This window comes from Gorilla gorilla, chromosome 3 (assembly GCF_029281585.2).
Source record: "Gorilla gorilla gorilla isolate KB3781 chromosome 3, NHGRI_mGorGor1-v2.1_pri, whole genome shotgun sequence".
NCBI lineage: Eukaryota > Metazoa > Chordata > Mammalia > Primates > Hominidae > Gorilla > Gorilla gorilla.
Window position 1 is genome coordinate 107651167 of NC_073227.2, and position 72089 is coordinate 107723255.

At 40.4% G+C, this 72089-nt stretch overlaps 1 protein-coding gene across 1 annotated transcript; it reads right to left on the reverse strand.

Annotated features, from left to right (window-relative positions):
- Positions 1-6756: 6756 nt before the first annotated feature.
- Positions 6757-55058, reverse strand: HSD17B11 (hydroxysteroid 17-beta dehydrogenase 11). The gene is made up of 7 exons (XM_031010323.3): positions 54340-55058; positions 45777-45884; positions 38372-38503; positions 36381-36487; positions 21317-21454; positions 10643-10759; positions 6757-7513 (listed from the first exon to the last, which is right to left on the reverse strand). The coding sequence occupies exons 1-7, from the start codon at positions 54547-54549 to the stop codon at positions 7423-7425; spliced, it is 903 nt and encodes a 300-aa protein (XP_030866183.1). The 5' UTR covers positions 54550-55058; the 3' UTR covers positions 6757-7422.
- Positions 55059-72089: the final 17031 nt, after the last annotated feature.

The window sequence follows — 72089 nt, forward strand, 5'->3', positions numbered from 1 at the left end:
CACCCAGGTAATAAGCATAATACCCAATAGGTAGTTTTTCTATCCTCACCCTCCTACCACCCTCCACCCTCAAGTAGGCCCCTGTGTCTGTTTTTCCCTTCTTTATGTCTATACGTACTTGATGTTTAGCTCCTACGTATAAGTGAGAACATGTGGTATTTGGTTTTCTGTTCCTGTGTTAGTTTGCTTAGGCTAATGGCCTCCAGCTCCATCCATGGTTTTGTTTTTTTTTGTTTTTTTGACATGGAGTCTCCCTCTGTTGCTCAGGCTGTCTAAGTGCAGTGGCTTGATCTTGGATCACTGCACTCCGCCTCCTGGGATCAAGTGATTCTCCTGCCTCAGTTTCTCGAGTAGCTGGGATTACAGGTGCTCGCCACCATGCCTGGATAATCTTTGTATTTTTAGTAGAGATGCGGTTTCACCATGTTGACCAGGCTCATCTCGAACTCCTGACCTTGTGATTTGCCTGCCTCAGCCTCCCAAAGTGCTGGGATTACAGGTGTGAGCCACCGCGCCTGTCCTCCATATGAATTTTAAAATAGTTTTTTTTTCTAATTTTGTGAAGAATGTCATTGGTAGTTCGATAGGAATAGCATTAAGTCTATAAATTGCTTTGGGCAGTATGGCCATTTTAACAATATTGATTTCTTCCCACTCATGAACATGGAATATTTTTCCGTTTGTTTGTGTCATTTCTGATTTCTTCGAGCAGTGTTTGTAATTATCATTGTAGAGATCTTTCACTTTCCTAGTTAGTTTTATTCTTAGGTATTTTATTCTTTTCACAGCTATTGTGAATGGGATTGCTTCTTGATTTGGCTCTCAGCTTGGATGTTGTTTATGTATATGAATGCTACTGACTTTTGTACATTGATTTTGTATCCTGAAGCATTGCTAAAGTTGTTTATTAGATTGTATTAGTCCATTTTCATACTGCTATAAAGAACCACCCAAGACTGGGCAATTTATAAAGAAAAAAGGTTTAGTTGACTCACAGTTCATCATGGCTGGGGAGGCCTGGGGAAACTTACAATCATGGTAGAAGGCAAAGGGGAAGCAAGGCACCTTCTTCACAAGGCAGCATGAAGGAGAAGTGCCCAGCGAAGGGGGAAGTACCCCTTATAAAACCATCAGATCTCGTGAGAACTCACTATCATAACAGCATGGGAGAAACTGCCCCCGTTATTCAATTACCTCCACCTGGTCTCTCCCTTGACACGTGGGGATTACAATTCAACATGAGATTTGGGTGGGGACACAAAGCCTAACCATATCACAGATCAAGGAGCTTTTGGGCAGAGATTATGGGATTTTCCTAGATATAGAATTGTATCTCACCTACAAACAGGCAGAGTTTGACTTCCTCTTTTCCTATATGGATGCCTTTTATTTCTTTCTCTTGCCTGGTTGCTCTGGCTAGGATTTCCAGTACTGTGTTGAATAGTTGTGAGAGAGGGCATCCTTGTTTTGTGCCAGTTTTCAAGGGGAATGCTTCCAGCTTTTGCCCATTCAGTATTACATTGGCTGTGGGTTTTTCATAGATGGCTCTATTATTTTGAAGTATGTTCCTTCAACGCCTAGTGTGTTGAGAGTTTTTAACCTGAAGAGATGTTGAATTTTATTGAAAGCCTTTTCTGCATTTATTGAGATGATCATGTGGTTTTTGTTTTTAGTTCTGCTTCTGTGATGAATCATATTTATTGATTTGCGTATGTTGAACCAACCTTACATCCCAGGTATAAAGCCTACTTGACTGTGGTGGATTAGGTTTTTGATGTGCTACTGAGTTCAGTTTGCTAGTATTTTGTTGAGGATTTTTACATCTATGTTCATTAAGGGTACTGGCCTGAAGTTTTCATTTTTGTGGTGTCTCGGCCAGGTTTTGGTATCAGGGTGATGCTGGTCTCATTGAATGAGTTAGAGAGGAGTCCCCCCTCCTCAATTTTTTGGAATAGTTTCAGTAGGAATGGTAACCAGCTCTTAATATATCTGGCAGAATTTGGCTGTGATTCTGTCTGGTCCTGGGCTTATTCTTGTTGTTAGGCTTTTATTACTGATTCAATTTTGGAACTCCTTATTGGTCTGGTCAGGGATTCAATTTCTTCCTGGTTCAATCTTGGGAGGTTGTATTTCCAGGAATTTATCCATTTCTTCTAGGTTTTACAACTTCTGTACCTAGGAGTATTCATAGTAGTCTCTGAGGGTTTTTTGTATTTCTGTATGGTTAGTGGTTACCCTTTGTCATCGCTGATTCTGTTTATTTGGATCTTCTCTTTTTTCATTAGTCTAGCTATGTGGTCTATCTATCTCATTTATTCTTTCAAAGAACCAATTCTTGGATTTGCTGATTTTTTGTATTTTTTTTGCATCTCCATTTCCTTCCTTTCAGCTCTGATTTTGGTTATTTCTTTTATTCTGCTGGCTTTGGGGTTGGTTTGCCCTCATTTCTCTAGTTCCTCTACATGTGATGTTAGGTGGTTAATTTGAGGTCTTTCTAACTTTTTGATTGGGCATTTTGCACCATAAGCTTCCCTCTTGACATTGCTCTAGCTGTGTCCCAGAGATTCTGGTATTTTGTATCTCTGTTCTCATTAGTTTCAAAGTATTTCTTGATTTCTGCTTTAATTTGATTGTTTACCAAATAGTCATTCAGGAGCAGTTTGTTCAATTTTCATGTAATGGTATGGTTTTGAACAATTTTCTTAGTATTGATTTCTATACTAATTGTGCTATGGTTCAAGAATATGCTTGGTATGATTTTGTTTTTTTTTTTTAATTTGCTGAGGATTGTTTTATGTCCAATTATGTGGTTGATTTTAGAGTATGTGCCATGTGCAAATAAGAATGTATATTCTGTTGTTCGTGGGTGGAGAGTTCTGTAGGTATCTCTTAGGCCCATATGGTCAGTGTTGAGTTCAGGTCCTGAAAAATCTGTTAGTTTTCTGCCTCAGTGATGTGTCTAAAATTGTCAGTTGGGTGTTGATGTCTCCCACTGTTATTTTGTGGTTACCTAAGTCTTTTCATAGGTCTCCATAAACTTGTTTAATGAATCTGCATGTGCTCCTGTGGTGGGAGCATATTTAGGATAGTTAGGTCTTCTTATTCCCATACATAATGCCCTTCTTTGTCTTTTTTGGTCTTTGTTTGTTTAAAGTATTTTGTCTGAAATTAGAAGAGCAACCCGTGATTTTTTTTTGTTTGTTTTCCATTTGCTTGGTAGATTTTTCTCCATCCCTTTACTTTGAGCCTATGGGTGTCACTGCATGTGGGAAAGGTCTCTTGAAGACACTGTGTCATTGAGTCTTGCTTCTTTATCCAACTTCCCACTCCAGGCCTTTCAATTAGGGCATTTAGCCCATTTACATTCAAGTTTAATATTGATATGTGTGAATTTGATCCTGTCATTTTGTTGTTAACTGGTTATTTTGCAGACTTGCTTGTGCAGTTGCTTTGTAGTGTCAATGGTCTATGTACCTAAGTGTGATTTTGTAGTGGATGGTAATGATCTATCTTTTCCATATTTAGCACTCCCTTTAAGACCTCTTATAAGGAAGGCCTGGTGGTAATAAATTCCCTTCGCATTTGCTTGTCTGAAAAAGATCTTAATTCTCCTTCACTTATAAGCTTAGTTTGGCTAGGTATAAAATTATTTGTTGGAATTTCTTTTATTTAAGAATGCTGAATATAGGCCCCCAATATCTTCTGGCTTGTAGGTTTTCTGCTGAAAAGTCCATTGTTAGCCTGATGAGGTTCCCTTTGTATGTGACCTGCCCCTTCTCTCTAGCTGCCTGGAAAGTTTTTTCTTCCATTTCAACCTTTGAGAATCGGATGATTATGTGTCTTGGGGATAGTTACTCAGTCAGACAAAAATAAAGAAAAAGATTAGGCTGGGCATGGTGGCTCACACCTGTAATCTCAGCACTTTGGGAGGATGAGGCAAGAGGATCACCTGAACCTAGGAGTTCAATACCAGCCTGGGCCGGGCACAGTGGCTCATGCCTGTAATCCCAGCACTTTGGGAGGTGGAGGCAGGCGGATCACAAGGTCAAGGGATAGGACCATTCTGGCCAACATGGTGAAACCCTGTCTCTACTAAAAATACAAAATTAGCTGGGCATGGTGGCACACACCTGTAGTCCCAGCTACTCAGGAGGCTGAGGGAGGAGAATCCCTTCAACCTGGGAGGTGGAGGTTGCAGTGAGCTGAGATTGCGCCACTGCACTCCAGCCTGGTGACAGAGTGAGACTACGTCTCAAAAAATAAATAAATAAAAATAAAAATAAATAAAGACCAGCCTGGGCAAGATGGTGAGACCTCATCTCAACCATAAAAAAAAAATTAGCCAGTTATGGTGTTGTACACCTGTAGTTCCAGCTATCAATGAATCCCCTGGTTCAGGACCACAGAATATCATACTAGTTGGCAATGAGAAATCATTCCCCATTTACCTGAAGACAACCTAAAGCTCTTTGATTTTAGTATGTCTCTCAGAATTAGCTCTGTTGATGACCGAGATGAATCTTCCCACCAAACTGCTGAGAAGTGAAATCAGAGTTAGGATAAACTTCATTCAAATAACATTGACAAGCTTTCAGACTTTGAGACTAATGTTGGAAAGCTTCTTTCTTCTTCCCTTCTTCTTTTCTTCTTCTTCTTCTCCCTCTTCCTCCTCCTCCTCTCTTCTTCTTCCTCTTCTCTTCCCCTCCTCCTCCTCCCCTTCCCCTTCCTCCTCCTCTTCCTCTTCTTATCAAAATTCAAAATCCCCATGATACTGTAGTCATTCATCTTTTCTCCAGAGTAAGGGCTATAGACTCCAAGGTTCTTCTGGGTTTCTGCTACTATTGCTGTGTTCACAGCTAGTTCAATGCCTTCTAACAATGCCTTCTGCACAGGACTGCTGAAGGACTAAGTGACAAACTGTGCCTGCCACATGGTTAACATTCAGTAAATGGGGCACACTACCATTTGCCCACATAACATCAAAAGAAGTAATGCTTATTTCTCATAATGGTTAACGCTAAAGTTCATCCAAATGTTAATTTATGACAAGTGTCCTAGGAGCCAAAATATGTTTATTAGGAAAAGTTGTCAGTATATTTGGGCCTTGATTATCTTACTAAAGTTTGCTAAAGGCTTTCTTCTAGTCTACTTCACTGGCAGGTGGCTAGCAGTCTGGAACAAGTATAATTTAAATAAAAGAATAAACAATTAAATCTATTTCAAAGTGAGTTAGAAGCTGAGTGTAACAGGCTCTCCACTTTCTAGTGTCATTTCTGTTACCAGGATAGGTGTTTTAATCTATAAATTCTGTGGATATTCAACCCTAGAGTGCTAGTAGAGTATAGCTGATGTATGGAGAGGAATCTAAGTTATATTATTCAAATATAATGTTTGGGAGACAAGAATTTTTGACCCATATGTATTTACACTAACTAAATGCAAACTGTAGTCCAACAGCAATGCTATTTTGATTCTCTGAAATAGAAGAAGGTAATTGATGGGAAAGAGGGAGAAATTTACCGTAGAAATGCTTTCTGAGAAATTATCTTATATGTTATAGAATCTGTAATGTAACCTTCCTTAAACATATTACCAAATGATCCTTATAATTTGTGATGACACTGATGATATTACTTAACTTGTTGAATGGGCTAATTGATGTAAGTTAAGGGTTTAGGACAGTAACTGACATATGTTGCATAAATATTAGTTTCTGCTTAAAATCTGGATCAAAATCTTTCTCTAAAAATTTTCTGAACCTAAACGTAGCTCACTTGCTACATTTAACAGGATGTTAAAGGATTCTGCCTTATGTGTTTTCTGAATATGAACTTTCTGATAAAAGGATTAAAGTTCTCCACGTGTATGTGTTTGACATAGCCTTTTTTATTTTTATTTATTTATTTATTTTTGAGATGGAGTCTTGCTCTATTGCCCAAACTGGAGTGCAGTGGCACAATCTTGGCTCACTACAACCTCCGCCTCTGGGGTTCAAATGATTCTCCTGGCCCAACCTCCTGAGTAGCTGAGATTACAAGCGCCCACCACCACACCCAGCTAATTTTTTTTTTTTTTTTTTTTTTTTTGAGACGGAGTCTCCCTCTGTCTCCGGGCTGGAGTGCAGTGGCACCATTTCGGCTCGCTGCAACCTCAACCTCCTGGGTTCAAGTGATTCTCCTGCCTCAGCCTCCCAAGTAGCTGGGAATACAGGCACCCACCACCACACCCAGCTAATGTTTGTGGATTTTTAGTAGAAATGGGGTTTCACCATGTTGGCCAGGATGCTACTGCTCCAAAGAAGTGCTTCTCAAATTTTAATATGCATACAAATCATCCGCCCGCCTTGGCCTCTCAAAGTGCTGGGACTATAGGCATGAGCCACCGCGCCTGGCCTACGCCCAGCTAATTTTTGTATTTTTAGTAGAGATGGGGTTTCACCATGTTGGCCAGGCTGGTCTCAAACTCGTGACCTCGTGATCCACCCACCTCGACCTCTCAAAGTGCTGGGATTGCAGGCGTGAGCCACTGTGCCCAGCCGTGTTTGATATAGTCTTGAAAATATTTTTCTTTTGTAGAAGAAACCTAACAAACCTACTAAATTTTTAAATTTATAGATCTGATCTTATAGTCCCATCTCAATGAGCCTCACATCCAAGAAATTTCCAGTTTTTAAAAAAAGATTGCACAATTTATTTTCCTTTAATTTGAAGGTTAAGTCATGTTCTGTTTAAGACAAAAAGATGGAAACACCAAAAGTTTAAGTGTGATCCATTTATTATTGCTGCCATTTGTGGGTACATTCTCTCAATTCTCCTTAAATCCCAGTGATGCTTTTATACTTGCAACACGTGTATCCACCTCTAGCTTCCCTGTGCAGAAATGTTTGGCATTGGAATGTGAGGTATCTCTCAGGAAACAGAGTGGCAATGGGTAGGATGAAACCTACCCATTGAGAGCTCATGATATTCATTGTGAAATACCACTAGATACAGTCCTTCATTTTATTTAGAGAGCTTGAAGTTTCTGATTTTATGTAGAACAGAAAAAGAAACACAAATTATACAAAATTTAAGTGCAATCAAAAATAAAAATATATGTTAAATAAACAGTTATGGTACAAATTTTGCAAAGCCTTCAGGTGAGCCACAAATAATCTTGGAAATTATTTTAATAAAGTCATTTTGGTTCTTTTTCTTCATTTTCCTTAAAGTCACCTCTAAAGGTATTTTTCTGTTTATATCATATGTAATCAGCTTTTGGCTAAAGAACAAGTGGTAGTAAACGAAGACTGCCAAAGCCTCAAAAATGATATTGAAGAAATGGGGATAATTAGAAAAAACAGAAGTTCAAACATTAAAATTCTGACACTATTAGATGACATCAACCTAAACCTGGTAAATCAGTTTTCAGAAAACTAGGTGCTTATTGCGCTTTCATTTTATATCCAATAACTGCATCAAACTTAACACTGATTTTTCGTTTTAAAACTGCCAGGAAACGCTCAGGAAGGATCCTAAAAGAAAGATATATGCAAATAATTAGAAAATTAATATTAAGTGCATTTGTAGAATACCCTCTTTAGAAATACTTTTAAGTTATCATGTATCGTCATGTTCATGTTAAATAAGATTAAGCATCTTAAATCTGAGTCACTACTATATATTCTTTCCCATTAAATCTATTTCCTTTTCAAATGGAAGAGAAGGCTTAGCCTTCTTTACAGTAGAATAACCTGAAGTAGTCAGTTTTTGAAACAAAAGATCTGAGGGAGGAGGTATAAGAACTGAAGAGTTGAGATACTAAAGACTTTACAAAAAGAAACCCGACATTAAAAAGGAAAAGAGAATAGGAACTAATTTTGTACTTTATAATGCAGAATATTATTAAAATGTTCCACTAAGAGACTGGGGAAGTAGAACTGCTAAATAAAAATGCAGACAACACTTTGGTTTTCAGCATAATGCTGAACCAATTATTTAACCTTTCAGTTTAAATTCCTCACATGTAAATGGAAAAATTAACATCTATCCCTCAGTGTTCTTTTGTGGAATCAATGTGTTACTATATTAAATAAAATGTCTTGGCCTGGCGTGGTGGCTCACGCCTGTAATCCCAGCACTTTGGGAGGCAGAGGCGGGTGGATCACGAGGTCAGGAGACCGAGATCATCCTGGCTAACACGGTGAAACCCTGTCTCTACTAAAAATACAAAAAATTAGCCAGGCATGGTGGCGGGTGCCTGTAGTCCCAGCTATTCAGGAGGCTAAGGCAGAAGAATTGCTTGAACCTGGGAGGTGGAGGTCGCAGTGAGCCCAGATCATGCCATTGCGCTCCAGCCTGGGCGACAGAGCGAGACTCCGTCCCCCACAGCACCCCCCCAAAAAATGTCTTGAACAGTGACGGACACTAGCAGGTCTCATCTTTTTTCTCCAGACACTACACTTAGAATATTTAGGGACTTGTCACATTCCAGTGGGTCTGGGAGAAAACAAAACAGAATATGTAAATCAACATAATAATATACAGAAATCTGCCTAGATGGCATGAAAAGAGGGTTTGGAAATATAACACCAATGTGACCTCATAACAAGAATTAGGGCAATGATAATAATAATAGTAGTAGTTATAATAACAGTGGCATATAACATTTATTGAGTACTTACAATGTACTGAGTACTTTTTATTTTATTTATTTATTTTTGAGGTAGGGTCTTGCTCTGTTGCTCAAGATGGAGTGCAGTGGCATGATCATGGCTCACTGCAGCCTCAACTTTCTGAGCTCAAGCAATTCTCCCACTTCAGCCTCCTGAGTAGCTGGTACTACAGGTGTGTTCCAACACGCCTGGCTAATGTTTTTGATTTCTAGTAGAGACAAGGTCTTATTATGTTGCCCAGGCTTGTCTTGAACTCTTGACCTCAAGCAATCCTCCTGCCTCAGCCTCTCAAAGTGCTGGGATTACAGGCGTGAGCCACCGTGCCCAGCCCTGAGTACTTTAAGAGCATTATTTTCTTTATTCGTCTCAGCCCTATAAAGTCCAGTTGTTTTCTCCATGTTACAGATAAAGAAACTGAACTTCAGATAAGTTAAAAAACTAATCCATGTTCATGTTGCAAGCAAGTCACACAAACACAGCTTCATTCAACTCCAGAGCACAAACTTTGAGTCTTTATGTTTAAAGGTCTAGAAACTAGAATTAATTTATTCAATCAACAAACATTTTGGTGCCTCTAATGTGTCAGTCACGCTTCAAAATGCAGAGCATACAGTGATGAAAAATAGGCAAAATTCCTTCTTCTATAGGTTTATATTCTAAGGGGCTGCGATCACTGAGTGCACACTTATGCAACATGACAAGTACAATGCCAGAAACATCACAGGCTTTAACTCATCTACTCACCAAAGAGATCCCTGAGCTTTACTACCTAAACCTCCAAGGCATGTTCATCATAGTTTTTAGCAGAAGGGGCAAGAAAGCCTAATATATGTCATGCTTTTCATTTCTTGAGTTTTTTGCTCTTCGCATCAGTAATTCTCAAAATATAATCTCTGGACCACTGTCTGTGGCAGTTGCCTATTAAAATACAGATTTCCGGTCCAACTCAAACATCCATGTTAAAATCTTTAGAAGTGAGATCAAGGGATCTATTTTTAAATAGACTTCCCAAGTGATCCTGATATCCCACTGACTTGGAGAAGCCCAGTCTAGGACAGGCAGCAAGAGGCTTTTTCTCCCAGCTGTCCTAAGGCACCTCTCCCCTTTCCCCTCCTTATGTGGCCAGCCTCATTGCCACACAGCTTTCCCAGATGAGGAATGAAGCAATGTGTTATGATGAGACATTCGTGAAACTAGTGGTTTCCAATCTTGGCTGGATAACTGAATCACCTAGAAAGTTGTTTTATCTCTCAAAGCCCAGGCCACACTCCAAACCAAGTCAATCAGAATTTGGGGGAGTTGGTCTCAGGCAGCAGCATTTTTTAAACCTCCCAGGTGAATTCCAGTGTGCACCAAAGTTGAGAGCTACTGCTCCAAAGAAGTGCTTCTCAAATTTTAATATGCGTACAAATCATCTAGGAGAACTTGTTGAAATGCAAATTCTGACTCAAGAGATCAGGAGAGTCTATATTTCTAACAAACTTCCAGGTAATAGTGATACTGCTAGTCCAAGAACCACACTGGAAGAAGCAAGACTCAAGGATTTCTAAAATTATAAAAAAAAATTTAGCAATTCATATACTTCAGTATGACTTTGCACAAAACAAAAGCTCAATGATTATCTGTTGTATCTTTAAATAAATACCTAAAACCTAGCTCTGGTCTCCTTTAATATCGTTGTTCTATGATTCCATCATGTAAAGATGCTTAAAAACTATCCTTCTTCAGAGTCATTCATTTATAGGACAAGACTTGTAGAAATATACAAATTTCTTTCTTTACAAAAAGTAAAAATGTGTGGAAGTTACTCAGTTCATTTACCCAGGAGCTGTATCAATCTTGCCTCAATGTTATTGAGCCTGTTATTTTTATTAAGTCAATTCCATTTAACTGTACTTTATCAACTGCCTGATTTAAATGTCAGTAAAAAATGTAATAGATAATTGTTATTTTACCTTTCATTTCTAAGGTTTCTTAACTGTCACTTACCTTTCCAATGTTGTTAAAAAAGCTATAGAAGATGGAATAAAAATCATCTTCTGCTCAGTCAGAATCCCATGCATCAGCCTGTTTACCACCTCCTCAGGTTCCAGAGTGGGTCCCAAACTGAAATCAGAGGCAGTCTTCAGAAACAAAATACTTCACCGAGGCTTCAGCTTTAGTTTGGTGCTAACCAACAGCTTTAGTATGGTACAGACACCATAACATAACTGATTTGTAGTGTCTAGCCTAGTATAGGTGCTCAGAAATGGTAGCTACTTTACCATTGATAATAATAATAACAATCATTCACTTAGTGCTTATCGTGTACCACACACTGTGCTAAACTTTCTACATAGGTTATTCCATTGACGTTTGACAATAACCTTATGAAGGCAATATTATAATTCCTATTCCACAAATAAGAATTATAGAAGTAACTAAGATTCAAATATAATTGAGCTAGATTAGGTCTGACAACTTTACTTTTAAACTTTAAGCAGTCTCGGGAAAAAAATCAGATACTATTATACAAGTTTGATTATATACTCAGTCTCCTTAGTGAACAATTCCTAAAGCATCAGAGGAATTAGAATATGACAGGTACGTGCCCACCTTTAGGCCCTTCATCTCCACATGATATGCTTATATTTATTAGGTTTTTGGTTTTTTTGGTTGTTGTTGTTTTTTTTGGTTTGTTTGTTTGTCTTTTTGAGGCAGGGTCTCACTCTGTCACCCAGGCTGGAGTGCAGTGGTGAGATCTCGGCTCACTGCAACCTCCACCTACTGGGTTCAAGCGATTTTCCTGCCTTGGCCCCTCAAGTAGCTGGGACTACAGATGTACGCCACCACTCCAGGCTATTTTTTGTATTTTTAGTAGAGATAGGGTTTCACCATATTGCCCAGGCTGGTCTTGAACTCCTGGACTCAAGTGATCCACCAGCCTCGGCCTCCCAAAGTGCTGGGATTGCAGGCAGGAGCCACTGCAATTAGGTTTTGGCTTTGTTACTTAGTTCCATGTTACATCTTTGCTATGTAATCACTCAAGTATATGTACCACAGACTAGCAGGTAGCCCCCAAAAAGTGGGTTTTAGGCTGGGTGTGATGGTTCAGGCCTGTATCCCCATAATCCCAGCACCTTGGGAGGCTGAGGCGGGTGGAGTGCTTGAGCCCAGGACTTCGAGATCAGTCTAGCCATCATGGCAAAATCCTGTCTCTACAAAGAAATACAAAAGAAAATTAGGCAAGAGTGGTGGTGCACTCTTGTAGTGCTAGCTACTCAAGAGGCTGAGGCTAGAGGATCCTTTGAGCCTGGGAGGCTGAGGCTGCAGTGGGCCATGATTGTTCCACTGCATTCCAGCCTGGACAACAGAGCTAGACCCTGTCTCTAAATAAATAAATAGATAGATAAGTGGCTTAAAAAAATCAGTTACAGAGGTGCACTTAGGAGCTGCACAAGAGTTAGTACTGATACTTTTTAACATTTTATTAATGACTTAGAAAAAATGATACATAATTAAATGTACTCATGAAATTTGCCATGCCACTAAACTATTTGGGTGGCTAACATTTTGGGGAGGCATATTTTTAATGTGTGTGTCTAGTTAAAAGAAGTGAGACACCAGGCGTGGTGCTCAATGCCTGTAATCCCAGCACTTTGGGAGGCCGAGGCAAGCAGAACACTTGAGGTCAGGAGTTTGAGACCAGCCTGGTCAACATGATGAAACCCCATCTCTACTAAAAATACAAAATTAGCCAGGCATGATGGCAGGCACCTGTAATTCCAGCTACTCGAGAGGCTGAGGCAGGAGAATCACTAGAACCCGGGAGGCAGAGATTGTAGTGACCCAAGATCGTGCCACTGCACTCCAGCCTGGGCAACAAAGTGAAACTTCGCTGCAAAAAAAAAAAAAAAAAAAAGAAGTGAGGCAAAAAGTACTGGATGTGCCAGGCAGAGTGACTCACGCCTGTAATCTTAGCACTTTGGGAGGGTTAGGCGGGAGGATCACTTGAGCCCAGGAGTTGGAAACCAGCCTAGGCAAGATGGTAAGATCTCATCTCAAAAAAACAAAAACAAAAACAAAAACAAAACTGGATGAAATTTTTAGAAATAAAGAATAATTCATTCAGAAAAAATATATATTTTGAAGTAAAACTGGGACAACTGAGAAGTATAATATTGTATTTAAAAGTGAGCATGTTATTGGATCCATGAAGGAGAGTAGAGCTTAAAAATATATGTTTTAATTCTCAGCACAGTTCATTCATTTATTAGAATATTGTGTTCACCATGGGACCTTGAAGCAATAGTATTACATATGAAAATCTTGGAGATTTGATAGGAGAGGAAATGTAATAATGAAATCGATGGCTTTTGGCCTAATGGAAGCAAAAAATCAAAGGCAATGGAAGCTTGCAGAATAAACAGGTAGGGGTATCAAGGAGGATGAATCCAGAAACTGAAGGATGCTATGCCTTGAAAAGCCTTTAGAGGGAAATTCATTTTGTAGCACATTGCTACCAGACTTCAATATTCTCAAGCTCCATGAACGCTTATAGACAGCTGTGTAAATAGAGCACTCTCTCATCCACACTGTGGCCTTGCTAACCTACCTATCAAGCGGTGCTGCATTCACCAAACTTTTCTAGTGCACGCGATTTCTTTACCTAAGGTTTTTAGCCCCTGTCAGATAACTTCTTATTGAAATATAATGACTGTTCAATATCATAATTTTAAAAGCCAAAAGAAAAGGCTTTCAGAAAAAACTCAATTTCTTAGCAAAATAATATCCTAATCATTAAAATGTCAGTATGTGGAAACATTTTTTTTCCCGACACGCTAAAGTTAACGAGAGTTACAAATCCCATTAAACAAATGTTCTTAATGGATTTTGTAGAAACTATCCAAAAACGCTTCAGGCCAATCTGCTGGGGTGGGAAAGGAGGGTGCATGTTGGGGTAGAGAAATACTGAGGGGAAAAGAGTATTTTCGTCTGAAGGATTGTATTTGATGACCTACTTTAACCACTTAAGTAATGAGTAATTTTGGGGAAAACATTTCAACTCTTTTTTTTTTTTTGAGACAGAGTCTCGCTCTGTCACCCAGGCTGGAGTGCAGTGGCACGATCTCAGCTCACTGCAACCTCCGCCTCCCAGGCTCAAGCAATTCTCCTGCTTCAGCCTCCCAAGTAACTGGGATTACAGGCATGTGCCACCACGCCTGGCTAATTTTTGTATTTTTAGTAGAGACGGGGTTTCACCATGTTAGCCAGGCTGGTCTCGAAATCCTGATCTCAGGTAATCTGCCTGTCTTGGCCTCCCAAAGTGCTGGGATTACAGGCGTGAGCCACTGTGCCTGGCCTCAACTCTTTAAATCTCAGGTTTTTGTTTTTGTTATTTCCTAATCTGAAAAATAAGGATAGTGCAGTGGTGCAGTGGCAAATGTTTAACCACTGGCTCTCTAGGGGACAAAAATCTCAGTTTAGTAGCATTTGTTGATTTCCACAGTGTAAATATTCCCACGACAACTAATTTTAAACTATCTACCTGACATCACTGAATTAAGTACTACTATATAAGCCAGCACCAGCATTCCACTGGGAATATGACGGTTAAATGGAAATGTATATATACAAGCACTTTATACTGTTACACTAGACAAATGTTACATGAGGCATTTTCTTATATAACATCTTTTTTATGGTACTAGTCAATAAAACTAATATCTTTCTGTGACACACACATACAAACTCCTAAATTTTTAGAGAAAAAATAAATTGTGTTATATATGTTACAGATGGGAAATTAGATGTTTTAAAACGATGTTCAACAGAAATAAATCTTGGCTGCCCCCAAAGTGATCAGAACACTCAATTACACTTAATCTAATAAATTCAGGTTATGCGGCATTGTTTCTATCATTAGTTGGAAAGAGATAACTTATTTCAGGAAAAAAACATTTAACTAAAAATTGCTTGCGTAGCTAACAAGAGATCCCAAAATATTATACACGAAGCAAAACCTGTCAGAATTAAAGGGAGGGAGACATAAGACAGTTTCAACAATAATAGCTGGGGACTTTATTTTCCACTTTCAAAAACATATTGAAGAACTAGACAGAAGACCAGCAGAAATAGAAGACTTGAATAACACTATAAATCAACTATACCTAACAGATACCTCACACCATCCCAACAACAGCAGAATACACATTATTCTCAAGAACACATGGAAAATTTTCTCCCAGGTAGACCATACGTCAGACCACAAAGCAAATCTCAATACTTTTTAAAAGATTAAAATTATACAAACTATGTTCTCTGACTACAATGGAGTAAAATCAGAAAATAACAGAAGGAAAACTGGAAAACTCACAAATATATAGAAATTAAACAGTACCCCTAAATAAACAACGAGACAAATGAGAAACCACAAGAAATTAGAAAATACTTTGAGGTGAACATAAATGAGAACACAACATATCAAGATTTATCTGATGAGGTGAGCATAGTGGCTCAAGCCCATAATCCCAGCACTTTGGAGGCTGAGGCAGGAAGATTGCTTGAGCCCAGGAGTTTGAGACCAGCCTGGACAACAGAGTGAGACCCTGTCTCTACAAACAATTTTTAAAAATTAGCTGAGTGTGGTGGCACGCACCTGTAGTCCTAGATACTCAGGAGGCTGAGGCAGGAGGATCACTTGAGCCCAGGGAGGTAGAGGCTGCAATGAGTTATGACTGCACCAACTGGCACTCCAGCCTGGGTGACAGAGTGAGATCCTATCTCAAAATAAATAAATAAATAAATAAAGACTCATGAGGTGCAGTGAAAGCAGTGCTCAGAGGCAAATTTATAGCTGCAAATGCCTGCATTAAAAAAAGAAGATCTCAAATCAGTAAAGTGAAATTCCACATTAAGAAACTATAGAAACAAAAAATAAAAACAAACCCAAAGCAAGCAGAAAAAAAAGACTGAAGCACAAATGAATGAAATAGAGGACAGAAAAACTACAGAGAAAATCAATGAAACTTAAAATAGGTTCTTTAAAAAGATAAACAAAATTAGCAAACCTTTAGCTACACTGACCAAGGCAAAAAGAGAGAAGACTCAAACTACTAAAACCAGGAATGAAAGCAGGGACATTCCTGCTGACCTTACAGAAATAAATAAGATTATAATAGAATACTAGGACAATTGCATGCCAACAAATTAGAAACCTACATGAATTATACAAACTCTCAGGAATACACAAACTACCAAAACTGACTCAAGGAAAAACAGAAAATCTGAGATCTTTAATAAGAGATTGAATCAGCAATCAAGAAACTTCCAGGAAAGAGGAGCCCAGGACTAGATGGCTTCATAATGAATTCTACCCGATGTTTAAAAAAGAATTAACACCAATCCTTCAAATTCTCCCAAAAAAATAGAAGAGGAGGAAATTCTTAATTCATTCTCTGAGTCCCGAATTACCCCAATACTAAAAACAGAGTAAGAGATCACATGAAAACTATTGACCAGTATCTCTTAGGAATATAGATGCAAAAATCCTCAACAAAAGATTGGCAAATTAAATCTAGCATTATATTAAAAGAACTACATGCCATTATCCCAGGAATACAAAGTGGCTCACCATACACAAAACGGTGAAATATACCATTTTAATAAAATGAAGGGAAAAAACCTACACCATCATCTCAGTAGGCATCAAAAACGCATTTGACATGATACAACGTTCCTTCGTGATAAAAACACTCAACAAACTAGGAACAGAAGGGCATTTCTTCAACCTGTTTTATAAGCATTTGTGTAATGCAGTCTGATTTATATAACCAAAATGGAGTAGCAAAGATAGTAGGATTTATTAAATATAAAAGGATGGGCTGGGTGCGGTGGCTTACGACTGTAATCCCAACACTTTGGGAGGCCGAGGCAGGCGGATCACTTGAGGTCAGGAGTTTGAGATCAGCCTGGCCCACATGGCAAAACCTCCGTCTCTACTAAAAATAGAAAAATTAGCTGGGCATGGTGGCGCGCACCTGTACTCCCAGCTACTTGGGAGGCTGAGGCAGGACAATCACTTGAATCTGGGAGGTGGAGGCCGCAGTTAGCTGGGTTCATGCCACTGCACTCTAGCCTGGGTGACAGAGCGAGACCCTGTCTCAAACATAAATAATTAAATGAATGAAAATATTATTGTTGGCCCATTTAATGATAAAAATATCATATTAATATAACATGGAAGTACTGTTTTTTTCCTATCATACTGGCAAAGATTAAAAGTGTGCTAAGCTGGGTGTGGCAGCTCACGCCTATAGACCAGCTACTTGGGACGCTGAGGCAAGATCAGCCTGGGGAACAAAGCAACACCTTGTCTCTAAAAGAAAAAATATATATATGTATACTTTTAAAAAATTTTAAAAACTATTTCTTGAAATTCAAGTTTATTTAACAAAAATAACTGAGCTTAAAAAAATAATTGGAACACCTGATTTACATTTAATTCCAATAAACCCAGATTATGCTGTATTATACCTTTATAGTAAACAGCTTCTTTGCAGTGTGTTAGCTGTATAAATATAAGAACCAATAAACTACATCTAAGATGTGCTCTCAAACAGAATTTAAGTTCCAACATTAATATGAAACAAAATATTTATAATTCAGCCATTTAGAGATTGGTTCAATTTTCTTTATTCAGAAAGGCCTCTGTAGCTTAATCTGAATCTCGGTTTTACTTATGGGCAAGTTATTTAATTTCTCTAAACCTCAGATCTCTCTCATCTACTGAAGAGGGACTAATAACATCTCCCCAAAAGTATTGCTGTGAGGTTTAAGAAAATGACATTTTATTTGGTGTCTGAAATGTAAACAGGTATTTAACGAGGAATACGTTCTCTCTTCTAATTAGAAGTAATAAGTTTCTATATTAAAACCAACTTCATCTTTGGGGTCTACTTTAGTACCAGCTTAGCCTCAAAGAGGTTCATATGTCAGGACCAATCTTCTAGGCCCTTCCTTAGCCAGGTTTATATTCAGCCTAGAATCATCTTAGCCTCTGTTCACACTTTTCCTCCAGAGTGGGCTTCCTAATTCTTTTTTAATGGCACTAGTAAGTTTTGTCAGGAGAGGGCGCTGGAGCCCACATTAAGGTCAGCTCTGTGCGGCCTTGTCGGGGGCAAGGTTAAAAAATTCATTTATAACTTTTGAAAAAAGGATGTCTGTTTTTAACTACTGAAAGACAGTATGACTTAAAAACTTGACTCAAATATGTTATTTTAGTATCCACATACTGAAAAAGAAATTGAGGAAACTGGCAAGTTTTATCTTCAACATCTGCTTTCAGTTTTAGTGAAGCTTATCCTCACTACTTTCATTCCTCAGATCCATTTCCCAACCTGAAAAACTTATCTGTCCCTTCTCTTCTCTCTTCAGACTCCAATTAGGGTTCTCTTGTTTAATACTGATAAATTTAAACATTGACCTCTAAAATAAACACTCTTACTTTTGTTTTCTAACAAAAATTGTGTATTAAAAATAGATTTTAAAGAGTATTTGATAGATTCTTGGGGGCTTGAGATCTTTGGACAGCTCCCAAATTTCTGTCTAACGTTGGCTTTCTGTTCTGCTTCCCTGTGGGATGACTTAAATTAAGTGTATTTAAAATAGAACCTGGGGGCCGTGGATCAGCTGTCAAGAGTTCGAGACCAGCCTGACCAATATGGTGAAACTCTGTCTCTACTAAAATAATAATAATAATAATAAAATAGAACTGTTACGCCAGGCATGGTGACTCATGCCTGTAATCCCAGCACTTTGAGAGGCTGAAGTTGGGAGAATGACTTCAGCCCAGGAGTTCAATTGAGTTCAAGGAGCCCTTGAGCCCAGCCTGTGCAACATAGGGAGACCCTGTCTCTACAAAAAATGTAGAAATTAGCCAGGTGTGGGGACACATGCCTGTATGGTCCCAGGGACTGGGGAGGCTGAGGTGGGAGAATAGGTTGAGCCCAGGAGGTCAAGGCTGCAGCGAGCTGTGATTGTGCCACTGCAGCCAGCCTGGGTGACAGAGTGAATCCTTGTCTCAAAAAAAATTAAAAAAAGAAAAAAAAGAAAAAAAATTAGAATCTGTTAAGCCTTCAAGTGGCCACACTGAATATTTTTCATTAATTTTAAATACATTTTCAACAAAGGCAGCTGAATTGGGGGGAATATGGGGAAGTTTGAGGGGGCAGAATAAAACTTAAAAATTGAATCTTGGCTGGATGCAATGACTCATGCTTATAATCTTGGCACTTTGGGAGGTGAGGTGGAGGTGGGAGAATTGCTCAAGGCCAATTTGAGACCAGCCTGGGCAAACAGCAAAATCCTGGCTCTCAAAAAAAAAAAAAAAAAAAAATTAGCTGGGCATGATGGCACACACACTGTAGTCCTACTCAGGAGGCTGAGGTGGAGGGTTGCTTGAGCCCAGTTCAAGGTTACAGTGAGCCATGATCACACCACTGCACTTCAGCCTAAATGAGACCCTGTCTCAAAAACAAAACAAAACCAAGCAAAATTGAATCTCATCATTACAATAAAATTGAGAATCCAAAAGTCTATCCAAGTAAGCATGTGAACTTATAATATGAATTTAATATCAGTGAGGAAAATGATGTATTATTTAATAAATAGTACAGAAAACTCATTAACTATTTGGAAAAAACAAACTATACTGTGACCTTACTTCTTAAATCAAAATAAATTTGGGTGGGGCAATGATTTAAATATGAAAAATGCAACCATAAAATATATGCTAGAAAAAATATGGGTAAATATTTTCAAAAACTTGGAATGAGAAAGACCTTTCTAAACACCTCACAGAACCTAAAGTCCATGAGAAAAAAATCCCTAAGAAAATTTTAATGTAAAACTAAATGAAAATAGGCTTAAAAGCAAACAAAAAACAACTGGGGAAAAAAAACATATGCAACAGATGTGATATATAAAGGGGTTTCTCAAATGTATGAAGAATTCTTTCTTATGTATCAATTAAAAATCTCTAGAGCTCAGCTGGCATGGTGGCTCATGCCTGTAATCCCAGCACTTTGGGAGGCCAAGGTGGGCTGATCACTTGAGGCCTGGAGTTTGAGAACAGCCTGGCCAATGTGGCGAAACCCCATCTCTATTAAAAATACAGAAATTAGCCGGGCGTGGTAGTGTGTGCCTGTAATCCCAGATACTCAGGAGGCTGAGGCACGAGAGTCGCTTGAACCTGGGAGGTGGAGGTTGCAGTGAGCCGAGATTGCACCACTGCACTCCAGCCTGGGCGACAGAGTGAAACCCTGTCTCAAAAAAACCAAAAAACAAACAAAAACAACTCTAGAGCTCAATAGCAAAAAGTGAGCTGATGCCATGAAAATAGGCAATTCATAAAAGGAAGTGCAATGTCCAAAAACCATACGCAAACATGAATGTAGCTAGTCATCAGGGTAAAAATAAAGATGATTCTTCGCGTACTGGATTGGCAGTGATTAAAAGAGTCACAGAAGGCAGACTGATGAAGAAGTAGAGAGTAAGTTGCTCTCCCTGCACTGTGGGTAGGAGTGCAAATCAGTGCAGCATTTCTGGAGAGGAGTTTGGCAATATGTAGGAATTTTTACAAGTTATATACCCTTTGGCCCAGTAATCCCCCTTTATGAGTCTACCTGAGGGAGATAATTATCCAAACGTGAAAATATGTGTGCCCGAGGATGCTTATTGCTGATTTGCTGTTAAAAATCCAGAACACTAAAAACAACCCTAAAATCATCACTAGGAGATGCTATTTTTCCCAATAATCAATACAATTTATTATAATGCTCTGTACTTTATTAGATGTCTATAACATAATGCTGAGAGAAGTATGCAGTATACTTGCTGCTTCCAGGACCCCATGTGTAACATATGCCAGTTATAGAAAATTCAGAGAAGTCTAGAAGGATGTTTATCAAAATTTTGAGAGTGGTTTCCACTCGATAGAGGGTTTTAAGGAAATTAAAAAAGAAACTTTTTGATTTGTATTTTTCATTAACATTGGAATTTAAACAAGTATGCATCATGTTTACAAAGACATTAAAGCTATTTCTAAAAAGAGAAAACATTAAAAATTATCTTCAAATTAATCCTTTATAATTTTATTTTTTAACCAAGTAAAGAGTATGATCTGGTACTCCTTTCGGAGGCTAATCTCTAGATTACCTCCAAGGGAAGTGTTTTTCACATGTGGTCTTGGGTTATCTCTATCAGAATCACCTATGATAATCACCTTTTTTAAATGTAGAGTTCCAGGCTCCCTTCCCTGCCACTACCCTACCCCAGCCAAACCCAGTAAGTCAACATATGTGAGGGTGAAGCCCCAACATAGTTCCCAAGCACACCTGGTGACATGTATGCATATTTAAGCCTGTGAATCATTACTCAGGAGAAGAAAAAAGGAAGAGTTAGCAAGTTTACCAATGTCATTCATATTTAGTTTTTTAGTCACGCTCCCTTGCTTTCTTTTTTGGCTTTCCACCTGTTTTCCCACAATCTGCAGAAACTGAAATCAAAATGAACTAAGAGCATTAACTATCAGGTGTTTTTGGGATTAAAACATTTAGGAAAACCCACAGAATGGCTGGTATTCACAGCAACCACCAATCCTTTCGTCTCAATTTCTCAACTTACCTTGTACTTGGATTTTTGATGAAGCCAGTGTTTACGAAATTAGGACACAGACATGTTGTTTTGACTCCAGTTATTTGTAAGGCAGCCAGTTCATCTGTCAAAGTTTTATGAAATCCAACAGCAGCAAACTTGCTTGAACTGAAAATAGAGAGTTTACAAAATAATTCAAGAATTCTGAGATGTCTGTTTTCCTCAGTTCAGCATGGTCCTCTGCAGAGCAACGTGGGCATTCCCTGAGTCTCAGGCCCCAGTCCAGAGCTACTGCATCAAAGCCCACATCTTACAAGATTCTCAGGTAAATCTGTAGGCACATTATGGTCCAAGAAGCCCTGACATAGAAGATTTACTGCATCTTAGCATCGCTTATGGAATAAGAACATTTCCTTAAAAAGCTTTTTAAAGAAAATTAGTAGAGTATTTGTTTTTGTTGTTGTTCCACAAAATTCAATGTCACTATAAGCTGTTCCTTATTTACTTTAAGATGTCCATAGAATTTGCTGAAAACTTTTCCTGGATAAATCCTATTCTTTAAGTCACAGCTTCACTTCCTCAAAGAGGCCTTTCCTAACCCCCAGTCTAAATTATTTTCTCATTATATAGTAATTTTCAGTTTTCTATGATAGTATCTATCTCAGATTTGTAACTGAACATTCATTAGAGAATAATTTTTTTTTTTTTTTTTTTTTTTTTTTTTTTTTTTGAGACAGAGTCTTGCTCTGTCACCCAGGCTGGAGTGCAGTGGCGCGATCTCGGCTCACTGCAAGCTCCGCCTCCTGGGTTCCCGCCATTCTACTGCCTCAGCCTCCCGAGTAGCTGGGACTACAGGCGTCCGCCACCACGCTCGGCTAATTTTTGTATTTTTAGTAGAGACGGGTTTTCACCATGTTAGCCAGGATGGTCTCAATTTCCTGACCTCGTGATCTGCCCACCTCGGCCTCCCAAAGTGCTGGCATTACAGGTGTGAGCCACCACACCCGGCCGAGATTAAATTTTTTAAAACATCTGTCTCCCACACCTTTCCTATAAGCTCCATGACTGTTTTGGTCACCAGTGAATCTCCAGGGCCTAGCACTGTGCTTGGCTCTTACGTGCTCAATGAATATTTGTCAAATGAATAAATCACAATGCAAAGCGTTTATTGTAACAGCTCTTTCATTTGGAAGTAGTGGTGAAATTACTTATTCTAAATGAACATTATTTTCTCAGGTTTTTTTTATTTAAAAAGGGCTTTATTGAGATATAAATTCATATGTCATACAAAGCATTCACTTAATATATACAATTAAATGATTTTTGATATATAATTAACTTAAAAGTTGTGGTATAATATATATCATGTAAAATATGTCATTTTAACCATTTTTAAGTGTGCAATTCAGTGGCAATAATTATCAGATAATCTTTTATTCTGTTAAATCTGTATGAATCAGCAATTATACAAAGTAGCTATACATTCTGGCCAGTTAGTCTATGCTTTGGAAGACAGAAAGCTGTGGAAATGTCTCTTACCTTTTTAAAAAAAGTTTAGGCACATATTGAAGCTGATATGGTTTGGCTGTGTCCCCACCCAAATCTCATCAACAATTGTAATATGAATTGTAATCCCCACATGTTGAGGGAGGGCACTGGTGGGAGGTGACTGGATCATGGGGGCAGTTTTCCCCATGCTGTTCTTGTGATAGAGGGGGAGTTCTCACAAGATCTGATGGTTTTTTAGGTGTTTGGCAGTTCGTCTCTTGCTCTTACTCTCTCTCCCTCTCTCTCTCTCCTGCTGCCATTTAAGACATGCCTGCTTCCCCTTCCTCTGTAAGTTTCCTGAGGCCTCCCCAGCCACGCAGAACTGTGAGTCAATTGAACCTCTTTCCTTTATAAATTGCCCAGTCTTGGGCAGTTATTTATAGCAGGGTGAGAGGGGACTAATACAGAAGGCTTAAAAGAAAGATTGTTAGATTAAATTATGAGATTAAAAGCTTCTGTATACTGAAAAACAACATAAATAAAAATCAGATCTCAAAAAGATTAAGTGCTAGACATTGCCCTCAGTTATTCTGATGCATTTTGGAGTTTTTTGGGGAGTCTTTCTCTGTCACTTAGGCTGGAGTGCAGTGATGCAATCATAGCTCACTGCAACCTAGGAACTTCTGTGCTCAAGCAATCCTATCACCTCAGCCTCCCAAGTAGCTGGGAATACAGGCATGTGCCACAACACTTGAATAATTATTTTACTTTATTGTAGAGATGTGGGTCTCGCTACGTTGCATAGGCTGGTTTCAAACTCCTGGGGTTAAGTCATACTTTTGCCTCAGTCTCTCACGGCGTGCTGACGGCGCTGAGATTATAAGTGTGAGCCACAGTACCTGGCCTATTCTAAATAATTATTTTGTTTAATCTTCATAATACCCCTATAAAATATATTAAGATCCTCATTTACCGAAGAGGAAACTGAGGTAAAGATGGGTTATCAAACTTGCCTGAAGATACAAAACAAAGTGGCAGAATCAGCTTTTACGTATGGGTAGTAAACCAGGTTTATATATGATATACTCTAAACTTTATTAACTCCAAGAAAATTAAGAGGCAAGTGACAAACTGGTAAAGCATTTGCAACATATAAGACAAGGATAAGGTTAATATATGGCAACTTTTATAAAGGAATAAGACAATACTCTAATAGATAAATGGCTAAAGGGCATTCATGGAAAAATCATAATATAAAAATGCCAGTAGATATAGGCATATAAAAATGATTTACTTTAGGGATAATTCATATAAAAGCAAAGTAAAACAAGACGGAATTCTTGCCTAGCAGTAATTATAAGGATACGAAATTTTTATCTGAGTTTTTTTTCAATGTACAGATTTTTCACCTCATATAATTGAATCTAGCAATCTTTTCTTTTTAAGGCTTCATTCAATATATGTCAAACTTTCAAAAAAGTGATAAAAAACACTTTCTTTCCACAGCTTTCTATTTTCCAAAGCACAGGTTAACTGGTAGCCTTTTCTGGAAGGCAGTTTGGCAAAAGGTATCAAATTCATTAAAAGTATGCCGTGCTCTCAGATCCAGTGTTTATCCCAAGGTAATAATCAATCATGTCTCCAAAGATTAATGTTCAAGGATAGTCCCTGGAGTGCAGTTCATTAAAGCAAATAGTTGGGAATAATGTGAAATGTCTGTAGTGGACAGTTGTTGTTTTTTCCCATCAGCATTTGTGTCCCCTTGTTCTGGTAATACCGCTGTCACCAAATGCATACAGTGATTGGCTCCAGGCTAGTCTAGTCACTGACCTCTAGAACAAGAACGTTTGAAGCCATTGTTGAAGTGATGTTTTTTTTCCCCTCCTGCTGGACTTGGAATTTAAAGGGTTTAACCCTGGAACTTTTGGTAGATATCTGGCCATCAGAGGAAGACAGCCTGCTTGAGACTTTAATTACAGAGCCAAAAAATTCCTCTTTGGGCCTGGGGCAGTTTAAGTTTTTTGTTCCTTGCAACTGAAAGAGTGACAAAATACCAATGCTAATGAGTAAATTGAATAACTAGTGGCACGTATGTGCAGTGGTATCCCACGCAGAAATAGAAAACGATGTTGCACATAATATATATTTATTAACATATAATTATTTTAAATTAAGAGCCAAAATTATATATAGATTTTTTCAATGCATAACTATATGTTTGCATTTAAAATATCCTTAAAAATTATAACATGAATATCATGATTATTTTGTCAGAGGCATGTAAACCAGAGCAACTCCATCTTAAATAGGAGCTGGGTAAAATAAGGCTGAAACCTACTGGGCTGTATTCCCAGATGGTTAAGGCATTCTAAGTCATAAGATGACATAGGAGGTCAGTACAAAATACAGGTCATAAAGACCTTGCTAATAAAACAGTTTGCAATAAAGGAGCCACCAAAACCAAACCCACCAAAACCAAAATGGCCACAAAAGTGACCTCTGGTCGTCTTCACTGCTACACTCCCACCAGCGCCATAACTGTTCACAAATGCTTTGGCAACGTCAGGAAGTTACCCAATATGGTCTAAAAAGGGGAGGCATGAATAATCCACCCCTTGTTTAGCATATTATCAAAAAATAATCATAAAAATGGGCAACCAGCACCCCTTGGGGCTGCTGTGTCTATGGAGTAGCCATTCTTTTATTCCTTTACTTTCTTAATAAACTTTCTTTCGGCCGGGTAAGATGGCTCACGCCTGTAATCCTGGCACTCTCGGAGGCCAAGGCGGGCGGATCACGAGGTCAGGAGATCGAGACCATCCTGGCTAACACGGTGAAACCCCGTCTCTACTAAAAATACAAAAAATTAGCCGGACATGGTGGCGGGCACCTGTAGTCCCAGCTACTAGGGAGGCTGAGGCAGGAGAATGGCATGAACCCAGGAGGCGGAGCTTGCAGTGAGCTGAGATCGCGCCACTGCACTCCATCGTGGGCAACAGAGTGAGACTCTGTCTCAAAAATAAATAAATAAATAAATAAATAAATAAACTTTCTTTCACTTTGCACTGTGGACTCACCCTGAATGCTTTCTTCCACAAGATCCAAGAATCCTCTCTTGGGGTCTGGATCGGGACCCCTTTCTGGTAACATCTTTCTGGCAACCACGAAGGGACTAAAGTGCAGAAACCCTGACCCTATAGCTACCTTTGGGTAAGTGTTGGGGTCCTGTAATGTATTTCTGGCGGACCATAGAGTTACAATACTGAAGAGACCCCTGACCCAAAGGAAAATCATCAGGGCACAACAGTGGGCTGACTTTGAGTAAGTGGGGTGCCTACACCTGGGTAAAGAATGGGATTGGGTTACAGGCCCAACTTAGGGGAGTTAGAGTCTCTCCTAAGACAGAGTGCGTTACAGGTCCTTTTTAATAAAAGGCAAGGACACTTGACCAACGTCAAGTTAGAGGCCTGACTTAGGAGGGTTAGAGTCCTTTCTAAGATTTAGGAGGTTAGGCCAGGTGCAGTGGCTCACGCCTGTAATCCCAGCACTGTGGGAGGCCAAGGCGGGTGGATCACTTGAGGTCAGGAGTTCGAGACCAGCTTGGCCAACACAGTGAAACCCGGTCTCTACTAAAAATAAAAAAATTAGCCAGGCGTGGTGACGCATGCCTGTAATCCCAGCTACTGAGGACGCTGAGACAGGAGAATTGCTTGAACCCGGGAGGCCGAGGTTGCAGTGAGCCGAGATTGCGCTGCTGCACTCCAGCCTGGCCAACAGAGCGAGACTCCATCTCAAAAATAAAATATAATAAAATAATAAAATGAATAAGATTTAGGGGGTTAGAGGACCCTCTCAGTAAAGTCCCTTTCAGCTAAGAACAGGTTCGGCACTATGGGATGTTAACTGCTGTTCTCTTTGGATTAATCTGCCTTTGTACTCTTTGCTGATGGCTATGGGTGACAGGGTTAGGCATGCACAGGATCGTGGGACATGGGGAGCTTTTTCCTGCCTAAAAGGGGAAACTTGAGAGCTGACAGGATTGCTGAAAAAGATCCCTGCTCAACCGACAGCAGCAGCCTGAAATTTTCAGTGTCGCTGCAATACGTGGGTCTTTCTCTGGCCTCCCTGATCATTTTGCCTTCCCCACCCTGCCACAGGCAATACTTTCCGTCTCTACTTTTCCTTTCCCTTTCTTATCTTTTCTATTACTCAGGGCGACCTTCTTGCCCAGAGACCACATGTTGAAATTCCAAGTAAGAGGTTGGATTAAAGATGATGGGGCCCAACCGGGGGTAAATTTAAGCCTTGCCAGTTTGATATTGGGTGCTAAGCAGAGTAGCTAATGTCTATGTTTTATCATGCATATTTTGCTGTGGTCAAAATGAAAAAAAAAATTTTTTTCCTTTATGATGCAGCTTGGCCCCCGGGGAGATGGTGCCACAAGCCCGATCACAAGGGCTGCTCAGGGAAAAGGAACCCAGAAGCCTGGCATGCCAGCAAAAGGCTAAGAATTTGTTACCAGTCAGATTTTTAGCTTCTCTCTGTGCAAACAGTTGAATGAATGGAAAAAAAAAATCAGTGTTTATCACCTCTGTAAAGACTTAATTAACGCGAAAAAGAATTCTAAGGCTAGTCTTAAGCTGGTGTATTTTGTGCTATGAATTCGTTTTTCTGTGTAGAGGGGTACTTCAGGATAAAACATGGGCTTAGAACACCTGTAAGCCCGCTTTTCAAGACTACCCAGCAAGCTGGTCAGTAACAAACTTGGTTGCAGGTCCCTGAAACAAACAAAAAACCCGATGAAGTCTCCACCTTGTTTTATGTGCTTGGGAGCTTGAACTTTTAACCGCATGGCAGTACCTTCTCTTGGGCTCTGTCTTCCAGGGAACAAGAATTTTAAAGTTCATGTCATAGCCAGCTCTGAAAATCATATTAAATAGTTAAAAGCCTTTGCAAGCTCAAAATTAACTAATCTAGACTCCTTCTGAGAAAAGAAATGGACACTGCCCAGTCCTGTAGCTCAGTAGCTAAGGTTTTGCACTTTCACAGTGGCAGTCTAGGTTCAATTCCCCACCTAGGAAGTAAGTCATTACTGATTTAATACATGTGTCTATTCTCTTCTCTTCCATGGACTGTCTTCAATTTTCCTTCTTCTAAGCACCTAGGAGTTTACCTTTGGTAAAGTTCAGAAGCTGGAAATATTGGCCGCTTGGCATGGCTAAAGTCGGGTAATAAGAGCTCTGAAAGGATTTCTTCTTTAAAGAGCACTATGGTTAAAAGTCAGCTTAATTAAAAGTGGAATAAGCTATAAATATATTTAAAAGGCCTTTATGTTTTTCTCTTCTTGAAGCTTGTTTTGCTGGAAAAAGGTTTTTTCTTCTCAGTCAACTGAATTTGTTTTGTTTTGTTTTGTTTTGTTACTATTAATGCTCGCATGAAAGGCCCGTAGATAACTTCTGGTAGCTTGGGACTACTTGGGAAAAACAAAGGCAGCACCACAGATCCAGTTTTGGGAAAAAAAAAAAAAGAAAAAAAAACCCCTCTGTTTTCCTCATGAGACCCCAAGAATTAAAAGCAGATAGATTCCTCTCAAAATCAAAGGCTCTGTTCTGTTTTGCATTGTGTTATCTGACGGTTTTGAGTTTGGGGGAGGGGGGGTATCAGCAATTACTTTGCATTATGAGAGAGGTTTGGTGTGTAACAACTAGGTAGGAAATGTACTTTAAGGGGTGGCTAATAGTAGTTATGGAGGGATACTTGACTCTGCATGCTTGGATCAGAGAAGCATGCTCTGGGCCACCTGGAAGATAAGGCAACATCCTCACCCCTCACTGGGAGATGAGACTCTCATGAGGATGGGCTGATTACAAAATGGGCTGATTGGCTTTAGGTTGCCTTGCAATGAAATGCACAGTCGGTAAAAGCACTGCACTGTCTTCTCCCGTAGTATTTCCCTCCTTTTGGGGATCCAGGATCCAGTATAAAATGCCACCTTTAATTTTGGAGATCTGTCTGCCTTCAGCTGCTTATTTGCTACTTATTTAGCCCTAGAAACGCATGCTGTCCTGGCTCTGTTCCTCCAAGGACTCCACCCTGAAACCTGTCATCCAATTAAGAAACTGGCAAATGGTGGGGCGAGGTGGCTCATGCCTGTAATCCCAGCACTTTGGGAGGCTGAGGTGGGCGGATCACTTGAGGTCAGGAGTTCAAGACCAGCCTGGCCAACATGGGGAAAACCCGTCTCCACTAAAAATACAAAAATTAGCTGGGTGTGGTGGTGGGCGCCTGTAATCCCAGCTACGCGGGAGGCTGAGGCATGAGAATCACTTGAACCTGGGAGGCAGAGGTTGCAGTGAGCCAAGATCATGCCACTGCACTCCAGCCTGGGTGACAAGAGCGAAACTCTGTCTCAAAAAAAAAAGAAACTGGCAAACGAAAAACTGTATAAGTGCTGAATCTTCTATTTATAGTGTATGTTTATATATTACAAAGCTCTAATTAATTGACTTAGAAAAATAAGTGCGTAAATAAAATATTTTTTCAGAAAAATAGAAACTTTAATGCCTTTTTGTTCGTGTGACTTTAGTAATTTTTTGAAAATAAAGACAGTTTTAAAGTTTATTGGTAAAATAAAATGTCTTAAAAATGTAGACATTTGGTCTAAATTAAGGTCAGATATCAGATTTGCTAAATGCTTTAAGGACAAACTGTTTCTTTAACTTTTGAAAACTGTTCTATTTACCTACTTTAAAGCCATCGGATTCTAGATAAGGCCTCATGCCCCTGGCTATGCTGGAGAGTCAGCCCTTATCTGCACTTCTGCCTGGTGTGTCCTAGACTAGTCTCCACATCTAGTACATAATTAAAATCCCTTACTTAACCAACGTTTTCATCAAAAATAAAAGTTGTTAGAAGTTAGCATTGTAACGTGTAATTAAGACTACTGAAGAAACAGTTTTACATGCAAGGTGTATAAAAAAGGTGAAATGTGTTTTTGGTTAAAAAAAAAATTGTAAGAAGCAGCATGGGAATGTGGATTATTTTCTGCCTAGACTAAAGTGTTAAAGGATTGTGTTAAGTGAAAAAAAAAAAAAAAGATTTAAAGAAGTTGTGGAAGGTTTTTTTTAGATGGAGTTTTGTTCTTGTTGCCCAGGCTAGAGTGCAATGGTGTGATCTTGACTCACCGCAACCTCTGCTTCCCGGGTTCAAGCAATTCTTCTGTCTCAGCCTCCCAGGTAGCTGGGATTACAGGCATGTGCCACCACGCCTGGCTAATTTTGTATTTTTAGTAGAGACAGGGTTTCTCCATGTTGATCAGGCTGGTCTTGTACTTCCGACCTCAGGTGATCCACCCATCTTGGCCTCCCAAAGTGTTGGGATATACAGGTGTGAGCCATTGCACCTGGCCTTTGTGGAAGGTTTATAAAAATTAATTGTAAGAGATTCTGTGTATGAACATATTGGCTAAAGTTAAAGGGGTATTATTCAGTTTTTCCATAAATTAAACATTGGAATAAAAGCACAACAGGTTTTTCTTAGAGGACTTATCTGCGCTTTCACAAAAAAATGTAAAGGGTTATAAAGGTTTATAAAATCTTACCTTAGGATTAAACATTAAAATTGGGTAAATATGTCTCTAAGGTTTTATTAAAAATTGGGTTTAACATTAATAATACATTAATGTAAAGGTGAAATTTCGCTTATTTGGTATGAAAATCATCCAGGAAGCATTCTCAAATGTGAAACAGTGTTTTGCTTTCTTTGGACTATATTTGTATAAATATGTTATTGGTATATGTTCCAAAGTTATAAGAAACTCCTTTATTTCTAATATGACTTAGTGTATGTTACTAATGATTATAATTGTTATGTAAAATTTTGTATGCCACAAAAGTAACCAAATTTCCTTATCAATTGTGGCTTTAATAGTGGCTGTCCTAAAGTTTTTATCATTCACAGACAGTTGTTGTCTTGTTTTAATCTTCTTTAAAAGGTGGTTTATAATCAACTATAGAATTCTAGCAGATGTTCTTAAATGCAGGTTTCTAATAACTTTAGAAATTGTAACATTAAAATAAAGAAAACAACTTTCAAAACTCTCATAAAAAGCTGGAATGTTCATGAATAACAAGTAGAACAGGAGTTAACTGAATTAACTGAACCAATAGAAAACTGAAGTAATTTTTTTAACTTTGCTTAAAATATTGCTGATCTTTTATTTTTCAAAGGAAACTTCTTTTAAGCTATTTACAGCTTGCAGCAATTAAGTAAAATATACTCCTATGAACAAAATTTGAAACATATTTGTTTCTCTCTACCTGATTTCTCCGGAATGGAAACCAATTGTAAGTATTCTTAACTTATGGCAATATAGTTGTTCGTATAAGTGCAACAAAAATCTGTTTTCTTTTGTAATGGGACACTATTGGAGAAATTGGTTATCTTACCTAGGCTTTGACTGGAATGGTGTGCTTTCCTTTAAAGAATCAAACTTGACTTGTAAAGCCAATAAAAGCCCTACGGGAAACTGGCCTCATACTTTGCCTACACAGTCCCTGCACAGGGTTTCTGACCTATGGTAAGTAAAGAATGTCACTTTCTTACAGGTCCAGGAGGCCCAAGTTAACTTGGGACCTCAAAAGAAGAGTGTTTTACCCAACTCATAGGTATTTAAGGGTACAAACCCATGGCAGGGCTCAGCTTTAAAAAAGTCTTACCTGAGATTCCTTATAAAACAGAGTTCCATCAAAGCCAATTAAAAAGCCTGTGTGAAAAATAATTATTCTCGCTGCACTTTATACAAATAATCAGGCCAAGTATAATAAAGCAAATCAGTCTTACCATAATGTGTCTTTAATAAAAATGGGAAACTGGAGAGAGAATATTATATTTCAAGAACTATAGTATACTTGTTATTAAATTCTACTCTCAGTTGTTTTTAAGTTTGTTTCTGCAATTTAGGCTAACTCTGTTTATTCCTATAAACCAACCAGGGATCTCTAACTGCTGCTCAGAAGAAACAAGAAGGATGGGTAATGTAAAATTCTAGGCACATTGCAATCAGCTAGCAACCCCATATCAGCTTGGTCTCAACAGTTGCCCAGTTCATGGAAAGCCTTCTAATTTAGTTTACTTGGAATAACTTTACTTATTTTGCTTTACTCTTATGGAATATATTGCTGTTATACCCTTTGTGTGGGAACACAGGACAGGCTTACTAAATGTTTTCTTAAACTAAATACTTATTAATCTCCCAGATATCACCTCTTGTCAAAACTCAAGAGTCGGCCAGGCGCGGTGGCTCATGCCTGTAATCCCAGCACTTTGGGGGGCCGAGGCGGGTGGATCACGAGGTCAGGAGATCAAGACCATCCTGGCTAACATGGTGAAATCCCGCCTCTACTAAAAATACAAAAAATTAGCCGGGTGTGGTGGCGGGCACCTGTAGTCCCAGCTACTCAGGAGGCTGAGGCAGGAGAATGGCATGAACCCGGGAGGCAGAGTTTGCAGTGAGCTGAGATCGCACCACTGCACTCCAGCCTGGGCGACAGAGCGAGACTCCGTCTCAAAAAAACAAAAAAAACACACACAAAAAACTCAAGAGTCATGAATGGCCCTTGCCATACTGATGCTTTCTGACTAAGCTCCTCTCTACCCTGAACACAAGAGACCCTAACAGTTAGGCAGGAATATCATGGCCCCATTCAGCCTGAAGAAGTTACAAAAGATGGATTTTCACCCGTCTGCAACCCTTAGGATTAAGAGTTCTCTTATAAAAGGGAAGGGGGAAATGTCAGAGGCATGTGAAACAGAACAACTCCATCTTGAATAGGAGCTGGGTAAAATGAGGCTGAAACCTACCGGACTGCATTCCCAGACTGTTAACACATTCTAAGTCACAGGATGAGATAGGAGGTCAGCACAAAATACAGGTCATAAAGACCTTGCTGATAAAACAGGTTACAGTAAAGGAGCTGGCCAAAACCCACTAAAACCAAAATGGCCACGAGAGTGACCTCTGGTCGTCCTCACTGCTACACTCCCACCAGCCCATGACAGTTTACAAATGCCATGGCAATGGCAGGAAGTTACCCTACATGGTCTAAAAAGGGGAGGCATGAATAACAAACTGCTTGTTTAGCAGATCATCAAGAAATAACCATAAAAATGGGCAACCAGCAGCCCTTAGGGCTGCTCTGTCTATGGAGTAGCCATTCTTTTATTCCTTTACTTTCTTAATAAACTTGCTTTCACTTTGCACTGTGGACTCACCCTGAATTCTTTCTTGCACGAGATCCAAGAACGCTCTCTTGAGGTCTGGATCGGGACTCCTTTCCAGTAACATTTCTGCATGGTGAAACTATCCATAAATTTAGTTTTTCCTTTTACTAAACCGTATTTTCTGATTTTACTTAAGTGACCAAAAATGCAAGAATATATTGAAACTCAGAGTTAATGATCTTGAGTGTGTAAAAGGAATAACATATTTTTCAACTTTAGGGTGAACCTATATATAGAAAGGCATATATATATATGAAAGCTAAAAGTGAGTAGATTTTTGCCCCCTGCACTTTGTAACATTACATCAAATTCCTTCTTATTAGAAATAGTCTAAATTATTCAGGTGTCTTGAAGGGCTGAAAAAAATAGTCTGAATTAGTACTTCTTATTCCAAATTCTTCTTTTTTTTTTTTTTCTTTTTGTGTTGAGGTCTGTCTTTGTTGCCCAGGCTGGAGTGCAGTGGTGAAATCATGGCTCACTGCTGCCTTCAATTCCTGGGCTCAAGCAATCCTCCCACCTCAGCCTCCTGCGTAGCTGGGACTACAAGCACGTACCACCACACTTAGCTAATTTAAAATATTTTTTGTAGAGATGAGATCTTGCTATGTTACCCAAGCTATTCTTGAACTCCTGAGCTCAAGCGATCCTCCTGCCTTGGCCTCCCAAAGCCTGGGGGATTACAGGTGTCAGCCACCATGCCTGGCCCCAGATTTTTCTTTTAAATAACATTTTATTACAAGCTAATGTTCAGAACTCAGTTTTACTGAGCGTTCCCATACTGGCAACTTTTCATGCTTATAAATTGGCTATTTGGGTTGACAGAATATATTAGCTAGCTAATTGTTTTCTTTTAAAAATCAAAATACTTGTGAACAAATTACTTAGCAAGCAGCAAAAAACACTTTAGAATAGAATCAAAAGCTTCACCTTCCACCATAAATCCAGTTTTTATCTTGCATTCGTCATATTAATCATTAAAACTGTTGAACTAAAACTCTGAAAAGAAATTAAAATTTTTTTCCTAAGATAGGCTACTAGAGCTAGAATAGATTATTTTCTGTGGCTGTAGTAACTCAGGACAATGATAGATGAGGGCTGAATTACAGGGAAAAGGATCAATACTCTTATTTTTCCTCTCATTTCATCCCAAAAACTAGGCGTCAGAGCATGTATGATGAATTCCACTGGGGCAAAGCATTCTGGAAGCTAAAATTAGAGGTGGGAACTCCCTGTTTTGTGTGAATAACAGGAAGTGGAATTGAAATGTAATGCCAACAGGCAACCTCCTGTTATTGAACACTTGCAGGATTTCAGATTTTATGCTAAGCGCAATACATTGTATGATTTAAACCTTATAGCATTCTAACAAGTTAGATATTATTATTATTATTATTTTCTGAGACGGAGTCTCGCTCTGTTGCCAGGCTGGAGTGCAGTGGCACAATCTCAGCTCACTGCAACCTCCGCCTCCCAGGTTCAAGCGATTCCCCTGCCTCAGCCTCCCGACTAGCTAGGACTACAGGCACGCACCACACACCCAGCTAATTTTTTTTGTATTTTTTAGTAGAGACGGGGTTTCACCATGTTGGCCAGGATGGTCTCAATCTCTTGACCTCGTGATCCGCTTGCCTCGGCCTCCCAAAGTGCTGGGATTACAGGCGTGAGCCTCCGCGCCTGGCCTAGATATTATTATTAACCTATTTTACGGATGAGGGAAATGAAGCACAGAGTAGAGTAACTTGCCTAAGGTCACACAGCTGGTGAGTGATTCAGTCAAGATTCATAATGCCATTATAAATGACATTATGTCATTCATAAATAATATTTTTACTGGAAACAACCCAAATGTTCATAAATAATAGAATGGACAAATAAATTGTTGTCTGCTCACAAGATACAACACTATGCAGCCATGAAAATGATCACACTATAGCTACTAACCATAACACAGATAAATCTCACAAATATAGTGTGATTCCATGGACATAAAGATCAAAAATAGGCAAAATTAATCTAAGGTGTTATAAGTCAATATAGTGGTTACCTTTGGGAAGGAAGGAGAGACTGGTGATTGGGAAGGGTTCCAAGAGTGGGTTCTGGGGTCCTGTAATGTTCTATTTTTTTGACCTGCATGGTAGTTAAATGGATGTATCCACTTTGTAGTAACTCATTGAGCTGCACACTTACGACTTCTTCATTCTTATAAATGTATGTCACGTGTCAATAAAAAAGGTTTAAATGTTTAAAAAAGCAGTGTCTCAGTTTAATTGACCAATTGTTAATAACAATATCTGATAAACACTGCTTTCTGCTGGCAGTAATCTTTAGCACATCTCTGTGAAAGTCCTACCATTGATTAGATGCTGAGCAAAAACCAGAGCTGGCTGAGTTGAAGGTAACTGTGGCCAGTAAGGATCACAGACTGTAGTAGTTCAGGCCAGTGATAGCTGACGATTCTGAAGAGGAGTTCTCTAAGGGCTAGCAAAGCACAGCTCTGCCACGAAGCTGGAAGTGTACAAACCCCTTGTGTGGTTGCAACCCTGCATGTTAGCCCAAATGGCACCCTTGTGTGGTTTCTTAAAAGCCACTTCTCGGCTGGGTGAGGTGGCTCACACCTGTAATCTCAGCACTTTGGTAGGCAGGCAGATCACAAGGTCAGGAGATCGAGACCATCCTGGCTAACACGGTGAAACCCCGTCTCTACTAAAAATACAAAAAAAGTAGCCAGGCATGGTGGCAGGCACCTGTAGTCCCAGCTATTTGGGAGACTGAGGCAGGAGAATGGCGTGAACCCGGGAGGCGGAGCTTGCAGTGAGCCGAGATTGCGCCACTGCACTCCAGCCTGGGTGACAGAGCCAGACTCCATCTCAAAAAAAAAAAAAATCACCCACCTATGCCTAATATTCTCTCTCTCTCACTCTGATTTAATTTCTGCAAAAATTTACCCATTTTTATTAATATTAAAAATTATAAATATTAAATTTGTTACAAATGTTAATAATTAATACTAATTATTGTTCTTGCTTTGTAATTTCTTGCTATTAAAAGAGATGAGAAATGTTTTAAAAGTGGTTGGCTCATAACTGAACACATTTCCGGCTGCCACCTCTAGCAGGGTCCTCTAGAAGGGGATTAATGATTGATAATGCTGTTAGACAAGAGACTTTGTGCAACTCTTTCTGCTTATTTTTTGACAACTCTCAATAATAGACTAGAAAACTTCAAGTCTCTTATGATTATAAAGAGAGTTCTTATTAGACAGGGTAAGAAATCTCACACACAAGGTAGGCATAAGAACCAATGAAGGAAACACATGTTCACATACCAGTAAGCCAGTAAGAAGGGGACCGAAACATGTCCAGCTGCCGAAGCCACAGTGACAATATGGCCATGGTTATTCTTCGTCATTGCAGGAAGAAATGCCTTTGTAGTCTACAAATAGTTTTTATTAAAAGAGAAAAAAATACTGTATTTCAGACTCACAGACCTATTGGGAATATTTTGAAACAAAAGTATATTTTTTAACATTAATCCTGTCATAAATGAAAAAAACATAAACTAACTGACAAATGCAGCAACAATAAGGTGACTGGATATGATGCCCACATTAGAAAACCTGAGCAAAACAATGGCTACTGAAAGCTTTGAGAATCCATCTCATTTAAATTGCTAAATTCAGCCAGGTGTGGTGGCTCATGCCTGTAATCCCAGCACTTTGGGAGGCCAACTCGGGCAGATCACTTGAGGTCAGGAGTTCAAGACCAGCCTGGCCAACATGGTGAAACCCCGTCTCTACTAAAAATGCAAAAATTAGCTGGTCATGGTGGCAGGTACCTGTAATCCCAGCTACTGGGGAGGCTGAGGCAGGAGAATCACTTGAACCCGGGAGGCAGAGGTTGCAGTGAGCCAACATCACGCCACTGTGCTCCAGCCTGGGTGACAGAGTGAGACTGTTTAAAAAAAAAAAAAATTGCTAAATTTTTATGTTCCGCAGCCCTCCACCTCTTGTTGTTGATGCTTCAGATGAAGAAACAAGTAAGATAATACCCGGCCAAGTGCAGTGGCTCACACCTGTAATCCCAGCACTTTGGGAGGCTGAGGCAGAAGAATCACTCGAACCCAGGAGCTCGAGATCAGCCTGTGCAACATAGCAAAACCTCATCTCCACAAAAAATACAAAAACTTGCTGGGCATGGTGGTGTACTCCTGTAGTCCCTGCTACTAGGGAGGCCGAGGTGGGAAGATCATTTGAGCCCAGGAAGCTGAAGCTGCAGTGAGCCAAAATCACGTCACTGCACTCCAGCCTGGGCAACACAGAGACCCTGTCTCCAAACAACAACAAAAAAAGAGACAGTAACCTACATTTGAACAAACACAAAACATAAAGATATATGTCAATAACTTGGGAATATTAGCATAAAATTACACTGCATTTTTATAAACCCCAATATTCTTTTGAGATTAATCATCCCAAACTCACATCCAAGAAAACTTTGAGGGGCCTTTTTAAGAACTGGCTATTTGGGCAATATTTGGAGACTTCAGAAACACACACGGCATATGTACATATATATAACTTCAGACCTTCAATGGTGAGGTTCACAATAAGGTTTGCAATTTTAGGGCCAGGAAATAACATGAGGCCTGAGCCTCATGCAAATTGAAAGCCAGGGCAGTGGCTCATGCCTGTAATCCCAGCACTTTGGGAGGCTGAGGCAGGCGGATCACTTGAGTCCAGGAGCTCAACACCAGCCTGGGCAACATGGTGAAACCCCATCTCTACTAAAAATACAAAACTTAGCTGGGCATGTTAATGCCTGTAGTCCCAGCTACTTGAGGGGGCTGAGGTGGGAGGATCACTTGAGCCTGGGAAGTTGGGGCTGCAGTGAGATGAGATCGCATCACTGCACTCCAGCCTTGGCAACAGAGTGAGACCCTGTCTAAAAAAGAAAAAAGAGAATCTGAAAGCAAACTGGATTCACCTTTATAAAATCACAGACGATGACTCAGATGGTCCCCAACTCCTTTATCTCTAAATAGGATCACACAGAAATGTGAGAACCTAGCTTAGAATTAAAACATATACAACACCTGACATTTATTATTAATTTATTATTGTTATTATTAATATTGTCAGTGAGGAAGAATGATAGAATTTGGTCATAGCATGAAAAATGATCTCTTTGTATAATGTTATCCCTGGTGCCTGGAGAAAACTTTAGCATTGATTTAATACTTCCTTATGTCTGCTGAAAGCCCCACTTTAATCTTTGGGATTTTCAAAAGGAACATTTTTGTAAAAGAAGCCATACTCACCCAGAAATGTGCAAGTACATTAACTTCAAAAGTCTTTTCAATCTGAGGATCTTGTGTAGCAAACAAATCTGATGTATAGACTACACCAGCATTATTTACTAAAATACTAACATCTCCAATTTCTGCCTTCACCTTCAAAAAATAAAATAAGTAAATTCATTAAGAGGTATGAGGGTAAGTTTATACACAATGGCTATTTTTTTTTTTTTTTGAGACGGATTCTTGCTCTGTTGCCCAGGCTGCAGTACAGTGGCGAAATCTTGGCTCACTGCAATCTCCACCTCCCGGGTTCAAGAGATTCTCCGGCCTCAGCTTCCCAAGTAGCAGGGACTGAAGGCTCATGCAACCACGCCACACCTGGCTAATTTTTATATTTTTAGTAGAGATTGGATTTCACCATGTTAGCTAGGCTAGTCTTGAACTCCTGATCTCAAGTGATCTGCCCACCTCAGCCTCCCAAAGTGCTGGGATTACAGGCATGAGTCACCGTTCCCGTCTTGTACGCAATGACTATTGTTTTTCGCTAGATCTGGATAAAAGTGATTTTGCAATCCATGTGTCAACAGGGGAAAAAAATCCTTTTTATTTTATGCACTTATGTCCAAAATAGATCTATCTTTAAGTGTATCAGGTGGAAATTTTCTTTTGCAATTTAGTCTCTTGACTTAGTTTTATTGACTATAGATCAAGAGGCATTTGGCTAAGTAGCATTTTTTTAAAACATTACTTCAAAAGGTAAGCAAAAAAAGTTAAATTAGGCTGGGTGCGGTGGCTCACGCCTGTAATCCCAGTATTTTGGGAGGCCGAGGCAGGTGGATCACTTGTGGTCGGGAGTTTGAGACCAGCATGAGCAACATGGAGAAACCCTGTCTCTACTAAAAATACAAAATTAGCTGTACATGGTGGCGGGCACCTATAATCCCAGCTACTCAGGAGGCTGAGGCAGGAGAATCGCTTGAACCTGAGAGGCGGAAGTTGCGGTGAGCTGAGATCGCGCCATTGCACTCCGGCCTGGGCAACAAAAGCGAAACTCCGTCTCAAAAAATAAAAGTAAAACTAATGTGGCAAAATCAGGGACTACTACAGAGAATTGTGGAAAACTGATTACACTATTAAGCTGGCCACATTTTCTATTTATTTCTGTTTATTTTCTGTTCTGTTGTTCAATCGCTCTCCATTAGGTGGCAGTAGGCTTAAGGGTGAAGAGTGGTTTCCTTGGACCTTGAGTTTGGGCTCTGCCAGTCACTGTTGGACCTTGACCAAGTTACTTAACCTCTTAAAACTTCAATTCTTCCTCTGCAAAATAGAGATACTAATACAGGTTCCTTGTGAGTCGTTGTGGAAACAAATGAAATAATGCATGTAAAGGAGCTAACACTGTATCTAGTACACACAGTAAACTGCTATTACTATCATTATAATTATTTCAAAACCATTTATACTTGTCTACAAGTAACATGTTTTAAGGTTCTCTTCTTGACCTGCTCAGGTGTCTATGAGGGTACTTAATATAGAAATATTGGCCAAATGAGGTGGCTCACGCCTCTAATCCCAGCATTTGGGAGGCCGAGGCAGGCAGATCACTTGAGGTCAGGAATTGGAGACCAGCCTGACCCACATGGTGAAACCCCATCTCTACTAAAAATACAAAAATTAGTGGGGCATGGTGCTGTACGCCTGTAATCCCAGCTACTCGAGAGGCTGAGGCAGGAGAATCGCTTGAACCCAGGAGGTGGAGGTTGCAGTGAGCTGAGATCGTGCCACTGTGCTGCAGCCTGGGTGACAGACGAGATTTCATCTCAAAAAAAAAAAAAAAAAACCCAAAAAACAAACAAAAACCCCCCAAAATACAGAAATATAAATATGAGGTAAATAATATTAAAATACATATGTGTGTTTTTCTAATATATATGCGTGGTATGTGTGTTTTCTCTTGAAAATTCTATTTTGGTATTGATCCAGAAGGAAGAACATTTGAGAAATTAAAATGGTTATGTGGAAGGGCTTATGTAAACCCTTATGGCCAGATTTCAAAGGTTGTTGCAGCTATCATTGGTGAAATGATTTCAGTTGAGGAAATATAAACAAAAGAACAAGGCTAGCTGCTAAGAGCAATAGAAGGCATCCACTGGACTGTAAAGACTATTTGTAGGCTGGGCACGGGGCTCACATCTATATTCCCAGCACTTTGGGAGGCCAAGGTGGGTGGATCACTTGAGGCCAGGAGTTCAAGACCAGCCTGATTGACATGGTGAAACTGCATCTCTATTGAAAACACAAAAATTAGGTGGGTGTGGTGGTGGGTTCCTGTAGTCCCAGCTACTCGGAAGGTTGAACTGGGAGGATTGCTTGCACCTGGGAGGTGGAGGTTGCAGTGAGCTGAGATTGCACCATTGCACTCCCGCCTGGGCAACAGAGCAAGACTCTGTCTCAAAAAGAAAGAAAAATATTTTTAAAAAAAGACTATTTGTAGGCCGGGCACAGTGGCTCACACCTGTAATCCCAGCACTTTGGGAGGCTGAGGCAGGCGGATCATGAGGTCAGGAGTTCAAGACCAGCCTGACCAACATGGTGAAACCCAGTCTCTACTAAAAGTACAAAAATTAGCTGGGCATGGTGACATGCACCTGTAATCCCAGCTGCTCAGGAGGCTGAGGCAGGAGAATCGCCTGAACCCGGGAGGCGGAGGTTGCAGTGAGCTGAGATTGCGCCACTGTGCTCTAGCCTGGGCGATAGAGCGAGACTCTGTCTCAAAAAAAAAGACTATACGCAAAAGGGAACGATTACAGGTAATGTAACTTTTTTCAAAATAATTGTTATATCTTCTGGACTCGAATATAATCAATAACTAACTCTTCAACTAAGAAAGATCATAGAATCTTGATGCTTAAGCCCTACTTTTTATAAGATTGGAGTACCATAATTCCAAGGGGTAGCAATGCAAAAATACCTTATATGAGATTTTTATGGTTCTATAAGCAACTAAGATTCTTGGGTGGATAGACCCTAGCGTCCTAATGCATTTTGTTATACACTGTGTTTCAAATGAAACCTAGCTCTATTAACAGAGTTATCATTATTTAGAGATAGTGCTACAGTGTGTTGGGGGACTGAGTGAAAAGTGGCAAATAGCCTATGAGGGGCTTTTACTTTGTTATGCATTTACATGATTTCATTATTTTTCTTATTGAATTCTCACAGTAACTCAATGAGACAGCAATTCTTATATGCTCACTTTAAAGATGAAAACATGAAACAGAATGGTTGAGTTTCATACCCAAGGTCACATGGCTATTAAAAGATGGAGCTGGGACTCTCCCAGATCTGTCTGATGTCAGAGCCCAAGACAAGCCACCCCAAACAGAAAGGAGGCCATGGGCAAAAGTCTACCAGTACTCCTGTAGGGCATCAATGTGCCATGCTGAAGGCTCTTCAGTCAGAATTGAATTTCATCAGATTATATTTACGTTAGTAAAGTGTCAAGCTAAGTTTTTTGACCCTGATCAACACCATTTATACCTATATACTATTTTATATTACCAAAGGATTTTCCCAGACACTCTTGACCCTTTCTTCATCATTGCCTATGACCTCCCCAGGATATGAATGTCTGTTTTGTATTTTTTTGTATTAATTTTGTTTTTAAATTTTTGTGGGTACATAGTAGTGTATATATTCAAGGTTACATGAGACATTTTGATACAGGCATGCAGTGCATAATTATCACATCAGGGTAAATCAGGTATCCATCCCCTCAAGCATTTATCCTTTGTGTTACAAACAATCCAATTATACTTTTAGTTATTTTAAAATGTACAATTAAATTATTATTATTAATTATTTTTTACTAACAAAAAATTCTTTATGGCTGCTCCTTGCAGAGCAGGGCTAACTCACAGGCAGTGCAACCAGAGTAGCCTATTTGTTCTATTTTTTGGTACCCATTAACCATCCCTACTTCTTCCCTACACCACCTCTACCCTTCCCAGCCTCTGGTAACCATCCTTCTACTCTCTATCTCCAAGAGTTCAATTATTTTAATTTTTAGCTCTCTCAAATAAGAGAGAATATGTTTTGCGTGTATATATATATATATATATATTTTTTTTTTTTTTTTTTTGAGATGGTGTCTTGCTCTGTTGTCCAGGCTGGGGTGCAGTGGCATGATCTCAGCTCACTACAACCTCCGCCTCCCAGGCTCAAGTGATTCTCTCACCTCAACCTCCCAAGTAGCTGGGATGTAATCCCTAATTTTTGTATTTTTATAGAGACAGGGTTTCACCATATTGGCCAGGCTGGTCTTGAACTCCTGACTTCAGGTGACCATGTTGCCCAGGCTGATCTCGAACTCCTGAGCTCAGGGGATCCACCCACCTCGGCCTCCCAAAGTGCTGGGATTATAGGCATGAGCCACGCTCCAGCAGATATATTTCTATAAAGCATTATTTGCCTCTTCTAGATACAATTGAGATGTGCTGTATATAATGGGGTTTCACTCTGCACGCATTCTCGCTTGTACCTAACTAACTACCTTAATGGCAACAAGGTCATCAGAATTACCTGGGCAGATTCCTGGATATATATATAATATTTATATTATTATATTTATATTATATAATATATATTATATATACATATATAATATGTACATATATACATATACAGCATTATATACATATACATATACATATACATCTCATATATACATATACAGCATTATATACAGCACACCTCATATATACATATATGTATTATATTACACATATTATATGTATATGTATTATATGTATATTATATATTAATAGTATAATATACTATTAGTATTATACTATACTATTATATTAGTATATAATAATAGTATATACTATTATATTAGTATATAATAGTATATACTATTATTAGTATTATACTATAGTATAATATAGTATAATAGTATAATATAGTATTAATAGTATAATAGTATAGTATAATACTATAGTATAGTATTAATAGTATATGTATATTATATGTATTACATGTATAATATATACAGCACATCTCACATATACATATAATATATATTATATATTTATATATACTATATAAGTATATAATATTTATCAGCCTGTATATATATATTACAGGTATCTGCCTGTAATCCCAGCTACTCGAGAGGCTGAGGCAGGAAAATTGCTTGAACCCAGGAGGCGGAGGTTGCAGTGAGCCAAGATCACGCCACTACACTCCAGCCTGGGTAACAGAGCAAGACTCTGTCTCAAAAAAAAAAAACGTTCTGATACTAAAATGATACTAAAATGGCCACCTCAAAACAGCTACTTCAAAATATCTGATTCTCAGCTTGCTTTCATTATTAAGAAATATACAAATCCCAGCACTTTGGGAGGCCAAGGCGGGCGGATCGCGAGGTCAGGAGATCGAGACCATCCTGGCTAACATGGTGAAAGCCCGTCTCTACTAAAAATACAAAAATTAGCCATGCGTGGTGGCGGGCATCTGTAATCCCAACTACTCCAGAGGCTGAGGCAGGAGAACTGCTTGAACCCAGGAGGCGGAGGTTGCAGTGAGCCAAGATCACGCCACTACACTGCAGCCTGGGCAACAGAGCAAGACTCTGTCTCAAAAAAAAAAAAAAAAAAAAAAGAAAAAGAAAAGAAAAGAAAAAAAGAAAAAAAGTTCTGATACTAAAATGGCCACCTCAAAATAGCTACTTCAAAATATCTGATAATGGGCTAGGCGCGGTGGCTCACGCCTGTAATCCCAGAACTTTTGGAGGCCGAGGGAGCAGATCACGAGGTCAGGAGATAGAGACCATCCTGGCTAACACGGTGAAATCCTGTCTCTACTAAAAATACAAAAAAATTAGCCAAGCGTGGTGACAGGCGCCTGTAATCCCAGCTACTCCGGAGGCTGAGGCAGGAGAATGGGGTGAACCCGGGAGGCGGAGCTTGCAGTGAGCCGAGATCGCACCACTGCACTCCAGCCTGAGTGACAAAGCTAGAGCTAGACTCTATCTCAAAAAAAAAAAAAAAAAAAAAAAAAAAAAAGAAATCAGGCCAGGTGTGGTGGCTCACGCGTGTAATCCCAGCACCTTGGGAGGCCAAGGAGGGTGGATCACTTGAGGTCAGGAGTTCCAGACCAGACCACCCTGGCCAACATAGTGAAACCCCATCTCTACAAAAACACAAAAATTAGCCCGGCATGATGGCACGCGCCTGTAAGCACAGCTACTCGGGAGGCTGAGGCAGGAGAATCGCTTGTGAACCTGGGAGGCGGAGCTTGCAGTGAGCTGAGATCACGCCACTGCACTCCAGCCTGGGCGACAGAGTGAGACTCCATTTCAAAAAAAAAAAAAAAAAAGAACTCAAACCTAAAATTCCATAAACAAACAGGTTCTCAAGTCTTGCTGAATCACACTCTTTATACTGCACTGAATTAGAATATCCAGGGGTAAGGTCCAGGAATGTGTATTTTAAGGAATCTGCCCAGGTAATTCTGATGACCTTGCTGCCATTAAGGTATTTAGTTAACAGGTAGAAGCGAGAATGCGTTCAGAGTGAAACCCCATTATATACAGCACATCTCAATTGTATCTAGAAGAGGCAAATAATGCTTTATAGAAATAGATCTGCTGGGAGCGTGGCTCACACCTATAATCCCAGGACTTTGGGAGGCCGAGGTAGGTGGATCCCCTGAGCTCAGGAGTTCGAGATCAGCCTGGGCAACATGGTGAGACCCCGTTTTCTACCAAAAATACAAAAAATTAGCTGGCGTGGTGGCACACACCTGTGGTCCCAGCTACTTGGGAGGCTGAGGTGGGAGGATTGCTTGATTCTGGGAGGTGGAGGTTGCAATGAATTGAGATCATGCCGCTGCACACCAACCTGGGTAACAGAGTGAGACCCCCATCTCAAAAAAAAAAAAAAAAGAGAGAAAAGAAAAGAAATAGATCTATCTACAATAAAAACCTGATAAAGAATAGCTTTATTGTAACTTTCTAACCCAATTCTATGAATGGGCTTCAGAAGACCCTGTCAGCAATTCTGCAAGTGTCATCCAGGCATAGTTACCTATATGAGCATCATGGGTGAGATGAAGGTGCATGGGATGCAGGGTGGATGCATTTGAGGCCCTGCCTTCAACCAACTGAAAGAAAATCTCTGGAAGTGGAGCCCAAGAGTATATATATATATTTTTAACAACTCCCTGGAAAATTCCAGAACATACTAATATTTGAGAGGTTCAGTTCTCAGTTCTAGTTTTGGGTTTGCTATGAGCTAGTTCTATAACCTTGGTCAAATAACAACATTTCTCAGGTACTTCATCTATATCATGTACAGACTGGGTCATCTCCAAAACACCTCCTAGCTCTAACATGATATGATTCTAACTAAACACAACATTTCACCTTCTTTGCAGAGCTGTAAATATCTTCTCGGTTGCTGCAGTCTACCACAAAGGTATGAACCTTGGCACCCAGTCCCTTGCATTTGGCAGCTGTTTCCTCCAGTCCATGCTAGAAAAAGCAAAAAAGAGGGCAAGTTAATAATTGATATGAACATATTATATCGACAGCTGAAAATAATTAAAAATAATTTTTAAAAAGTAGTGAGATTCTTTCCATTTGAATTGGGCAAGATTGTTAACAACACATTTTTGGCAAGTATATAGGCACATTTTGCTTTTAGTATTTTGACTAGCTTCTTTTATTTGGAGCTGAATTTAAAGCAAGCTTCTTAAAAGAAGATAAAAATCTTAAAATACTAGTTTTTATATTTATGAACTTTGAATACTTTGTGAATGTTGGTATCTCTGTGTATTCCATATCAGGCTTTAAAAAATATAACATTAAACTTTTTTCCATGTCATTAAAAACTATTCATGGATGTCAGTTTACTGTCTGCAAAAGAAATAATGAGTTAACCACAGTTCATTAAACCAGTTGTTCTTTCAGCATTTTAATGTGAAGGTCATATTCACTGAGCTTAGAAAAACCTTGACACAAATATGAATGAGGTAGAGTCCCGACCCCAAGAAGTTCTCTGTGTAGTAGAAAGAAACATAAGTATCATAGTTAAGTAGGACCACATAATACTGTTATTGTTTTGATAATAAAGGATTGAATATTGGCAGTTTCAACCTAATACATTGTGATGAGTATCACAGCAGAGTTCTATACAGGGAGTTATAGAGAGGGGCACACAATACAATTCCAGCAGTGGTTTGCCATGCCCTTTCACTTGCTTTCCCCAGGGTGAAAGGACACATCAGGCAGGGTGTGGGCAATGACAGATAGGAGATTGGTCTTGTGGAAACCACTAGTAGGATTAGTGTTGCTGGATGGATCATAAAGTTCAAGGCCAGCAGAAGTTCAGATTAAGGTCCCACATGTCATATTAAGATTTATCAAAAAATGAATGAGGAGCCACTGATTAAATTATAGTGTCAGGTTTATGTGTCATATTGATTATTTTGGCTGATGTATGGAGGGTGGATTTTAGGGGTCAACACTGGAGGAAGAAAAAAACTGAGAGGCAGTTACAGTGATTCAGGTAATAGATGACACAAACTTGGATTGTGGCACTAGTAGAAAAAATGTAGAGGAAAGAATATCCTTTAAAATATATGTTTAGAAGGTAAAATCAGTAAGACTTGGTGAGTAGATGAGGAAGGATGGGGAGGAGCCACATCTGACATCTTTGCTTTCTAGTTTTGGTAGCTGGCAAGATCACACTGCCACATGTCAGACAGAGATGACAGCAAATTTGAGGAAAAGGGGTTATGAGTCCAATTTGGGGCACCAATTTTGAGTCAACTTAAGTTTAGGATCATACCATTGGGGTTTTTTGTTGTTGTTGTTATCTTTGCTTGTTTGCTTTTGGCCAATTTTTGCCTTTTTTTTTTTTTTAACGTTTAAGAGAATGTCTCAAAAGATATTTTGGATGAAGATCTAGTCTGTGCACTGTGCAGGCCAAGTATTAGGTTGGTGGGAAAGTAATTGCTGTTTTTGCCATAGCTTAATGACAAAAACTGCAATTACTTTTGCATCAACCTAATAATTGTCAACTAATGCACTAATGGGCAGACCCTAGGAGGACTCATACATTTATCCACAGACAGGATGGTGAATCAGTGTACACATTTGTAAATGGCAACTAATGTTGGAAAGGCCAAGTCTGGACAGCTGTGGGGAGAATTAGTAGCTTGCATAGTGAAACTGTTATGATAATAAAGGGAAACAAGTTCTTTTTCAGCTGCGGGAAGTCAGGGACCCCGAATGGAGGGACCGGCTGGAGCCGCGGCAAAGAACATAAATTGTGGAGATTTGATTTTAATATGGACATTTATCAGTGCCCAAATAATACTTTTATAATTTCTTATGCCTATAATCTCTTAATCCTGTTATCTTCATAAGCTGAGGATGTATGTCACCTCGGGACCACTGTGATAATTGTGTTAACTGTACAAATTGATTGTAAAACGTGTGTTTGAACAATATGAAATCAGTGCACCTTGAAAAAGAACAGAATAACAGTGATTTTTAGGGAACAAGGGAAGACAACCATAAGGTCTGACTGCCTGTGGGGTGGGGCAAAAAGATCCATATTTTTCTTCTTGCAGACAGCCTATAAACGGATGTGCAAGTAGAAGAGATATTGCTAAATTCTTTTCCTAGCAAGGAATATTAACATTAATACCTTGGGAAAGGAATGCATTCCTACGGGGAGGTCTATAAACGGCTGCTCTGGGAATGTCCATCCTATGCAGTTGAGGTAAGGACTGAGATACGCCCTAGTCTCCTGCAGTACTATCAGGCTTATTAGGGTGGGGAAAAACTTTGCCCTGGTAAATCTGTGGTCAGACTGGTTCTCTGCTCTCGAACCCTGTTTTCTGTTGTTTAAGATGTTTATCAAGACAGTATGTGCACCACTGAACATAGACCCTTATCAGTAGTTCTGCTTTTTGCCCTTTGAAGCATGTGATCTTTGTACCTACTCCCTGTTCTTACACCCCCACCCCTTTTGAAACTCTTAATAAAAACTTGCTGGTTTTGAGGCTCAGGGGCAACATGATATGTGATGTCACCCCCAGCGGCCCAGTTGTAAAATTTCTCTTTATACTGTCTCTCTTTATTTCTCAGCCGGCTGACACTTATGGAAAATAGAAAGAACCTACATTGAAATATTGGGGGCAGGTTCCCCCAATATTTTTCTTTTACTGAAATCTCCCTCACAAACTGTAGTATACTCTCATGAGGAACTCTTATTCCTCAAGGGACATCAACATCTCAGGTAAACTTTATTTTGCTCTCCCATACTTAACCAGCAGCTTTTGGCATTTCCTTTTACAAGTATTTTATTAATCTTGTATACACATATGATAGATTATTCAGCCTTAAAAAGAAATGAATTTCTGACACATGCTACACGTACAACCTTCATTATGCCAAATGAAATAAGCCAGACACAAAAAACAAATACCATATGAATGTACTTATATGCAGTACCCAGAGTATCATATTCATAGAGACAGAAAATAGAATGGTTGTTGCCAGGCCCTGGCGAGAGAGAGGGCTGGGGAGATATATTTTTTTAATGGGTACAGATTTTCATCTTGGGAAGATGAAAAATTTCTGGAGAGAAATAGAAGAGATCACTGCATAATAAGGTAAATGTACTTAATGCCACTAAACTGTACACTCAGAAATGGTTAAAATGGTGTGTTATGTCATATATTTTACCATATTTTAAAAAGTTTTTTAAAAGTATATTGTATTGGCCAGGTGCGGTGGCTTACACCTGTAATCCCAGCACTTTGGGAGGCTGAGGTGGGCAGATCACAAGGTCAGGATTCTGGGAACAGCCTGGCCAATATAGTGAAACCCTGCCTCTACTAAAAATATAAAAAATTAGCTGGGTGTGGTGGTGGGCACCTGTAATCCTAGCTACTTGGGAGGCTGAGGCAGGAGAATCACTTGAATCCGGGAGGCAGAGGTTGCAGCAAGCCAAGATTTTGCCACCGCACACCAGCCCAGGCAACAGTGCGAGACTCTATCTCAAAAAAAAAAAAAAAATATTGTATTGATTGGGTCTTCTCTTTTTTGAAAAAATATATTTCCTTACACGAACAAATTTTATAATAAAAATTTATGTCCCATTTATTCTGTTTTCAGAGATTTGCTTATTACTGGTTGGCTTTCTGTAACCACCAAGCAACTAACCACCACTCCACTCTGTGGAGGCAAAGATACCCTTCTTTCACATCTGCTGTCTCACTTTTGCCCTGTTTCCTTGGTCTTCCTCATTTAGGTTGGTCTGCTTTCCACACCTTCTGAATTGTGAAACTTTTTTTTTTTTTTTTCTGAGATGGAGTCTCGCTCTGTCACCCAGCCTGGAGTGCAATGGTGCAATCTTAGCTCACTGCAGCCTCTGCCTTCCCGGTTCAAGTGATTCTCCTGCCTCAGCCTCCCTAGTAGCTGGGATTACAGGCATGCACCACCACACCCATCTAATTTTTATATTTTTAGGAGAAACGGGGTTTCACCATGTTGCCCAGGCTGGCCTTGAACTCCTGGCCTCAAGTGATCCTCCCATCTCGGCCTCCCAAAGTGCTGGGATTACACGGGTGAGCCACTGCACCCAGCCGGTGCAACAAATTGAAGTTCTAAATTCCTCCAGAAAAAATTCCGGACAGTGCCCTGTAGATAGTTGGTAAGAAATAAAAAATAAGCAGATCTTCAAGAAAAAATGAATTCTTCCTTTAAAATGTTTTGCAGCACAGTACAATCGCTCATAACTCTTCAAGATTTCCCTTGGTAACTTTTTTCAAATATATTTGTCTATTGCTACAACTAAGACCTTTACACCCATTACCTTGATTACTAAAAACTGAAAAACTTTTTAAATTACGCCCATTATTCTTTCAGTTATTCATTAATTCAGTTTTTCATTCAACAAATAGTCTTTGAGCATATACTATATGCTCACCACTTACTGTAAATTTTTCTTTCCAAACTAGTATTTTAGGAGAAAGGGTCTCCCTGTTGCGCAGGTTGAGTGCAGTGGCTATTCACAGGCATGATCCCTCTACTGAACAGCACCAGAGCTCTGACCTGTTCCGTTTCCAACCTGGCTGGTTCACCCCTCCTTAGACAACTTGGTCTCCTTCACGCCCACCGCCAGGAGGTACCATATTGATTCTGAACTTATGAAGACATGCAGAGTGCACCACAGTCCAGAACTCCCGGCCTCAAGCAATCTTGCTGCTTCAGCCTCCTGAGTAGCTGGGGCTACCGAAGCATGCCACCATGCCTGGCTACAAACTATTCTAACCAAGCATGGGAATGAGAATAGTCAAGAAGTGATAGATTATCACAAAGCAGAATGAATAATTCCCATTATCAGTCTCAGTGGAACGACAAAGCTGACACCACCATTAATTCTTCCCTAAATTAACATATGGTACATGTGGACACTGCTGCCCTCATTACATGGATGACTCTAAGAGATTGTCTTTGTACTCTAGGTGAAAGGGCCCTCCGTTTGGCCCCTCCCTGCCCTGCCAGCTAGATCTCATAACAATCAAACACCACTCCACTTTCTTCCTCATTCTCCAGCTATTCACCAGCCCAAGAGCTTCACATCTCCAGTTTCTGCTACCTGGACTGCTCCAAATCCCCACCCTGTCCTTTCCCAATCAGGTTTAGTGGTTCTCAGCCTTCTATAATTTCAAATCTATAAAAAGGCAAGAAAAATAGAGTGGGATGTGTATACCGAACTAGGATTGCCAAACTTTTGGCCAAATAAGGACACTCAAAACTAACAAAATGACCCTCATATGTTATCATGTAATTTCATTAACAAATATATTTTTTACCCACAAAAAGTAGGAAGGATATAATCTCAAAATAAAATATAGATTATTTAAATTAAACTAATTTAACCTAATAAAAACTCACTACATTGTCCTCAATTTTTCTGACCATTACTCCGAATCTCTGCTACTGCCAACCCGGTTCAACAGTCCCCATCATTTCATCTCATGCCTGGATTATCACAGTAGTCTCTTACTTTACTTGTTCCTTCCATCTTTTCTCCTCTTACATCTCTCCTAAGCCCAGCAGCTGGAGGATCCTCTTCAACAGGAATTACCCTCAAAACCCTTCATTGACTCCCCAGAGTAAAAAGCCAAAATACAGGAAATTTTATCATCTGTAGCTCCAGCCCCTTAAATCTCTACACCGGTACTGTCTCATAGAAATATAACACAAGCCATGTATATAATTTTAATCTTTCTAGTAGTCACACCAAAAAAAAAAAAATCTAGTGGTATATTTTATTTAACCCAATATATCTAAGTAATTATCATTTCAACATGTATACTATATAAAAATTATTAACACAAAATTCTACATTCTTTTCTTCATACTAAGTCTGCAAAATCCAGTGTGTATTTCCACTCACAGTGCATCTCAAATCAGACTGGCCACATTTTGAAAGGCTCAAGAGCCACAAGAGGCTAGGGGCTACTGCCTACCACTGTGTTGCACAGAGTAGATCTAGACCTTTCTTGTGCTTCTCTCCCTTGCCTCAGTCTATGCCAGGCTTTGCATTTGCTGATCCCTCCCTGCAGGACTCACTGTGCTCTCAGCTTCTTCTGATCTTGATTCAATTATCTCCATCTCAGTGGGGCCTTCCTGGCCACCACTGTAAAGTCAACACTCCCCTCCTACCCTCCCCACCATATACAGTCTTTTACCTACTTTCACCTTTTATTTTTTTCTTTATGCTTAACACCATCTAACGATTATACATTTTATTATACAGTGTGGCATACTGCCCCTAGCTCATGAGGCTCATGTCTTCCTCAGTGCTATATCCTCAGTTCTGCATTAGAACAGTGCCTAACAGATAATAGGTGCTCAATAAATATTTGTTGGATAAATGCATGTCACTGAAGATCAGAGAAAATTTTGTACAAACCAGCACTGGACATTGGAAGTCATTAACCTAACTCTTACCTATATTTAAATTTTAGCTTAAACCACACTTTGTCAAGGAATAATAAGAACACTGCAGTGTGTTTACCTTATACCACACTGTGCTAAATGCTTTGTGTGCATTATCTCATATCATACTGCCAGCCTTTTGAGGTAGGTATTGTTATTTTATCCATTTTGCAGAAAAGGAACTAAAGCTGTGGAAAAGTTGAGTAAGTTACCCAATCAGAAAAGGAAAGCTCAGATGTGTCTGACTATATCACCATGCCAGACCTTGACCATGCTGGTCCAGGCTGGACCTGGGTTGTATTTTTCATTGCACTTGTAATTACTTTATTTTTTATTTATTAATTTAATTAATTTACTTATTTTTAAGAGAGAGTTTTGCCTTGTTGCCCAAGCTGGAATGCAATGGCATGATCTCGGCTCACTGCAACCTCTGCCTCCCAGGTTCAAGCAGTTCTCCTGCCTCAGCCTCCCGAGTAGCTGGGATTACAAGTGCACGCCACCACGCTCAACTAATTTTTTGTATTTTTGGTAGAAATGGGGTTTCACCATGTTAGCCAGGCTGGTCTTGAACTCCTGACCTCAGGTCATCTGCCTGCCTCGGCCTCCAAAAGTGCTGGGATTACAAGTGTGAGCCACCGCATCCAGCCTGCACTTGTAATTACTTAATGTCCATTTTCCCTACTAGACTGAGGTCATGGAACCTTATTTTCTGTTTGTCACCCTATCCCTAATGTCTAAGCAGCAGACAGTCATTATTTGTTGATTGCTGTCTTCATCAGCCACTCACTGGGTTAACCCTCATTTAACTTCACATCCTTTAAATTATTGTTTACAGCATTGCATGTCAACTAGTATGTAATGGATAATGTTTCAGGCCATCAGGTATCTTCTAGAAACCCCTTTGTTCATCTACCAAAGGTCAAATAAAAGGTTGGATTCTAGGTCCTCTTCTCCTCCCTAAGCCACACCTACACTTGTCCTAGGTAAAAAATTACATTGAAAGTTTTTTTCCCTTTTATTGTTTTTACTAAAAGATGCTTTCCCGCCACTCCTTCAGTATCACAGGTCAAACGTGGTAAAAAATGTTTTTAAAAAAAATTTGAGACAGGGTCTCACTCTGTCACCCAGGCTGGAGTGCAGTGGGGCGTTTACAGCTCACTGCAGCCTCCACCTCAGCCTCCCGGAAAAGATGCTTTTTAAAATTACTCTTGGCAATAACTATGGCAATGTAGCATTGGTTTCTGTTGAGTATAATCTTTTTTTTGTTTGTTTTTTGAGACGGAGTCTAGCTCTGTCGCCCAGGCTGAAGTGCAGTGGCGCCATCTTGGCTCACTGCAACCTCCGCCCCCGGGGTTCCCGCCATTCTCCTGCCTCAGCCTCCCCAGTAGCTGGGACTACAGACGCCCGCCACCACGCCCGGCTAATTTTTTTTTTTTGTATTTTTAGTAGAGACGGAGTTTCACTGTGTTAGGATGGTCTCGATCTCCTGACCTCGCGATCCGCCTGCCTCGGACTCCCAAAGTGCTGGGATTACAGGCGTGAGCCACCGGCGAGTATAATCTTTTAAACCACTTTTCTCATTAACAGTAAGTAGTACTTTCTCTTAATAGGTACAAGCTTCTTACTCTTTCAATATATAGCTAAAACGATTGCTTTTTCCCTATTTTTAAAATAGAGGGATCAATGAAATCAGGTTCAGGAAAAAATTATGAGTTATCCTTAGGGCAAAAATGGGGATCAATTTACAAATGGGGCAGTAACTGGGACTATTATAACCTCTAGGTCTGTTTATCATGTGATCATACAACATATTAATTCATGCCCTCCCATCTGCAAAATGGCAATACTAATTTTTTTTTCCTCCCTGCTTTGCAGAGATGAGGTAAAGGGTGGTTGCCAGCAAAATGCAGACACATCCACAAATTAAAGGTACCAGAAAGTAAAACATAGTAAACACTGTTACCTTATTTATATCCCAGAGAACCAGCTTGCTTTTAAGTTTAGCAAATTCATAGGCAGTTAGTCTCCCAATTCCATGCCCAGCTCCTGTAATCAGCACGATTTCGCCGGTGACTGATTTTCTCCTCTTAGGAATAAAAAGCTTCACGAAAGACTCTAGGGAGCAGACGATCAGTAACGGGAGAAGCAGGAGGACGTCCAGAAGAAATTTCATCCTTTTTGTGGCTGCGAGCGTTTGGTGTGTTTTTTTTTTTTTTTTTTTTTTTTTTTTTTACCAATCACTCTAAACTGCTTTTAGAGGGTTGCTCGATCTAACACCAGAAAGAGTAGGGGCGAGAGCAAGGAGGAACTTCCCTATCAAAGAAAAACAACTCCGAAACCGTTCCTTCCGCTGGGCTGGGCTTTGTTGGTCTTTCGCAATTGGCTCGGGCTGCAGTGCTTGCTAGCTCAGAGATCTGGGAGGGACGAAGTCCAGACCGGAGCAAAGCTTCCTAGTTCTGCTTTGCGCAGCCCCCACGCGGTGTGTGGCCGCGATTGTCTTTTACACCACTTTCTCCCGGTGTCGTGAGCCGGCCTTGGAGGGTTAGTTGCTCACTTGTTTTCCTAAATTGGATAAGTTCCAAGGATAACCGACAGTGTCCACAGGCCAGATGCTTCTTTCATAGTTGAAGGTTGCTTATCACTAGATAGGGGGTGCCGCTGGGCGCGGCGGCTCTCGCCTGTGATCCTGGCACTTTGAGAAGCCCTGGCGGGAGGATCGCTTGACCCCAGGAGTTCGAGATCAGCCTGAACAACATAGGGAGACCCCCGGTCTCTTTTTTTTTTTTTTTTTTTAATTAGCCAAGCGTAATGGCGTGTGCCTGTAGTTCCAGCTACTCGAGAGACTGAGGCACAGGAATTGCTTGAGTCCAGGAGGTGGAGGCTACAGTGAGCGAAGATCGCGCCACTGCACTCCAGCCTGGACGAAGAGGCCAGACCTTGTCCTAAAAAACAAAAACTAGATAGAGGATGCAAATGTAGATTCCTATCTTAAAGGATCCTGAAAAGACCAATCGTTCTGCTTCCAGCTGAGAAATTGCGCTACATCACATTTTAGTTTGAACTAAGCATGATTTCTGGAAGACAGGGGAAATTTTGACTGTTCAAGGACAGAAAATCAAGCGCCAGAAAAAATTGTTATCGTATTAAAGGGATTGTTTCCACAAGAAAGAAGAGTATATTTGAATAATCATTTTTCACTTGACCTATTAGAGTTTGAAAATAAAAAATATATATTGTACTTTAGGAATTTTATCTTTATTCAAGTGAATAAATAGCAAATCATTTAGCCTAAAGATTACCTATGTAACATTTGGTTTTGTAGCCTATATAAATGGGTATTCAGTATATGTTAACTAGTGACTTGAAAAAATTCTAGAGATTGGTTACTGGAAGAAAAGACCTAACTAGGGCTTGTGTCCAGTAAGAGCTTAATAATGGTATTGCATGCATTTTTTCCAACTCATTTTTGACAGACATTGAATTTGGGTTTTGCGCAAGACACTCCAGTGCTTGGGAAGGGACTTTGTTGTGTGACAATAGTCAACTTTCATATTTAAGAGCCAGAAAGACCACACAAAAAAATCAAAGTTCACAAATAGAGACAATCGAGTTTGAACTCTTACTTAAGCAGCCATACGTTGTTATAGGGGATGAAGGGATAGTGGCAGCCTCACAAAAGTGAACCCCATTATGAATTCTTTGAATTCAGAATATGTACAACTTTTTTTGGATAGCCTCCAAATCCAAATTTACGAAACACTTGTATAGAAAGTTTACAAAGTGTTCTTCCACATATATTATTTCATTTGATTTTCAAAAGCCTCCTGGGAAATAGAGAAAAGTAGAGTAAGGATATATTTATACCCCTATACTGTAAATGAATAAATCTGTTAGATCAACTTTAAAATCTACACAGTGAGTAAAAGTGTAACTGGGGCTACACATATGGTCAGTGTTTGTCAATTTTTTGGTACAACACCTACAGGAATAAATTACATCTGACATGGTGATCTACTATAAGAAGTGTTTCAACTATGTTGAGTTTCATATATTGAGGCTCTAGCTATGCTATTTAAAAAAAAAAAAAAAAAAAAAGGAGTCTCCCTCTGTCTCCAGGCTGGAGTGCAGTGGCGAAATCTTGGCTCACAGCAACCTCCGCCTCCCAGGTTCAAGCGATTCTCCTGCCTCAGCCTCCGAAGTAGCTGGGACTACAGGCACGCACCACCACACCCAGCTAATTTTTGTATTTTTAGTAGAGACAGGGTTTCCCCATGTTGGCTAGGATGGTCTCAATCTCTTGATCTCCTGTTCCGCCCACCTTGGTCTTCCCAAGTGCTGGGATTACAGGCGTGAGCCATCGCACACGGTCTGGCTATGCTATTTCTTATTCCATTCTATTAATTAAAAAAAACTGGGTAGTTTTAACCTACAGTTGATCAAGGTTTCATTGGTTAAGGGAAAGAACACAGCATTTGGACGCAGTCGTACCTGAATCCCTTATGTGTATGTGACTTCATCTCTCTGAACATGTTTCTAAATTTGTAAAATTGAAATACTTACCCTACAGGATTCTTGTGAAGTTCAAACGAGTTAATAGAAAGCACATTGCTTTATCAACTATTCAACTTTATGTAAATTATAATTAACACCAATAGAATGTGAGTGATGTGAATGGCCTTTTGAATGATGGTTGTAACGTGAATGATTTTGTGAACAGCACACTAGATGTTTACAATTAAAATCATTCACAGTTAGAACACAGATTAGCTTCTAATCTGACCACTACGTGATTTTATGTATTTGTGGTTTTAAAAAACATCTTTCATTGGTAGGGTTTAAAATATGTTGTACTTGGGACATCTGTTTTTTAAAAAAATTTTTATCTATTTATTTTGAGACCGGATTATGAGACTAGCTAATTTTTGTATTTTTGATAGAGGCAGGGTGTCCCTACCCTGGTAGAGGCTGGTCTTGAACTCCTGGGCTCAACCAATTCACCGGCCTTGGCCTCCCAAAGTGCTAGAATTACAAATGTGAACCACTGTGCCCAGCCTATGTGGGGCATCTTAATTACATGCTGCCTTCCCAGAAGTTGAAATAGTATTTAAAAAAAAAAAAAAAAAAGGTAAGGATAAGGGAGTATTTTTCTTTAATTTTTTTTTTAAACCCTAACTTGAACCAGAAGAATAGGGGTCTTTCATCAATGTCTTGAACACTTACTCACTATGGCCAGGCATATGCTTCTTCTGGAGTTTCCTCACCTCTCTCAGCCCTCACATAACACATTTCATTTTATCTTCTCAATAACCTTAAGCAGTAGGTTCAATGGAAATCTCTATTATATGAATGAAGAAATAAAGAATTAAGAGAAATTAAGCAAACCACTTGAGATCATAGTATAAATGTAGAGTTGAATTTAAACCTAGGCTGTCATCACCGGCTTTTTTTTTTTTTTTTTAAACTGGGCGTCCCAGCCAGAGCAATTAGCTGCCTTCTTCCCTAAGGCAAAAAAGAAAAGCTAATCCAGTTCTGAACCATTAGATAAATTCGAAAAGATCAAAACTCCTGATTTTGAATCACAACATTAATAACACTTCCCTTTCATACAATTAGGTAAATATCTAATTAGCAGGGAATAGATTGCAGCTGCTAAAAGAATGCGTTCGAATTCCTACCAAGCTTTTAATGAGCCGTGTGATATTTGGTTAATTACTTAACCTCTCCTGAGTTCTCAGTTACCTCGTCTGTAAAATGGATGTAATAGCAGCTTGGTTGCTGTGAAGAGTAAATGAGATATATATACAAAGCACACAGTCATTCATAAGAGTAAAAAGCACAAGAGTAAATGAGATATATAAAAGCACATCTTGCATACAAACATACTTAGTGAATGACAGCCATTACTATATGTTAATCAGTTATAGTAAGATGCCTGTATTTGCAAGGCTGGCTCTGTAGTATCCCAGCAGATTAGGAATGAAAGACCACCGTAACACTTAGCAATTACACAGGCCAGTGAAGAATGCTCACTTTCTCTATAAAGAATACTGAGGAAAAATATACAGAAATGATTGCCAGACCTACCAACAGAGGTATTTCCCATAGTTTTCTTGTCATCCTGAGATAGAAGACTTCACAGTTTGACTCCGAAGTCTGAATTTTAGAGCTGGAGAAATTTAGACATTAGCTTGTGTGCAATGACACTTTTTTTTTCTTCAATAATGAATCTATGAATTCAAAGTAGTACTGTGTCCGGAATTGGTGGGTTCTTGGTCTCACTGACTTCAAGAATGAAGCAGCGAACCCTCGCGGTGAGTGTTACAACTCTTAAGGTGGCGCGTCTGGAGTCTGTCCCTTTTGATGTTCAGATGTGTTCGGAGTTTCTTCCTTCTGGTGGGTTCGTGGTCTCGCTAGCTCAGAAGTGAAGCTCCAGACCTTCGCGGTGAGTGTTACAGCTCTTAAGGTAGCACGTCTGGAGTTGTTTGTTCCTCCCGGTGGGCTCGTGGTCTTGCTGGGCTCAGGAGTGAAGCTGCAGATCTTCGCGGTGAGTGTTACAGCTCATAAAAGCAGCGTGGACCCAGAGTGAGCAGTAGCAAGATTTATTGCAAAGAGCGAAAGAACAAAGCTTCCACAGTGTGAAAGGGGACCCCAGTGGGTTGCCAATGCTGGCTCAGGCAGCCTGCTTTTATTCTCTTATCTGGCCCCACCCACATCCTGCTGATTGGTAGAGCCGAGTGGCCTGTTTTGTCAGGGCGCTGATTGGTGCGTTTACAATCCCCGAGCTAGATACAAAGGTTCTCCAAGTCCCCATCAGATTAGTTAGGTACAGTTTGGACGCACAGGTTCTCCAAGGCCCCACGAGAGCAGCTAGATACAGAGTGTCGATTGGTGCATTCACAAACCTTGAGCTAAACACAGGGTGCTGATTGGTGTGTTTACAAACCTTGAGCTAGATACAGAGTGCCCATTGGTGTATTTACAATCCCTGAGCTAGACATAAAGACTCTCTACGTCCCCACCAGACTCAGGAGCCCAGCTGGCTTCACCTAGTGGATCCCGCACTGGGGCTGCAGGTGGAGCTGCCTGCCAGTCCTGTGCTGTGCGCTCGCATTCCTCAGCCCTTGGGCGGTCGACGGGACTGGGCGCCGAGGAGCAGGGGGTGGTGCTCCTTGGGGAGGCTCCGGCAGCACAGGAACCCACGGAGTGGGTGGGAGGCTCAGGCATGGAGGGCTGCAGGTCCCGAGCCCTGCCCCGTGGGAAGGCAGCTAAGGCTCGGTGAGAAATCAAGCGCAGCGCCGGTGGGCTGGCACTGCTGGGGGACCCAGTACACCCTCCGCAGCTGCTGGCCTGGGTGCTAAGTCCCTCATTGCTTGGGGCCAGCAGGGCTGGCCGACTGCTCCGAGTGCGGGGCCCACCAAGCCCACGCCCACCCGGAACTCCAGCTGGCCTGCAAGCGCCGCACGCAGCCCCGGTTCCTGCTCGTGCCTCTCCCTCCACACCTCCCTGCAAGCTGAGGGAGTGGGCTCCAGCCTTGGCCAGCCCAGAAAGGGGCTCCCACAGTGCAGTGGGGGACTGAAGGGCTCCTCAAATGCCGCCAAAGTGGGAGCCCAGGCAGGGGAGGTGCCGAGAGCAAGCGAGGGCTCTGAGGACTGCCAGCATGCTGTCACCTCTCAGTATTTTCAAAGTTAGAGTCAATCCTCTCAAACTCTACTGCTGTTTTATCAACTAAGTTTATGGAATATTCTAAATCCTTTGTTTTCATTTCAGAATCTTCACGGCATCTTTACCGGAAGTAGATTCCATCTCAAGAAACCGATTTGCCTTGCACTTGTTTATGGGATGGAGATGGCTTCTTTCCTTAAACCTCAGGAACCAACTTCCACTAGCTTCGAACTTTTCTTCTGGAGCTTCCTCACCTCTCTCAGCCTTCATAGAATTAAAGAGAGTTAGGGTCTTGAACTGGATTAGGCTTTGGTTGAAGGGAATATTGTGGCTGGTTAGATTTATCCAGACCACTAAAACTTTCTTTATATCAACAATAAGGTTGTTTCACTTTCTTATCATTTGTGGGTTCACTGGCATAGAACTTTAAATTTATTTCAATAATGCTTCCTTTGCATTCACAGCTTGGCTAACTGTAGATGCGAGAGGCCTAGCTTTCAGCCTATCTTGCCTTTCAGCATGCCTTAAGTTTAATCACTTCTAGCTTTTGATTTAAAGTGAAACACATTTGACTCTTCACTTGAACACTCGGAGACCACTGTAGGGTTATTAATTGGCCTAACTTGAATATTGCTGGGTTTCAGGAAACAGGAGGCCTGATTATGGGGAGCAGGTAAGAGGGTTGTAGGGAGACGACCTGTTGGTGGAGCAGTCAGAACACATGATGCTTATTGATTCAGTTTGCTGTTTTATATAGATATGTGGTTTTTGGTGTCCCAAAACAATTACAATAGTAACATCAAAGATCACTGATCACAGATCATCTTAACAGATATAATAATAATGAAAAGATTTGAAATATTGTGAGAATTACCAAAATATGACACAGAGACATGAAGCGAGCTTTTGGGAAAATTGTGTCAATGGACTTGCTCAATGAAGGGTTACCATAAAGCTTCAATTTGTAAAAAGCACAATAGCTGTGAAACGCAATAAAATGAAGTGCTGTAAAATGAGGCATGCCTGTAATTTGTCAAATGTTCTATGGTTCATAATGTGGGAATCTAGGTCTCTCTGACTTTGAGGTTATACTCTTGAAATGTCCCTCCCCCACCACCTTTTTTTGGCCTCTAAGATGTCCTTGGATTTGTAAAGACTAGAGAGAAGATCCACCTTAAATGGATATTAGTTGGCTTCTTTCAGCCAAACACTCCTTTTGTCAGTAGACCTTAGAATCTGGAGAAAACAGAAAAAAAAAACCTCAAAAAACAAACATAAAACTAGCCAACCAACCAACAAATAGAAAACCACAGAGATGATCAATAGATAAATATCCAATAAATAATTAGGATAATGGGCAGTTTTCTTTAGGACTCCTCTGCTCCCACCTGAGTCTCTCCGCACTCTAAATCACATCAATCCAACATGTAAAATGACCTGGCTGTTGCCCACTTTTTGCTTTAGTGTCCACAGCTGTGGAAGCTGTCCAAGTATTCAGGAAGAGCCACACAGAGAAGAGGTCTTTTCAATGGATCTTTATTTTGAATCTAAGATATGACAAGAAAGTTCTTGAAATATGGGTTTGGATATCAAATTACATGTCATATGTTTCAATGATAACTTCCTAGAAAATTAATAACTATGATACCACTTTAAGAAAAAATTAAAACGAGAAAAATAAATGACTTTCTTTTATTTATTACAAGTGGTAATATGCTCGGAGCTCTAATGATGAGATTATCAAATAAATAACTACACATTATCACATATCACTGCAATCAAGAACCGTAATTTTAGTATTATCCGTCTCAACATGTTTAAAAAATGTGTTGGCTGGGCACAGAGGCTCATGCCTGTAATCCCAGCACTTTAGGAGGCCAAGGCAGTCAGATCACCTGAGGTCAGGAGTTCGAGACCAGCCTGGACAACCTGGTGAAACCCCATCTCTACTAAAAACACAAAATTAGCTGGGAGTGGTGGCGGTTGCCTATAATCCCAGCTACTTGGGAGGCTGAGGCAGGAGAATCACTTGAACCCAGGAGGTGGATGTTGCAGTGAGCTGAGACTGAGACACAGCACTCCAGCCTGGGTGAAAAGAGTGATACTCTGTCTAAAAAAAAAAAAAAAAAAAGTGTTACATACCTTTGTGTAAGCAATCTCATTTATTTTATTTCTTATTTTATTATTATTTTTTGAGATGTAGTCTCACTCTGTTGCCCAGGCTGGAGTACAGTGGTGCGATCTTGGCTCACTGCAACCTCCGCCTCCTAGGTTTGAGTGATTCTCTGGCCTCAGCCTCTGGAGTAGCTGGGAGTACAGGTGGGCGCCACCGTGCCCAGCTAATTTTTGTATTTATGGGGTTTTACCATGTTGGCCAGGCTGGTCTCGAATTCCTGACCTCTAGTGATCTGCCCACCTCGGCCCCCCAAAGTGCTGGGATTACAGACATAAGCCACCACGCCCAGCTAGCAATCTGCTTTATAATACTAAATTATTTCATTGAAATTAGCCTAAATAATACTTATAATATACTACCAAATTATGTTTATTAGCATACACCATTGGAGAAAAACTGAGTTTTAATAATATAGGTTTAGAATGACTATTTAGCAGATTTAACACATGGCCATTTTGATTAAGCTTTTTTAAAAAATTTCATGCTTTCCTTTACTATTATTTAAAATGAATAAACAAAATTAATTCTAATTAGTTTAAATATGTATTTGGATATTAATGGCAGTGTGGGCCTGTCTGGAGTGGCCACTGCCATGACACTGGCTGCAGCGAGGGAGGCGTGGCTGGGGCTGTGTGCTTCATGGAGCTGGCAGGAGCTGAAACAGGCAGAAGCCCCACCCCCTTTCTGAGTTGGCAGGGCTGAAGCCTTGCGCTCCAGAGTGCAGCTGTGGCTGCCCAGCCATGGCTCTGGACCTGGGCATCCCTGTGCTCTTGGGGGCCAGGAGCAGGTAGGAGCCCCTGTAACTGCAGCTATCCAGCTGCAGCTGGGGACCCGGGCATCTCTGCACTCTCAGGGGCCCAGGAAGCCCCCACGCTTCAGCAGACTCAGAAGTGCATGCTCCTGCAGCCTGGACTCTCCCGGCTACAGGCACCTGCTCTGATTTTGGAGCAAAGCTGAGGCCCAGCCCCAGCGCTGTCACAACCCGGCCAGATGTGCGCATGCTCGGGGCAGCACTGACAGGCCAGCCCCCTGCCACCTTGGCTCCCTCCAGACTTTGGGTGCTGATGAGCATGGGAGGGAGGCGGAATAGGTGCTGAGGGCAGCTTGGTGCTAGCCTGTAGGTACCCCTCAGCATGAACGGCCTGGGCACTGTGGGCATTGTGGACAGCAGGTTAATGGTGGCAGGAGGCAGACAGGCTCCTGCTTGGAAAGGGGCAGTTTTCTGGTGAAACCCTACCTTCAGTCCACAGATGGCCTGAGGCCTGGGGTCCAGGTTGCCAGTTCTGTGGACCAGAGTGAGAACTTATAGTGCTTTATATGGACCCACCCATGGCCATCCATGGACCAATCAGCACACACCTCCTCCCCTCTGAAGCCCATAAAAACCCTGGACTCTGCCAGATTTGGGCAGATGTTGGGACAACCTGTCTGCTGAGAGGAGCTACCCACCATGGGTTTCTTTTCTGCTAAGAGCTGAACAGACGTTGGGATGAACCTGCCTGTTGCCTGTGGAGAGGAGCTACACACTGTGGGTCTCCTCTGAGCTGTTCTGTCACTCAATAAAGCACCTCTTCACCTTGCTCACCCTCCACTTGTCTACATGCCCCCTTCTTCCTGGACGTGGGACAAGAACTCAAGACCTGCCAAATGGCAGGGCTGAAACACATCCCTTGCTCACTATGTTGCAGGTGATGAGGAGGAGGGAAGAGAGATGGAGAGAAGAACTGTGGCCCTTCAGAGAGCCCAGACCTAGCAGCTCCCTGAGCCAGGGCTGTGACTCCTTCTTTGGGGCTCTCTGGTTCCTGGCATCTCCAAGCTTCTGGGTGCAACCGCATTCCCCAGTGCCAGCTGTGGAAGCTGCTTACAGTACTCCTGGTTCGGCCAAAGCCTCACAGGAAGCTAATGCCCGTGCTGGCACCTGGAGCTGCCCACCCCACTGTAACCAGTGTGCCTTGTGCACAGTAGCCGGACCCCACACTCACTCACTCACACACCCTTCACCACTCCATGTCTGGCTGGCCCTTAGAAGGCATGATATCCAAGCTGGTAGTGTGAGCTGAGTGTAGCCTACCAAACCCAGTGGGCCTGAGCAAAACTTGGACAAAGGCACCACTGACCATAGAGGTTTGTGGCTGGAAAGTGACACTCAAGGATCCTGTGACATTAATATTAATAATAATTAAGAATATTAATCTTTAATATGCTTTCGTTACAAATTATACATTGTGCTGGAGGTCCTGGTTATCTCTCCTTAGGGAGGACTCTGTTTTGCCTATGGTTCATTTTAACCCCCATTTGAGATTCACTTATCCAAGCCTTACTGGTTCTCAGAAGTTTCCTCATTTGTGGTATGAGCAACATTACTGATACAATGCATCTCCTCCCTGGGAAACTGTTTGAAAGAAGCATATACTTTCTGACAAGTTTGTTCAAAATTCATCCCCTTATTTTGTAATCATACCTACTGTGAAGGGTATTACAGGATCATGCTTTTCCTTTAGTCTTCAGCTTTTTCATACAATTATTTTGTAGTGTAAATTATTAAGGAAAGATATTTAAATATATTTCTCAATAATGGGGCAGTGAATACAATTTGAGTAGTATTTTGGAGGATAATTGAAATTTTATTCCCTAGATTCTTCTTTTTTTTTTTTTATAGACAGTCTTGCTCTATCGCTCAGGCTGAAGTGCAGTGGCATGATCTTAGCTCACTGCAACCTCTGCCTGCTGGGTTCAAGCTATTCTCCTGCCTCCGCCTCCCAAGTAGCTGGGACCACAGGTGCATGCCACCACACCTGGCTAACTTTTGTATTTTTAGTAGAGATGGGGTTTTGCAATTTTGGCCAGGCTAGTCTCCAACTCCTGACCTCAGGTGATACACCCTCCTTGGCCTCCCAAAGTGCTGGGATTACAGGTGTGAGCCACCACACCTGGCCTCTAGATTCTTTTTTTTTTTTTTGGTTTTTTTTTTTTTGAGGCAGAGTCTTGCTCTGTTGCCCAGGCTGGAGTGCAGTGGCAAGATCTCAGCTCACTGCAAGCTCTGTCTCCCAGGTTCACGCCATTCTCCTGCCTCAGCCTCCCGAGTAGCTGGGACTAAAGTTGCCCACCACCATGCCAGGCTAATTTTTTTGTATTTTTAGTAGAGACGGGGTTTCACCATGTTAGTCAGGATGGTCTCAATCTCCTGACCTCATGAACTGCCTGCCTTGGCCTCCTAAAGTGCTGGGATTACAGCACTTTAATCCCAGGTGTGAACCACCATTCCTGGCCTAGATTCTTTAAAACATAGTATATTTTCATTGACTGGGAATATTAAGCCTAATTTAGTGCCTGTATTTTAAAGGTGATAAGACTATATCAATTGAATCAAAGAAAAGAGGATCAAATAGGTACAAAAGTTAATAATTTTGAAGTATTCAGCCACAGCAGTGTTGTGGTGATCAGACCCAACACCTGGTCATGGGGTGATGAAGTCCGGCGGAATCAAAGGATTGAGAAAAAGTTTGAAAAGGAAAGTGGGACCAGGGGGCCATCGTGATTGTGGAGGCTGTGAAGGCCCCAACCTCTGGGAGCCCAAGCTATTTATTGGTAATCCAACAAAGAAACAGGTCGGGAGAATGTGGGGGTCAAAAGGGTAGGCATATGATCTATAGCTGTGATGGTTTAGCATTGATATGGTACATCTTCTGCTACTTGAGATAATGGGAATACAATTGATCTAGGAGCCAAGGAGGGCTAGAAGCAAGGAGCCAGCAAGTCTAGACACATTCCAGAGGACATTATGTCAGACATGCAAGCCCTGCCTCAGCTTTTTTCCCAACAGGCAGCTTTTTCCCAACATGCCCCCCTTCTCTTTTTTGTAAAAGAGAAGGTATCATTATTACTATCATTATTACTAGCATAAAACATGGCCTCTTTTAATTGAGCAAGGCAATTGCAGGCTGTGCAGTGCTTAATTGCCAGTTGGTGATCCAGCTTCATTTTTCTTAGCCCCTATTCAAACTGCAGTCTCTGTGGTTTGAATGCGTCCCACATGTCTCCCCTTTCCCTTTTACAAGAGGACCCTTAATCCTAGGGGTTGCAGAAGGACGAAGGTCTGTCTTCTGTAACTTCTTCATGCTGAATAGGGGCGATGATATTCCTGCCTAACTATTAGGGTCTCTTGTATTCAGGGCAGAGAGAAGCTGAGTCAGAAAGCATTGGTTCATTAAGCATCGTGACTCTGGTCGGTCTTCGTTCCATCTTCGCATTCAGATTCAACTGGCTCATGGCTCATACTGGGGGAACCTGGTCCATGGTTGTGGTCCATGGGTCCCTCCTGTCTCCTGTTCCATGGTCATACACATCTTGAGGGCATCCACACGGTTCATTCATCTCCTGCAAAAACACAAGCATACCCTCACCCCCACATTAGTAAATATACTGAAACAGAAGCAAAAACTTTTGTGGATGTAGCCAGGAGGCCACTGACCATGAGAAATAGGCCCCTTCTAACAGAAGGCACAGGGAAAGCAAATTGAGGCTTTTCAGACTTTCAATTCACACTGTACAGGTGGGTCCACTAGATGCTGTGGTCCATGATAGATCTTCAGATGTTTGGCAGGCACCCACACAGGCACCTGATTGTCACCTGGCGAGACACAAGCAAATACTCTTCCCCATGTAATTATCTTTCCTTTTCCCCAGTTCTTTGTATGTGCATCCCTCCACCATGTATCTTGTCCAGCCTTTTTATTTTCCTTCTGTCCTGTCAGGTGTTGTTCTGCTGCTATGAGTTGATCTTTTTGTAAATTTAAAAAATTTAATTTTAATAAAGCTAGATGCAATTGCATATGCAATGTTTTATATTCCTGGTCTCCTGCCTTCTGCTTTTGTATTTGAGTTTTTAAAGTACAATTAGCTCTTTCCACTATTGCCTGTCCTTGTGAGTTATACGGAATACCCATAGTATGGGCAATATTCCATTGTTGAAAGAATGTAGCCATGGCTTTACTACAGTATCCTGGGCTGTTATCAGTTTTGATTTTTTCTGGGATTCCCATAACAGAAAAGCAAGATAAAAGATGTCTTTTAACATGAGTTGTAGCCTCCCCTGTTTGACATGTGGCCCAGATAAAATGTGAATAGGTATCTACTGAAACATGAACAAAGGACAATTTTCCAAAAGCAGGAATATGTGTTACATCCATCTGCCAGATGGAATTTGGAGATAAACCTCTAGGGTTAACTCCTGCTCCTTGATGTGGCGAATGCAGGACTTGGCAGGCAGAAGAGTGTTGCACAATTTCTTTAGCTTGTTTCCATGATACACCATATCTTTTCCTAAGGCCTGCAGCATTAAGATGGGTTAAAGAATGAAATGTCTGTGCATCAGCAAAAGCTGCAGACCCCAATGCATCCACCCTTTGATTAAGTTTAGTTAAAGGGCCAGGGAGGTTAGTATGTACTCTCATATGAGTGATATAGAAAGGTGAATGCCTTTGTTGTAGTGCTTGCTGTAAAGAATGAAATAAAGGATTAAGTTGTTCATCAGTCACATTTTGAATTAAGGCACGTTCAATATTTTGTGTGGCTTGCACTACATAGGCTGAATCAGAAACAATGTTTACTGGCTGTTTAAAAGTTTCTAACACTGTTATCACAGCCATAAGTTCAGCCCTTTGATCAGAAGCAAAGTCAGTTTGCAAAACTTGTTTTTGAGCTCCTGCAAATGAGGCTTTTCCATTACTAGATCCATCAGTAAAAACAGTAAGGGCCCCTTTAGTAGGGGCTTTTTGAGTAATAGAAGGCAATATCTGGGATATTAATTTTAGAAACTGAAATATCTTAGATTTTGGATAATGATTATCAAGAATGCCAACAAAACCTGCCAAATTAACTTGCCATTCTTGGAAATTAACATAGGCTTGTTGAATTTGTTGTTTAGTTAACAGAACTATAATCTGATTTGATCATATCACATTAGCTTTGTTGTGTGCAGCCTTGCTTGTCCTACTAGCACAGCAATTTGATCCAAGTACAGAGTGAACATTTTGGTTATATTGTGAGGCAGAAAAAGCCGCTCAACCAGATCATCCTGTTGAACTATAACTCCTGTAGGTGAATGCTTCATAGGAAAAACTAAAAACTGTAATGGTTGCATTGGATTAATCCGTTCTACTTGTGCTTGCTGAATTTTTTCCTCAATTAATTGAAGTTCCTCCAATGCCTGTTTGGACAAGGAGCATTTCCTGTTAAGGTCAGAATCACCTCATGAAGTAGAAAAGAGGTGAGACATAGCATAGGTAGGAATGCCTAAAGTTGGACAAATACAATTAATGTCTCCTAATAATTTTTGGAAATCATTTAAGGTTTCTAAATTATCTCTTTGAAGTTGAACCTTTTGAGGCTTAATAGGACTTTGTTCTACCTTCATTCCTAGATATTGAAAGGGAGTAGAAGTTTGGATTTTACTGGGGGCTATAATCAACACTGAAGCATTTACAGCCTTTTCTAACTGTTTGTAGCACAACATCAATTCTTCCCTAGTTTCAGCTGCCCACAAAATATCATCCATGTAATGGATGATACAACATTTTTTAAACCGTTCTCTAACTGGCTTAATAGCTTTCCCGACATAAGTTTGGCAGATAGTCAAGCTATTTAGCATGCCTTGTGGTAGTACTTTCCAATGGTATCTGTCCGCTGGTTCTTTTATTATTTATGGCGGAAATAGTAAAAGCAAATTTTTCATAATCTTGGGCAGCTAAAGGAATGGTAAAAGAAGCAATCCTTTAGATCTATCACTATGAGAGGCCAGTATTTTGCGATCATTGTTATGGAGGGTAACCCTAGTTGTAGTGCACCCATGGGTTGAATTACAGCATTAACAGCCCTTAAATCTGTTAACATTCTGCATTTCCCTGATTTTTTCTTAATGACAAATACACGAGAATTCCAAGGGGAGAAAGCAGGTTCTATATGAACCTTTTGCAATTGTTCCTGTACCAGCTCTTTTAAAGCCTCCAGTTTTTCCTGTTTCAGCAGCCATTGGTCCACCCAAACCACTTTGGCAGTTAGCCAAACGAGAGGAATGGGAGCCAGAGGCCCAACAATGGCCGCTTCTAAAAATGACACCCCAATCTGGTCCGATCCGTTTGTCCTTTTAATTCTAAAGGTTCTGATTGACTATTTTTATCTTTTCCTAGTCATTTTCCTGGGCAATATACCATATTTATCATCATTTGTCTACTGTTACTGCTATATTGATCCATAGGAATAGATATTTCAGCATCCCATTATTGCAATAAGTCTCTACCCCATAAGTTGAGAGGAATAGGTGTAATGATAGGCTGAATTGTCCCTTCCAGACCATTTGGCCCTTGATGTGGCAAAATAAAGGGACTTTGAAAAACTTTCGAGGAAGCTCCTACTCCAAAAATACCAATGAATGCCTTTTGCTTAGGCCAGTCCCGGGGCCACTGATTTATAGCAATAATAGAGACATCAGCTCCAGTATCTACTAGTCCTTCAAAATCTTTGCCCTGAATAGTTACTGTGCAAATAGGTCTTTTGTCAGACACTTGATTAACCCAATATACAGCATTTCCTGTTGGATTAGTTCTACCAAAGCCTCCTGTTCTCTTCATTGTGCTTCTTCCTAGTTTTATGTAAGGTAACAGCAACAACTGAGCAATTCTGTCTCCCGGGGAAGCAGACCATAGAGTCGAGGAACTAATAACTAATTGAATTTCTCTGGTATAATCAGAATAAATTATTCCCACGTGCACAGTGACACCTTTCAAATTTAGACTAGACTTTCCAAGTAATAAACCAACTGTTCCTGCGGGTAAGGGTCCCCTAACTCCTGTAGGGACCTTTTTTGGTGGCTCCCCAGGAAGTAAGGAGATGGGAATTGTGCTTCAGAGGTCTACAACAGCACCGCCTGCTGTGGTGGGGGACAATTGTTGTACATTTGTAAGGGCAGTGGCTGTGCTGGATATGCCTTGGTTTGTTGAGGGACTCGAGGCAGGTCCCTCTTCCTGTTTCTCAAGAGAGGTTGTCAATCTTTGCTAATTTTAGAATGACACTGACTTGCCTAGTGACGGCTTTTTTCACAACGGGGGCATACACAAGTACTTTTCTGTTGGTAGCTCTTGCCTTTTGATTTTCTTTTCTACATTCCTTTTTTATGTGTCTAAATTGCCCACAATTAGAGCAAGAGCCTGAGAAATGGGGCATATTCTTTCTGACTCGTAATCCAGCCATAGCCTGAGCTAAAAGAGTAGCCTTATGTAAGTTACCTCCAATGCCATCTCAAGCCTTAATACATTGAGCTAAATGAGGCCTCCCTCTCAGGGGTCTAACAGCAGTTTAACACTCTGCATTAGCATTATCGTACGCAAGAAGCTGTATTACAACATCTTGAGCTGTTTTATCAGTTATGGCTTTATACACAGCCTCTTGGAGCCAAGCAATAAAATTAATAGATGATTCTTTAGGTCCTTTTTGGACAGAACTGAAAGGATATTTTTCCCCTGTAACATTTATCCTTTCCCATGCCTGTAAGCACACAGAGTGCAGCTGAACAATGGCAACATCCTCCATTACTGCTTGATTTTCTAATCAACCCCAATCAGGTCCAACTCCCATTAACTGTTCAAAGGAAACAGGCACAGGTGGTCGTGCTTGTGTATTTTCCCTTGCCTGAGTTTGAGCTTCATCAGCCCACCAGGTTTTAAACTGCAAGTACTGAGATGAAGTGAGAACAGATTTTGTTAAAGTTTTCCAATCATACGGTATTAACCTATTATTGAGAGAAACATTTTTTAATAAAGTTTGCACAAAAGGAGAGTTTTGCCCATATTGACTAATGGCTTGCTTGAATTCCTTTATCAGCTTAAAAGGAAAGGTGGTCCAATTAGCTATATTCTGTCCTTCCTGCTGGATTATAGTTATGGGAAATTGCCATGCTTCAAGGTCTGCCTCCACTCTAGCCTTTTGAATAGAATTTTGTATAGCACCACCAATTGCTCCAGATTTTAATGTTGCAACTACAGGAGCAGTAAGTTTTGTAGCGAATTCATCTTCTCGCCCATTAAGGGGAGAGAGAGGAGGTGGTCTTTCACTTAATTCAGCAGGTAGAGCCAACGGGCTAGTAAAACATATTTTTTCAGTTTCCCTTTCTTTTCTTTAATTTCCTCCATTTCCTGTTCCTCACATTCAGAATCTGAGGGTAGTTTTTTACACTCATCCTCCTCTTCCTCATCTGAATCTGCCTCATCATCTGTTTGAAATGGCTCAAGAGCTGCTTTTATTAGCGCCCACATTGACCAGACCAAGACTGGAATTTTTGCTCCACCTTTATACACTTTTTAAAAACCTCCGCCAATTCTCTCCCATTCATCCAACTCCATAGTCCATTTTTGTGGGAACTATGGGCAAAACTGCTTTACTGCATTAAAGGGTGGTAACAAATTCTGAGTACTAACTATCACTCCTCCTCTTTGTAATAAATGCCTTAAGAAATTTAAATAAGTAGAATGTCTGCTTTTTCTTTGTCCCGTTGTTACCCTCGTTCTTCACAGTGTTCAGCTTTCCTGCCGAGCTTCTTTTAGACATCCTTGGGTGTCCTTTGATGATGCATCCTCTGCTTTCACACACTCTAGTGTTCCTTCACCGGGGTTTTTGTTGCCCCATGTTGGGCCACCAGGAATGTTGGGATGATTAGTCCCAACACCAGATCGTGGGGGTGACAAAGTCCGGCAGAGTCAAAGGATTGAGAAAAAGTTTGAGAAGGAAAGTGGGACCAGAGGGCCATCGTGATTGTGGAGGCTGTGAAGGCCCTGAGCTCTGGGAGCCCAAGCTATTTATTGGTAATCCAACAAAGAAACAGG

Coding starts and splice junctions, on each gene's coding strand:
- HSD17B11 (XM_031010323.3), bottom strand. CDS start 54,549: ATGAAATTTCTTCTGGACGTCCTCCTGCTTCTCCCGTTACTGATCGTC. Junction 36,488..38,371: donor ATGTACTTGCACATTTCTGG/GTGAGTATGGCT, acceptor AACTATTTGTAG/ACTACAAAGGCATTTCTTCC. Junction 7,514..10,642: donor TTTTTAACAACATTGGAAAG/GTAAGTGACAGT, acceptor TCTTTCTTTTAG/GATCCTTCCTGAGCGTTTCC.